Raw genomic sequence first — 70,350 nt, 5'->3', positions numbered from 1 at the left:
AGAGTAGTTAACAGGAAAAGACGTGTGGGTCGACTCTCAGCAAAGAGTGTGTTATATTTGAGAGAGAAAAATGTATATGTGTTGTGTAAGTGATGTGCTTGTGTTTAGGACATGCCCAAATAATACAAAAGAACCATTATCAAAAGAATACATTTGTTGCAACGAATAATAAAAAAGAACAAAATGACGATTAATCATCCAATTATTGCTCACGAGCTTTCCGGGGCCTTTCTTGGTCGACAACGTGGTGCGACTAAACAGGAGGATGGTCAGTAATACGCACCAAGATAGCCGTCCTCGGCATCATCATTCTTCGATGTCTCGACATCTTGGCTCCCTGGTGCCTCCATCTATGAACCCACGTCTAGGTCTCGCTTCAAGCCGCCGCTTGAATGTCATTGAAACGCCTCCGAATTCTTAGACCACATCGTCTCCTTATGTTTCTTGTGCACCATTTGCCAGCCACGTGGCATGATTACACGACAATAGTGTACTCATCCTAGTTTGTTGTAAAGGAAGTAAGCGTACACAACATGACAAACAAAATACCGAAGCATGAATTAGTTGTGTGATAGCTAGCAGCCTAAAATCCGCTTTGGTAAAAAAAAAAAGTTGCCTAAAATCCACAGGTTGCTTCCTAAAAACAAGGCAGTGCATATCGGGAGTTAATTCCACGTAATCAGGGACCGCATGCACGTGATTTACGGAAGCAATCCCAGGAAGCAGTTACGTACGAGAAGCACAGATTAGCGAACCGAAAATCCTCTTGCGCCGCGGCCTAAGATCCGAGGAGAGAAGGCGAGCGACGGTTTCGCGTTTTCTAATCCACCCTATCCGTCTGCAGGTGGGCCGAAAAAATCCACCCGATCGACAGCCCAGCTCGTGACTTTATAGTACCACACCGCCTGCTATAGAACCTGTTTTGCAGCTTAAATAGCGCGTATCCGGCTATCGATTTGCCGACGACGCAAAGCTGTTCTAAATATGTCTGCCGAGGCAAAAAGCAGTCACACCACACTTCTAGCTGGGTCAAGCCACGGGCCTGTCACCTGAAGTTGCTGTTAAGTCGTGAATGACGTCAGTCTTTTTTTATAAAAATATATTGCTATTTTATTTTCTTTTTGTTAATAACTTATTTTATTTTATTTTCTCTTTTCCAGCTTCAAGACCTTCTTATATTCCAGTTTACAAACCACGCCCCAATCGGCTAATGAATTACATTTTGTATCTATCTAACTATTATATAATTATTACAGAACACAAATAAGACATCACGTTCTTCCACATAAGCTTAAATAATATACATCGTTGATTAGTAATATTTATGCTCCTAAAGTTATATATGTTGGACCGACACATACAAGGTGGATGAATAAATAGTTGGAAGTAGCAAACACAAAGAAGAAAAATAAGCCGAACACACATGTACACGTCTCACAGTCCTGCACATGTATGGCTAATAGGAAAGACAAATCCTAAAAAAAGTAGAAAAAAAGGGGTGCAACGTACTCCCTTCGTCCGAAAATACTTGTCTAGGAAATGGTTGTATCTAGACTTATTTTAATTATAAATACATTCATTTTATCCATTTTTAGGACAAGTATTTTCGGACGGATGAAGTACTTGCTACTGGGAGGTGACAAGCTAACACAAAGGAAAAAAAAATAAGCCGGACAAACATGCCCACGTCTCCGAGTCCAGCACATATACGTGAGGGAAGCATGCATGTCCTAATAGGAAATAAAAGAAGGAACACAAAAGGGGTGCAACATACATGCTGCAAGCAATTAAAAAAACAATTACTTGAGATAAAATTTGAAAAATATTCATACTTTTTTTCGCATGGTAAAAAAAAAGATTCATATTGTATAAGTTGCTATATCACATTTCTCTTCAAAAAATCGGAAAAATTGACACGTATCAAAACTATACTTTTACTATCTGTTCCTGCAAGTCAACATGTACCAATGGATAGGATCCTAAGAAGCCCATTAGTATATGCATCTCTCTTAATAAAGCCCAGTAACTAAAGTAAAAGTTCTTTAGACCAAATTCACGCCCCATCTTACTTTATAACCCAAGAGAAGCATTATCACACTCTTAATACATGAATGGTATCCACCAAAAAAAAAAACTCACGATAAAAATATCTTTGCAGGGAAAAAATCTTGCATGAACCTAAAAAAAAGATATGCGTCTTCTTCAGAATTCCAACAAGAATAAATTGAAAACATCAATGGTGGCCTACATATTCAGTTAGACTGTTTTCGCCAGAAAAAAAGACTGAATCTTCCCATTCATCGGTTATATGGTGGACCTAACTATAATGGTCCGACCTAAGGGCAACATATCATAGCATATTCGTGTGAAAAACTAGGATTCTGAAACTCATGACAAGGAGAAATAGTAGCTCGGACTACATTGCATGTGCTGATGTAATGGTGACATCATGGACCACATTAGTAATTGAACATCCTTTATGTTTTTTCTTCCATTGAGTGTCAGGTAGGAAAGCAGTGTGTTCATGTGAAAGAAAGAAGCATAAACTAGAGAATCGTTGCGTTTGTTCATTCGATCGGTTCCATAAGCTGCACATGACAAAAACTTTAACTAACATTTAACGTACACATTGGTGTTGTGACAACTTGCAAAATAAATCCATTGGCCAGAAGGCCATCTCGAGCAATTGGCACACGTATTATCATGCATGGACTTGATCAAAATATACAAGTTGTTTCGAGAATTATGGAGATTTAATGATTTAGAAATTTTCAACGAGCATGCTGCAATAAAACACTATGTTAGATATCCAGGCCATAACACATATTTTAGATGAACGCATATTATAAATGAAATATTTCACTGGTGATGAGCCTGGCGAGGAAGAAAACATATGCTTAGATTATGTTATTTTTCTCAACTCCCTGAAAGATGCACAAGAAGTTGTAATACGGGGGTCTTTAGTACCCAATTAGATATTGATATTGAATCATAGAAGTGTAGATTGAGAAGATTGTTTCTATATGAACATTCATGCAGAAAATAATGGAGTTCGGGGTCTAATTTGTATAATACAATAGTAATGACCAAAAGTTATATATGTTGGACCGACACATACAAGGTGGATGAATAAATAGTTGGAAGTAGCAAACACAAAGAAGAAAAATAAGCCGAACACACATGTACACGTCTCACAGTCCTGCACATGTATGGCTAATAGGAAAGACAAATCCTAAAAAAAGTAGAAAAAAAGGGGTGCAACGTACTCCCTTCGTCCGAAAATACTTGTCTAGGAAATGGTTGTATCTAGACTTATTTTAATTATAAATACATTCATTTTATCCATTTTTAGGACAAGTATTTTCGGACGGATGAAGTACTTGCTACTGGGAGGTGACAAGCTAACACAAAGGAAAAAAAATAAGCCGGACAAACATGCCCACGTCTCCGAGTCCAGCACATATACGTGAGGGAAGCATGCATGTCCTAATAGGAAATAAAAGAAGGAACACAAAAGGGGTGCAACATACATGCTGCAAGCAATTAAAAAAACAATTACTTGAGATAAAATTTGAAAAATATTCATACTTTTTTTCGCATGGTAAAAAAAAAGATTCATATTGTATAAGTTGCTATATCACATTTCTCTTCAAAAAATCGGAAAAATTGACACGTATCAAAACTATACTTTTACTATCTGTTCCTGCAAGTCAACATGTACCAATGGATAGGATCCTAAGAAGCCCATTAGTATATGCATCTCTCTTAATAAAGCCCAGTAACTAAAGTAAAAGTTCTTTAGACCAAATTCACGCCCCATCTTACTTTATAACCCAAGAGAAGCATTATCACACTCTTAATACATGAATGGTATCCACCAAAAAAAAAACTCACGATAAAAATATCTTTGCAGGGAAAAAATCTTGCATGAACCTAAAAAAAAGATATGCGTCTTCTTCAGAATTCCAACAAGAATAAATTGAAAACATCAATGGTGGCCTACATATTCAGTTAGACTGTTTTCGCCAGAAAAAAAGACTGAATCTTCCCATTCATCGGTTATATGGTGGACCTAACTATAATGGTCCGACCTAAGGGCAACATATCATAGCATATTCGTGTGAAAAACTAGGATTCTGAAACTCATGACAAGGAGAAATAGTAGCTCGGACTACATTGCATGTGCTGATGTAATGGTGACATCATGGACCACATTAGTAATTGAACATCCTTTATGTTTTTTCTTCCATTGAGTGTCAGGTAGGAAAGCAGTGTGTTCATGTGAAAGAAAGAAGCATAAACTAGAGAATCGTTGCGTTTGTTCATTCGATCGGTTCCATAAGCTGCACATGACAAAAACTTTAACTAACATTTAACGTACACATTGGTGTTGTGACAACTTGCAAAATAAATCCATTGGCCAGAAGGCCATCTCGAGCAATTGGCACACGTATTATCATGCATGGACTTGATCAAAATATACAAGTTGTTTCGAGAATTATGGAGATTTAATGATTTAGAAATTTTCAACGAGCATGCTGCAATAAAACACTATGTTAGATATCCAGGCCATAACACATATTTTAGATGAACGCATATTATAAATGAAATATTTCACTGGTGATGAGCCTGGCGAGGAAGAAAACATATGCTTAGATTATGTTATTTTTCTCAACTCCCTGAAAGATGCACAAGAAGTTGTAATACGGGGGTCTTTAGTACCCAATTAGATATTGATATTGAATCATAGAAGTGTAGATTGAGAAGATTGTTTCTATATGAACATTCATGCAGAAAATAATGGAGTTCGGGGTCTAATTTGTATAATACAATAGTAATGACCAAAAGTTATATATGTTGGACCGACACATACAAGGTGGATGAATAAATAGTTGGAAGTAGCAAACACAAAGAAGAAAAATAAGCCGAACACACATGTACACGTCTCACAGTCCTGCACATGTATGGCTAATAGGAAAGACAAATCCTAAAAAAAGTAGAAAAAAAGGGGTGCAACGTACTCCCTTCGTCCGAAAATACTTGTCTAGGAAATGGTTGTATCTAGACTTATTTTAATTATAAATACATTCATTTTATCCATTTTTAGGACAAGTATTTTCGGACGGATGAAGTACTTGCTACTGGGAGGTGACAAGCTAACACAAAGGAAAAAAAATAAGCCGGACAAACATGCCCACGTCTCCGAGTCCAGCACATATACGTGAGGGAAGCATGCATGTCCTAATAGGAAATAAAAGAAGGAACACAAAAGGGGTGCAACATACATGCTGCAAGCAATTAAAAAAACAATTACTTGAGATAAAATTTGAAAAATATTCATACTTTTTTTCGCATGGTAAAAAAAAAGATTCATATTGTATAAGTTGCTATATCACATTTCTCTTCAAAAAATCGGAAAAATTGACACGTATCAAAACTATACTTTTACTATCTGTTCCTGCAAGTCAACATGTACCAATGGATAGGATCCTAAGAAGCCCATTAGTATATGCATCTCTCTTAATAAAGCCCAGTAACTAAAGTAAAAGTTCTTTAGACCAAATTCACGCCCCATCTTACTTTATAACCCAAGAGAAGCATTATCACACTCTTAATACATGAATGGTATCCACCAAAAAAAAAACTCACGATAAAAATATCTTTGCAGGGAAAAAATCTTGCATGAACCTAAAAAAAAGATATGCGTCTTCTTCAGAATTCCAACAAGAATAAATTGAAAACATCAATGGTGGCCTACATATTCAGTTAGACTGTTTTCGCCAGAAAAAAAGACTGAATCTTCCCATTCATCGGTTATATGGTGGACCTAACTATAATGGTCCGACCTAAGGGCAACATATCATAGCATATTCGTGTGAAAAACTAGGATTCTGAAACTCATGACAAGGAGAAATAGTAGCTCGGACTACATTGCATGTGCTGATGTAATGGTGACATCATGGACCACATTAGTAATTGAACATCCTTTATGTTTTTTCTTCCATTGAGTGTCAGGTAGGAAAGCAGTGTGTTCATGTGAAAGAAAGAAGCATAAACTAGAGAATCGTTGCGTTTGTTCATTCGATCGGTTCCATAAGCTGCACATGACAAAAACTTTAACTAACATTTAACGTACACATTGGTGTTGTGACAACTTGCAAAATAAATCCATTGGCCAGAAGGCCATCTCGAGCAATTGGCACACGTATTATCATGCATGGACTTGATCAAAATATACAAGTTGTTTCGAGAATTATGGAGATTTAATGATTTAGAAATTTTCAACGAGCATGCTGCAATAAAACACTATGTTAGATATCCAGGCCATAACACATATTTTAGATGAACGCATATTATAAATGAAATATTTCACTGGTGATGAGCCTGGCGAGGAAGAAAACATATGCTTAGATTATGTTATTTTTCTCAACTCCCTGAAAGATGCACAAGAAGTTGTAATACGGGGGTCTTTAGTACCCAATTAGATATTGATATTGAATCATAGAAGTGTAGATTGAGAAGATTGTTTCTATATGAACATTCATGCAGAAAATAATGGAGTTCGGGGTCTAATTTGTATAATACAATAGTAATGACCAAAAGTGCATAATAATTATTTGTATAAATTATTTTTCATGGACAATTTCTAATTTATTTTGTATAATAGATCATTTTATAATCTACAAAAGTGCATATTTATATAATAATAATGAGCAAGGCTATGCATCGAAGAACGTGTCTAAATATGAAACGACAAATAATACAAACTTAATCTAGCCGCGCAAATGCATGGGTCACCCTACTAGTGTTTTTTAAACATAAATGCTTATTTAGAGAATAAATGTTTTTTTTTAAACTTCGGCCTCTTTATTAGATCAAATAACCGTTACATCATCCACAGCCACCTTACAATAGATGCCGGTGGTTCCTCAACCCACAAATCGAGTGGATTAAAAACCGCTAGCCTAGCTAGCTCCTGAGAGACACAGTTTGCCTCTCTAGGGCAGTGAATGAAAGACACCGAAGTATAACCTACTGATAGAACATTGTAGTCTGCGTAAATTGCCGCCACTCCTGTCGCAGGGAAGCCACCCGAGTTCATTGTACTGATCACCTCCAAACAATCCGCCTCCACCACCAGCTTGTTTACTCCCATTTGGTGCGCTAAAAGGAGGCCATGCCTCAACGCATATGCTTCTGTTGATGCTGCATTCGACACATGCTCCAGTTTTTCATTGGAGGCTGCTAAGAACCCTCCTTTGTCATCCCTGAGCACTGCCCCAACTACTCCATTCAGATTTTGTGCATAAAATGTTGCATCCACGTTGAGCTTAACATATCCCTCCATTGCCTTGGTCCATCCTCCCATCTTCACCCCCATCTCCTTCTTTCTTGCATTCGTGTAGTTGGCAGCGAGAGCAGAAATCGACAACGCCGATCGAGCTGGCGTTTGTACTTCCTCACCATAGGTCTTTTGCCTTCTCTCCCACCACACATACCACACTCCCACAAGGATTAAGGTCTGCGCACTGACATCCGGAAGTAGACTTCCACGCGGCGGCGCACATAATATATAATCTAGCACCGATGAACCAGCTCTATCCACCTCACTTGCCTCCTCCACAAGGCCATCTAATTTTAGGCACCTCCATATCCCAGCCACTCTTGGATAAGTAAACAACACATGCTTTATATCCCCGCATCCTCCTGCACACACTGGATAGTTCGTGGTCATAGCTATATGACGATTCGCGAGGATTCCATAATATGGTACGTAAGAATCCATGCAGCACTTTCCATGCATGTATCTTGACTTTACCCGGCAGTGAGGATTCCCACAATTTTGCCATACTGGATATTGTTGCAACGGTTGTCCTTCCGTTCGCTCAAACCAGCGACCAAACTGATGATCCCACTCAGCGTGATACGCCGACCTGACAGTGAAAATGTTATTCTTTGTGAACCTCCACGCCACAAAATCATCCATCATTCCTGACGGCGCCAGCAGAATAGCAAGGACCCTCTCCGCATCCACCTGCCAGAACGTATCCATAATAAGCTCGTGATCCCACACTCCTGTCGCCGGGTCGGTCAGGTTAGATACCTTCAACAACAGGTTTCCTCCTCTTGGGGTGACGACACGTCCATCCGTGCTCTCTACTATCCATGGGTCAGACCAAATATTAACTTGTGAGATGTCTCCTATCCTTCAAATGGCCCCTCTTTTAAAGGTATTAATGCCAGCACATATACTCTGCCATGTGAAAGAACAACCACTCTTCATCTTCGCTTCCAGAAGTTTCCCATCCGGGTAGTATTTTGATCTTAGGACCTGTGCACATAAAGAGTCCGGATTTTCCAACAATCTCCATACTTGCTTGGCAAGCAAAGCAAGATTGAAGCTATGCAGATCCCTAAATCCCATCCCCCTTTGTTCTTTGGAATACAAAGTTTCCACCATGCAGCCCAATGTATCCTCTTATGGTTATCGTCATCACCCCACCATTATCTTGATATGGCATCTGTCATCCCTTTGCAAACTTTTTTCAGGATATTAAACACCGACATCGCGAAAACTGGCATGGCTTGAGCAACAGCCTTAATGAGAACATCTTTCCCTCCTGTAGATAACGGCTTATCTTTCCATCCGCTCACCACCTGATTGATCCGATCAATGAGGTATTCAAAAGCTTCACTCCTATCCGCCCCCACCATGGCCGGTAGACCCAAGTATCTATCATTCAAAGCTTCCGTGAATATACACAGATTCTGACATATTGCTACTTTTTCTTCCACTGCCAAATTCGGGCTAAAATGGATGCTGGACTTGGCATCACTTACCAACTGCCCCGAGCTCTCACAATAAGCATCCAAAATATCTCGTAGACATTCAGCATTAGCCCCATCGGCTCTCATCAGGATTAGGGATTCGTCCGCAAAAAGCAAATGTGAGATTTGTGGTGCATCTCTACAGACTCTCACACCTACTATATTCCCATTGTTCTCTTCCCTTTGCAGCAAACTTGACAAGGCCTCAACACACAACAGAAATAAATAAGGAGACAAGGGGTCTCCCTGCCTTAGCCCTCTCGATGGGTGGAACACGTCCTTATTTGTCCCATTGAAGCAGACATTATATGAAACTGATGACACACAAGCCATTATCAACGAGACCCATCTGTTATCAAAACCCAACCTCTCCATCATTCTCTTCAGGAAGCACCATTCCACCCTATCATATGCCTTGTGCATATCTAATTTCACCGCACAAAGGCCCGACTTCCCTTGTTTCCTCTTTATAGTGTTCATGCGTTCATACGCAATAAGTATGTTATCACTACTAGGGAAAACCTTATACACAGAACTTTAGCAGTAGCGCGGTTCAAAGAAGCACGCTGGTGCTAAGTAGCAGTAGCGCGCCTGTGCAAACCGCGTTGTAGATAAAGTTTTAGCAGTAGCGCGTCTTGTTCTAAACATGTTACTACTAAAATTCCCACGGCTTAGCTGATAGGCTACACATAGTAGTAGCGACCTATATCGAACCGCGCTACCGCTACTTTCTTTGTAGCGGCGCGTTTTAATCTAAACTCGCTACTGCTAAAGGATATAAAATTAAATGGAAAACACATAGAAAGAAAGGTAACTGAAAATGAAAGAAATAGAATAAGGTGAAAGGAAAAAAATAAAATGTGAATAAAACTAAATGAAAAAGGGGAAACAAGAGAAAGGAGTAGCAGTAGCGTGTATCCCAGAACGCGCTGTAGCTAACGTAGCAGTAGAGCGCTTTCTGGAACGCGCTACTGCTACTTCTGACTTAACCACGGGGTTCGTCCTTCCCCACGGCCACTTCCCCCAAATCCAGCTCTCCACTCTCGCTGCCGCTGTCGCCCGTCGGCCGCCGCGCGCTCTCCGCACATCCGCTACGCCGCCCCGACCCCGACCTCGACGCCACCATCCGCCGCGTGCCCGAGCCCCGACCCCGACCTCGACGCCGCCTGCCCCTCCCTCATCGCAGGCACCCGAGGTGAGCACGCCTGCTCCTCCCTCTCCCCTACCTCTGCCTAGGGTTTCTTTATATTTTAGTTGCATCAAATTAGTTAGGGTTCATGTAAGGGTGGAAACGAATCGGATGCGGATGCGGCTCAAATGATTTAGGGTTCATGTAAGGGTGGAAACGAATCAAATTGCTAAGATGAATCATAAAACGAGTAAAATTTGACCACTTATTTCACTTTATAGTTGGATAATTGGAATATCCACTACCACTTTCCACCCCTAGCTTCATCAAATTAGATGGTAATTAGGGCAGTAGTTCCTAGGTACTAATTAGGTACTAGTTTATTTTTATTTATAGTAAGTTTATTTTTAATAAGAACTGGTTGAATTAATAGAACTAGTTAATAAGAACTTGTTGCTATTTTTTTAGTTAAAGCAATTTTTCCCGCATCGACGTGGACGATGCCTATCCCGCATCCTCGTCGTCGAGTCGGCGGAGGACGACACCTGCTTGACCAGATGGGCCATGTCTGGGACTGGGCTCCGCCGGGGTGGTACTGGGAGGCGCTACCTACCGGGGGCACAGGTTGGTGAGGAACCAGCCTGTCGTTGACCCGAACCTTCTTTGGTGGCGGTCGCGTGGGCCAGTGACGGTCCAGAGGCTTGAGGACCCCGCGGAGGTGGTGCGTCACCGTGTCAGTTAGGAGGACGTGCATGTCCGTCGCTACTTGTTTGCGTTGGAGCACAAGTTCTCCAATACCTGGCAGGTTCTCCAGGGATCTCACTGGAGCTATGATCCCGTGATGGTTCCTTCTCTGTGGGTGTCCACTGCCCGCGCCGATACCCGTCGTGTGCTAGGGTTTTAGTTGTATTAGTGATGTTATATGTATGACACTATTAGGGATGTATTAGTGATAATATTTGACGATGTATGGATGCATGAGATGATTTACTTTTGCTTATTGAATGCATGCTAATTTGAGTCCTATAAGATCTTTTGAAATATATATCTTCTGTTGCTCAAATAGGATATGTGCTTGCCCAAATGGCCGGTCATGTTTGCAGGTTACACCTCCGAGTGGCCTATGTTTTGTCGGAGTGTTGATTCATTTCCGTTCCGGCAAATTTCAGGCGCTCGATATGTCCTATTTTAGCAAAGGTCATGCCGGATTTTTCTGTGAATTTTGGCATGACTTGTGCTAGAAGATGTAGGAAATATCGAGTGCCCCGGATTTGTGTGTTGAGTATCCTGGTAGTTGTCTTTGATCCATTTTCAATTAATGTTTTAACTATGAACATAGGAAATGTCTGACGACGAAAAGGATTTCGGTATTTGCAAATACTGCGCAGACGAGCGCGGCCTGTGCGACGGAATCTTCCTAGATGATGATAGGCGCTTCAACATCAAGCTGGACGAGAACTTCGAAGTGGATACAGTAAGTCACAACGACAAGTCTTTTTTCGTAATTAGGCATGACATTTGCTTCATTTGCTTCAACTTATAATTTAAGCATGACATTAAGCATGAAAAGTCTTTTTTTTACTATTCTACTAGGGTATTCCCTGCCATGCAAGAGTTTTTGTATTGGATAAGATAGGTTTCAGTCGTACTATGGAGGAAAAGAAAGTTTACTTGAAGACCGAGCATGGTTATATTTTCCATGCAAAATTATGCAATTCAGACAACTACACCTATTTTGGATGCAAAATATGGCGAGCACTATGCAAGACTTATGCATTTGAGCCTGATATGGTTATCACCTTTGATATTCGTCCGGAATATGATATTGAAGGTAATACCGACATCTGGGTCGATGTGCAGACGCCTCCAGTTATACCATTATGTAAATTTCTCAACCATATTTATGTCTTTGATATTGTTTATTCAAAAATAGTTGACAACTAATTTGTATTGTCAGCTTATTTCGGTGCAAGCAAACATGTCCAGCGCTTGGTAGACAGGACCTACTACTGTCCCGAGGCTGAACTAAACTGCGAGGAGCTAAGTCATTATGTTTCATGGCTTGAGGATCTTGATACTGTCAAGACAAATTTTTTTCCTGCATTTAGAAATGTTAGTACTGAAAACGTGCGACCAATAGTGTTCGTAATGAACTACGGTCACATCTATTTAGGAAGGATGGTAAGATTTTTACTATTTGTCCTCAGTGGATCTTTTCCATACATTATTTTTGAAGCTAAACTTCATTGTTAAGTATGTTACCATACGATTTTCTTCAACAGGGACTCCCGATGAATATTGTGCCTTATGGGATCGAGACTAAAGGTACCATGAGTATTATTAGCTTACGGCCAAGATATCCTACAGATTACTTTAGTGCATTCAAGATTAGTGACGGATGCTTAATAGTGCAAGACTGGACCAAATGTATGATGGAGAAGCGCAGAGAAGTACTAGGGGGCAGCAAACAGATGCGCTACCCACGATTAGGAGACAGGTTCATCTGCATGCTCCAACTTGATCAAGGAGGAGAGCTACACATGTTTTATGTTATTTTACCCGAGAGAGAGCAGCAGGAGTGATTAGCTAGCTAGAAATGAGTTTGAGGATGATGATGTGCTACACTATTACTATGATGATAAAATAGCTAGTGTTGGTGGTAATGACTATGATGATTATTATTAGCTAGTGTTAGTGGTGATTAAATAAATACTGTTGATGGTAATGACTATGATGATGATTAAATAGCTTGTCCTGGCGCATTAGATTCAAATGGAGGCAACATGTGGTGCACATCGAAAGTACTACTAGTCCAAACTGATCTAGTTTGGATTAGTAGTATACTTTTGACATGCACCACATATTGCCTCCACTTGAACCTAATCCACCTTCATTTGATACGCTGTTATGGACATAATGATGTAAACCTCATAACTGGTATTGTACCAATATTTGTACGATGGCGCATAAATACACTAAAAATAAAAAAATAAAAAAAGAATACTAGTAGCGATGGAGAGAAAACACGCTGCCAGTAGTTACATTAGCAGTAGCGTGAGAGTGAACAAACGCTGCAGCTATTTGTCCTAGCAGTAGCGCGTGCGGGCACGCGTTACTGCTAAGCAATAGCTGTAGCGCCTTATTAGTAGCGCGCCTACCCACACTACTAGTGAGCACAAAACCAGCGCTACTGCTAGGGTTTTCCCTAGTAGTGTATCCGTGATCAATCTTCCGGGGACAAAAGCGCTCTGTGTCGGGCTGATGATTTCCGGTAAGATTCCTTTCAACCGATTAGCTAGCATCTTAGAGATGATCTTGTAGGCCACATTGCATAGACTAATCGGTCTAAATTGCGTAATACTAGTCGGTGCTGCCACTTTTGGAATCAACACTATTGTGGTACTATTCCATCCTTCTAGGATCGTACCTGTGTTTATTGCTTCCAACACTTCCTTCACCAGATCCTCCTTAATCATACTAGAGCGAGATATAAAAGCTAGCTAGCAAGAAGACTTTCTCTTCTTTTCTGGGAGGGTGATCCAAAACTGTTTGTAAAAGGCAGCATGTAATTCGTCCGGTCCAGGGGCCTTAAAATCTCCTATACTGAACAGTGCTCGACAGACATCCTCTTCAGTGAACGGAGCTAGAAGCGCTTTGTTCATTTGCACCGAAACCTTAGGCACCACTTTTTGAATTACTTCCTCATTTGGAATGTTCACCTGCGAGGTAAACAAGTTAGTAAAATAAGTTTGTAAAATCTTCTCCATTTCTGCTTGCCCTTCCTGCACCACTCCATTCTCATCTTGTAAGATCTTGATAGTATTCCTCTTCCTCCTAGCTGAGGCATACATGTGGAAAAAATTTGTGTTTCGATCACCATGTTTTAGCCAATTCGCTCGGCCTCTCTGCACCCATTCAATTTCCTCCTATTCCAGCAGGTTCTCAATAACGAGAAGTATCTCCTTCTGCCTATCTATGGCTGCATCTGTAGCCGGTCCCCTTCTCAAATCCTCCAGCTCCGCCTTAAGGGCCGCCATCCTCTTTTTCGGTCTCTTCAACACTTCTCTATCCCACTGGTGCAGCTCCATGTGTACGGCATCGACTTTAGACTTGAAAGGCCCAATGCCTAGCATCGCAGCCCGTTGCCACGCCGTGCGTACCACCTCCTCCACAGTTTCCTCCTTTAGCCATCTTGCTTCAAACCTCCTTTTAGTTCCCCTCGGTCTGCTATGCTCCGCATAAAATTCTGTATTCACCACTAAGGGCCGATGATCAGACTTCGTCATTTCCCCATTCAGCACTCCTACATGCGGGAAAAGGGTATTCCACCATGAGTTGCAAAACCGCTTTATCCAGTCGTTCCTTGATCCGACCTCTGATCCAAGTAAAACTATCCCCCGAGGCCCCCATATCATCTAGGTCGCAATCAGCCAGAGCATCTCTAAACCCTTGCATCTGTCTCTGCTCCCGAGTTGCTCCCCCTTCTTCTCATGTGAGAAAAGGATCTCATTAAAATCTCCGAATACCATCCAGGGAACATCCATAACCTGGTGTAGCGATCTAAGATAGTCCCATGATTTATGCTTATTCTCTCTTGCCGGTTCTCAGTAGAATCCTGTACATCTCCACTTCTTCCCATCATCAATCATGACATCAATGAAATTACTCGTCACATCAATTTTTGTAATATTCATCTCGCGTCTCCAAAACATCACAAGACCCCCCGCCCTACCATCACTCGGGTCGACCAGCCTCTCCTAGAACCCTAACTTTGTCATCAACTTCTCCGCCCCTGCGTCAGACAGATGTGCCTCTGACAGAAAAAGCACCTCTGGACCTCCAGAAGTGCCCGAACTGCTCGGGACTGACACATCCCGCGGCAGTTCCACCCTAAAAGTATCATTGGGCCTGGCGGTCCCCCGAACCAGGGGCCGCCAATGTTGCCAAGTCCATAGAAACTGTCCCGTCCACCTTATGCCTCTTGCTTCCCTGCGAGCTTGTGTCATCCTCCCCCTCCTCCCCTCCTTTTATGCTTGCTTCCTTCGATTCCAGCCCCCCCCCCTTTGCAATTAGTTAACAGAAGCTGTGTTCCTTCCCCCTGATCCTTCTCTTCAAACTTCAACCTTCTTTTAAATGACCCCGCAGGTTGGGCTTCAGTAGGGTTTTTGACCGGGCTACTACCCGTGCTACGCAGATCCTCATCATACCTATCTTTTGCAGTCTGGTTCCTCCAAGCTCCCCCACCTCGCCCTCCTCTTCCTCCCCGAGTATTCCATGTGCCTCTCTCCTCCTGGCCTGTTTGCGCCCAATGTTCATCTCTTCTAAACTCCGGAGTAATTAACGAGATAGGGTAAATTATAGCACTTTCGTCATGGACACCATTACCATGCTCCTTAGCGACATGACTAACCAGGCCACAAACACCACAAAATATAGGCATCTTCTCATACTCAAACTCAAAATACACCTTCTTCTGCCTTAGTGTAAGGCTTGCACATCTCATCAGTGGCTTCCGCACGTCCAACGTGACTCTCACTCGAATCCCTCCCCTTGGCCCTTGACTGACCGCTCATCCACACGCACCACTTCCCCTGCCTTTTTCGCTAATTGCCTAGCAATACTAGTAGTTCTCATCTTCTCCTTCAGCCCCATCACCCTCATCCAGACCTGGTAAGTATTGAGTTCAATCTCATTCACCTCCGGCCACCCATCATACGGGACCAGCAGTACCAGGCAGTTTCTGAATATCCACGGACCTTCATTCATCACCCTCTCCCAATCTCCCAAGCAACTCATCTGTACCGAAAACAGGTTATCCTCAATTGCTCTAAACTCCACTTCTTGCTCCAGGTTCCACGCCGATCTCATATTGTTGTAGAAGGAACCATGACTGAACTTTTTGTTTGTATGGACCCTAGCCAACGCCATGAATTCAGCATCCTTCTCTAGCTCTTCCAGATCTTCATCTAGTACCACGTCTTCCTCCTCCCCCCTGAGATTCATATACTTAAGCTTATCATTCAACGAATCTTCATGCAACACCCTGGCTCCATCCATCGAACCTTCCGACCCCGGGTCTCCCTTTCCCTTCCTCTTCCCTCCCTCTCGCTCCACCGTCTTCCGCCCATTGACCCTAGATGTGGACAAGTCCGCGCTTGCCATGATCTTCCCGCCTAGGGTTGTTGTCCCTCCTTGCTCTGCCCTTCTGGATCAAGAGAACCCTGCCGGACTAGAAGCCCGATCGGGATCGGATCTAGTCTCGCCGTGTTCCCACGGTCTCCTCGGCCGTCGCCTAGGAGAAGGAAACCCTAATGGGTACGTGACGTTAGGGATTCTGCTATAGAGAATAAATGTTTAATTAGACACTTCTCTCGTAAATAAGCACCGGTACTTAAAAAACTTGGTTTATTTTACTAAACAGCTCCCTACAAGGCCATTGAATCTAAGGGGCTGTTTGGATTGAGCCCCAGCTGGCCCTACCAATTCGTTGGCATGCCAAAATATTGGCGCACCATCCGGCCGCCCTGAGCTCGCCCATGAATTGGCAAGAAAATGAACTGCAGCAGCCCATGCAGTGTGGGCGTGCCAAATAGTTGGCCATTAACCAAATAGATGCCCAGCCTTCAGTCAACGCCAATATTTTGGCTAGGCGTCTGCGGGCTTCAATCCAAACAGCCCCTAGGATCTAACCCGAGAGCATGGGAGAGATTCAACGGCCGAGATGGCCCGGGAGCATGGGAGCATGTCTCCCATGTCTGCACGTGGTACTCTTCCCTTTGCTTCCGCTTACAGTTTCTTTCCACACACTTCCCATCCCCATGCCCCTCTGATCCCGCGCCGCTCCGCTCCGCTCCGGCATTCCGCCCCCGATCAGCACCGCCGCTCGATCCAATCCCAAAATCATGGCGCTCAGCCTCATGCCCCCTTCAAGCATTGCCCTTCTCACCCCACGGGGTCGCGTCAGAGCCGGGTCAGCGGCGCGGCTGCCGCCGCCGGTGTTCAGGGTCCACGCCGCCTCCTCTTCAAGAAGGCGCAGTGGTGGGAGGAGGCGGCTGACCGTCGTGGCAGCCACGGAGGAGGAGGGTCCCGCAGCGGCGGCGGGGAGGATGAACCTCAACGAGTACATGGTCGCCGTCGACCGCCCGCTCGGCCTCCGCTTCGCGCTCGCCGTCGACGGCCGCGTCTTCGTGCACTCTCTCAAGAGAGGGGTAAAGCTTCTACCTTGTAACGTTATTCTTTCTGTTCCTCACTTCCCTTCAGTTGATCTTTACCACTCGAATTGCCACTAATCTACGCTAGAGGGATACTGATTACTGACAGAATACTGCCAACTTGCCAAAATAGCAGAGCTTTTTTTTTTTTGAGAATGAGAATGAGCAGAGCTGAGCTGTTTCTTTGCATTTATCTTTGTGAATGAGCTATCTCTCTGAACTGTGTGCTATGACCATTTCTGATTTGGAAGGTTTTTGCAAATTTACTAACTGTTGTGTGCTGCTGCAGGGAAATGCAGAGAAGTCGCGGATCATAATGGTTGGGGACACTCTCAAGAAGGCAGGCACTGTCCACAATGAGGGTCTTGTTAGCATAAAAGACCTAGGTGACACGGAGTATGGCACTAGTAAAGTTTCTATTGCTGAAACCTTCTTTGTATTCTTCAAGTATCATAGAAAAATCGTTGTGCTAGATAAGAGGTTTTCTTTTTGATATTACCTATGTTATCCTGTATATCTGTTGCAACCTAGAGCAAAATATGTGGTGTCAACTCATAACTGTATGGCATCTCAAAACTATGTCGTGCGGGCATACTTTAACCATAATACTCTCTCCATCTTAAAAAGGAGCGCATCTTAGCAGCAATTCGCATTTGAAGGAGTTTTTTATTATAAAGGATGAGTGGTTGATTAGGCACCCATGCTTCGGAGGCACTTATGCATTTAACTAGTACCAGTTGATATTTAATAAATCATCTAAGCACCTACAAAGAGATGCTTGCATTGTAGGAGATAGGATTTGTAGGTGAGTAATGATGTGGCGAAACTGAGTCGCACACAAGCACTTTGCATTGTGCATGCTCCAACTGTACCATTCCATCGAAACACTAGTGGTTTCAACATCCTTAATTAAACTTACTAATGTTGAATCTCTGAAAGTAGGATGTAACTAGTGGTCACTCTTAGAAGTTTGAACTTGCACTTATTTGTTTGGTATGTTTTCTGTAATGTATCTGCAGGATGGTTCTAAAACAAAAGTCAGGACCATGCAATCTTGTCCTTGAAAGGCCAGTTGTGCCTTATCCAATACACCAGTTGCATCAAAATGAAGATTATCATATCCTATTTAACAGAGGGAGGGTTTCTCTTCCGACCTGGAATAGTGCTATGTTGTCCTCAAAGCTGAATAAATCATCTCCACGAAATGGGAAATCTGGTTTTGCTGTATTTTCCCCAAGGCTACTAAGTTCCCAAGGATGGGCGCTTTTATCTAGTGAGAAAGATGGACTCAATAGGAAGAGTACGAACCTTGCAAATTGGATGAGTGAGATTGTTGGCTTTTACTCTGATGAGGATGACATGGATGCTGAATGGGCACATGGTAGTTTTCCTTTGGAGGAGTACATTAAAGCCCTAGACCGTGCTAAAGGTGAACTGTACTATAATCATTCACTTGGTATGCAATACAGCAAGGTCGGTAAATAATTCTTTATCCTCTTCTTCTTTTGCTATGTATACTACATGAAGTGATGAAGGTGCTATGCATTTCCTTTCAAGATTTTAGGACTAGTCTGTCAATCAGCATAGCAATCTTTGAATATTCGATGTATTTTGTCACAGATTACTGAGCAAATATATGTTGGATCATGCATACAAACACAAAAGGATGTGAAGATGTTATCAGAGACGGTGGTAGGTTCACTGACATAGCACAATGAACAGAAATCTTATTTGTTCAATTTGTACCTGGCCTTTTACCATTCAGTTAAGTTTCTGATATTTTAAAAGGCACCAGGGTATTACTGCTGTCCTGAATTTCCAAAGTGAAAGTGAGCGCATTAATTGGGGAATAAATTCCGAGGCAATCAACGATTCTTGTCGTCAGAACAACATCTTGATGATTAACTACCCTATCCGGTAGGATTTTATTTTTCTCACTAGTATATCAGAATGAAAAACTTAGTTGATTAGAGTGCCTTGCAGTAGCAACAGTGGACGTGCTTAAATATATTATAATATCACTGAGTAAAAGAAATATTTATTCTTGTTGTCAGAATAACATCTTAATGATTAGCAGCAGTCTTTTTCCTGTTAAAAGAGATATTTATTCTTCCTTTATTTTGTAGTTACAGTAAGTAGGGTTATGTAGATACCTGCTAGTATAGTATGTAATGTTCAGCATTATCTCTATAGTATCCCTTCTGTTTGATAACTGTTGCACTTTCCTGTTTAGGAAATAAACATCACTGCTATATAGTTGGCACTTCTATTTTTATTGTTGGAATCTGATTGTCATTGAACTATAGATGCCCTCTATTTTTATTGTTTTCAGAGAGGTGGATTCCATGGACCTGAGAAAGAAGCTTCCTTTTTCTGTTGGTCTTCTTTTGCGCCTAATAAGGAAGAACTACCGTATATATGTGACTTGTACCACTGGATATGATAGATCACCAGCATGTGTGATTGCATATCTACATTGGGTTCAAGATACACCTCTTCATATTGCTCACAAGTTCATCACTGGGTTGCATTCATGTAGACCTGACAGGTAGTTTTATATGACATAGTTTTCTTAATTTTAGGGAATTAACCCAACAAATAAGAGCAGTCTGGTTCTTATTTCCACTGTCTTGGTTACTGTGGCTATTGTTTTGGGAGCTTAAAGTTTCATTTGAATACACAGAGCTGCAATTGTTTGGGCAACTTGGGATCTCATTGCATTAGTTGAAAATGGAAGACATGATGGCACTCCTACACATTCAGTGTGCTTTGTTTGGAACAATGGTCGGGAGGTAAGTTCGTTCATGACAGAATGTATCCAGAATGTTCCCTAAAAAAAGTATCCGGAATGTATCATTGAGCAGTGCTTTTGGTGTGAAATTATTGGGTTAATTTCTATCTTCCTCTTGATAATCACTAACCTGACGGAATTGAATGCTATGCATTTTCTCCAGGGTGAGGACGTGGAATTGGTGGGGGATTTTACAAGTAACTGGAAAGACAAATTAAAGTGCAACCACAAGGGTGGATCCAGATATGAAGCTGAAGTTCGACTTCGACATGGAAAGTAAGCTGTCGATTATTTGATTCTGAAAAAAAAATCAGTAACGAGATTCATCAGTGCCTTGGAGTTGGTATTATACGAGAATATTGCAGAGAGATGCCATCTTTCTATCTTGGTTCAACTTATGATCAATTTTCGTGTGATACTTTAGAGTTATCCACAAGTAACTAACCCATACTGGTTCAGGTACTACTACAAGTTCATAGTTGGGGGTAATTGGAGGCACTCGAGTTCGTTGCCGTCAGAGACAGATGAACACGGAAACGTCAACAATGTGATCAGAGTCGGTGACATCGCCCGGATTCGTCCTGCTCCCAGCCAATTGCAGATAAAGGTACACAACCTGCCTATTTTTACGCTAATTAGACAGATATCCTCATAGTTTCATTTCTCGATCAAACCATGCCTGCTTTTCTAATGCACATGTTTGTGTAGACATCTGTATTATATGATAATAAAATGTGATCCCTCTCATGGCAGGATCCATCTGTTGTTAAGGTGATAGAGAGGGCACTGACGGAGGATGAGCGGTTTTCGCTGGCCTTTGCGGCACGCCTCATGGCGTTTGCAATCTGCCCAATCAGATTGGCTCCAAAGCAGTAGGCATGCCATCCCAACCCAACTCCCGATTCCGTAGTTTACATAAACCTCATGAACAGAGAGCAATCGCTTCGCACTGTATGCTCGTTGAAATCAAACATGGTTGGGCACAATGTATATCTCTTGTAGTTCTATGAGCTGTACCTGAAATGAACTTTCACTCTGGGCCTTTGGGTTGTTCACTCTAAACGGAATAGGTAAAATAACTAACCCTCCAGTACTTTGCTGGAGGCTCTCCCTGTCTCAAGGTAAGAAATTGCCTCTGTAACCCTTTGGGTCGACTATCGGCTTTACCTTCCCGGATCCCGGACTCCTGAGGTAAGGGTTGAGCTTCGCCAAGACAGATCCGTGAGAAGTGTGACCTGAACATTCAGTGCTGAAGATAACCGGTGTAGGCTCGGAACGAAATAATAATGGTTGCCGTACAATTAAGGTGCTAATTACAAATAGACACAACAGCTGCTGTGGTGTAGTGGTTATCACGTCAGTCTTACACACTGAAGGTCTCCAGTTCGATCCTGGGCAGCAGCATTTCCTTTTTTCTTTTCCCTATATTTTTGCCCCAGTCATCTGGCTTTTTTCTGCATGTCAATGATAATATAGCAGGCCGAAATGATTGATTAAATTATTATTTTTCTCTCCATTAATAAACTAGCTTTAGTTCTGCTTTCTTTGTTACGTTCTATCCTTTAGGTGCGCACGCGAACATATTTGTGATCGAGATTAAATTGAACTAATGCATTGAAAGGAAATCACGGACCAACAACAAAAAATTTCATACTTATGCTCTACTAACCATATTGCTAGACCATCATTTATATTGTTTGAATATATCATATGTATCGTCTCCTGGTGGTTGCACCATAAGACAAAGTCTCCCACGCCTACACATGTTGATGTTGAAGTGAGCATCATGCATGGACTCGATATGTGGCCTACAAGAAGTTGAAAACTCTAAGGCCTCGTACAATGTTAGATGCTTATGGGGATGCTTAAAAAAATAAACCAAGGTTTTCTAAAGCACACGTGCCTATTTCTCTAGGAGAGACGCATAATTAAGCATTTATCCCTACAAATAAGCGCCAATGCTTAAAGAAAGATTGCTTTATTTCTCTAAGCACCTCTTCTAACCGTCTTTGCATTGTACAAGGCCTAATACGGTTAGAAACAATATCGATCATTTTGACAATTCCATATAACCTAATATAATGGCACACTCTCACTCGGATCTGAGCCTCCCAGCACTAACCCCATTTAGTTAGCTAGTTCCCAAACATATTGAGGCACCCGTTTTTAAAGGTATATTGAAGCCAACATGAAAAGTCGGCCGCAAAAAATGTGAGGGCGGACATGAGAGAAAGATGTGCCACATTGTGCCACCCATCACGATAACATCACTTAATACCATCCAATCTATACTTGGCCAAGTTATCTTTCTTTAAGACTACTAATCTACATAAATAGCAACTGAAAATCCAGTCGACATCCGCTCCTCATCTTGTCACACATCTGAGCAAAGACAATACCTTGGCCGGTCTGGTAGCGTGAGTCTCTGGTAATAATGTTGTGTTGGGCGAACTCTATATCCTTGGGGGTGTAGGGAAGAACAGGAGCAACATCGTCTCTCCATCAGATCACATCGATGATCATATAGTGTGGGCATAAATTATATAGTTCTTATAAATAGCACCCAAACTTTAGTTATTCTAGGGCGCGTTTGGTTGCAAGGGTGGCCAGGGAAGGGTTGGGGTCGTTCAAAAACTAGACATGTTTGGTTATAAAACACTTGAATGGTTCCACTAAAAAAAAGAATATGCTTTGAAGAGCTGAATCATTCCACCCCAAGAAATCGGCCGAATCATATGGCCACCCATTGCATGCATGATCACGTGAGCATGACTGGTGGTTCCATCCCAAATAATTAGTTCATCTCTTATATACATCCAAACAATTGAATTGAATGGTTCCATCCAAAAAAAATTGAGCGGTCCAAACCCATTTATATGACATCTTCAGCCAAACGCATCCTCTGATTACTCTAACCCACCCAAAAAAATCGCCCTACCCACCCATATCCAATAATGCATCCATTCTCACCTTCAAATTCTGCTATGCTCGACCTCTACGTTCTCCCTCCTCCAACCTCGCCTCGTATCATCTCTCCTCTCATGCGAGCACCAGCACAGTCCACCATCGCTCCACCATCATGGATGATGGGGCTATAACAAGGGGCAGTGGAAGGGTGGATCTCTTAGATCAGGTGGGAAGGTGGCTGAGCCATCCTAACTCAGTATAGTATACGCCTTCTTTGTGAAAAAATGACACTCCCTTTGACCCATATTTATTGTTGGCAATTAATATGGACTGAAGGGAGTACAAGTTATTATTAACAATGATGATTTAGACAAACAATGATAAAAGTTGGTTTGGTGCGTAATGTTATCACGCTGAAGATAACAGGACGATGATACCAACCGTAAGGAGGCTAGGAATGTAATAATAACACTTGCCGTACAATTATGGTGTTAATTAGAAACAAATAAGCAGTTGCTGTGGTGTAGTGGTTATCACGTCAGTCTTACACACTGAAGGTCTCCAGTTCGATCCTGGGCAGCAACAATTCTATTTCCTCCCTAAATTTTTTTGGCCCATTATTTTCCAGTATCTTGTTTTTCTTTTTCTTTGGCGCTGCAGTCAGGAATGACTCAGACGACTATTATTCTGCGCGTCAGTGATACATAGCGAGAGGTTTTGTAGTACATCGTACTACAGAATTTAAGGTGATGAAATAACTTTTTCTATTCATCAACAGACTAACTTTATGATGAATCATGTTACACACACAGGTACACACACAGTGGGAATTGCAAAAACTGCAGATACAGACTAAACTGTACTTCATGAACAGCTGGTCATTAACTCCACTAACTCTAGTATGACAGAGTAATAAAACTGAACTAAAGCAATTCGGAAATGAAAAATGTCTCGTTAGATCATTTTCTTTCTTCTCTATTTTGACTCCACCAGCACTAGCATGACAGAGAAGTAATCACACTGGACCGAAGCGGTGCGAAGAAGAAATTGCCCCTTTAGATTCTCTTTCGTCCATGTTGATGCGGTCAATCCCGCCAAGTGCTGAACACTTTCTTTTTCTTCTACGTTCCAACATCGATTTGGTTTGACCGCGGGCCACTGCATCTTGACTGCGATAATACCTCTCATCATTCACACCGCTCCTATAACAATGAAGTTCAGCAATGAGACACATTTCAGATCCAAACCCACCATGCTTTGCACTTGCATTCTTCCTGCCCCTGCTCACAGAAACCACAATAGGGTGGCCCAAGACAGATACATGGGGGACACATGATGGAGGAGAATGCATCGCAAGGGAGAGGGAAACCCTGCTATCCATCAAAGCAGGTATCACAGTCACATATCGAACCTCACAGGCCATTTTGTGCCCCGCTCGAACCTCACCAGGCTCAAGATCATCGACATCTCTTCCAGTTCAGTTCAAATGCAGTTCGACACTGTTAACTGGGCTTGTGGCGCAACCAACCTCAAATATCTCAACCTTGAGCACAACAGTATATATGGCATGTTTCCTCCACAGTTGGAAAACTTGAGCTCACTTGAAGACCTTCAGCTGAGTGGTAATTATCTGAAGGGGACAGCCTTTGAAGTGGCGGGGGAGGGAGGGGGGGCAAGGGCCCTCTGCATACTTGCTGGCGTTATGTTTTCAAATCACTTGAGTGGTAATTGTGGGTTAATCAGTCGCTGAAGCTCTCTCGCTTGCTGCTACTCGACGTACAATGATTAGACGATCATCCAACAATAGAGAAGTGTCCCATGCAAAGTAAAGATCGTCTATAGTAGTAAACTGAAAGGCGCTTCGCAAGCGATTGGTCATTTGGTCGGTTCCTTCTTTATCCCGGCCGATTTATCCCTGTGTGCACTGGAAGGGATACAAGGGATGGTGACTCGCAGTCACCGCCTAACGCTGGCGATCCGGTCTCCCCTGCCCTCAGTGGCGTCGTCCTCCAAGCCAGGGGGTTCCAGTGGATCTCAGTTCTCGTGCCTCGACTCGGATTATGGTTCTTCCGATGAGGAGGGCACGCCGGCCGTTGGGATCAGGATGGCGATGGATGTGTTAGTCGATGGTGAGACATCTACGGAGTGGACCCCGGTGGTTCGCCGGAGAAGGAAGACGGAGGCCAAGATCGTGCAGGAATTTTGGGAAGATGCCAGGTTTCCAACTCTGGCATCGCGATTCTGGGAGAGACGATCGTCCTCGCCGTCGGAGACCACCTCGGGCCACACAAGTATGGAATTGATGTCTTGCAGGGTTCAAATCGATGCCATGGTAGATGGGACGAAGGATCAGTCAAGGGATACACCACCGATTGGATCAACGACGACTGCGCCACCACGCCGGAGTACTCCATCCTCGTCGTCTGGCTTGAGGGTGTCACGCGCTCCTCGAATGGGCACATGGAGAGGCCCCCTGCCGCCGCGCCGGATCACGCCATCGCCTGTGTTGGGCCAGTTCTTGGCGCGCGGCTGCCAACACGTGTCCGCAGTGGATCGTGGTGGCTCTCCAGCGCCGGTACTGTCGCTCAGATCGGCGGGATTGACGGAGACGCGATCAGTACCGATTCATAATCCTGCTGAGTCAAGGGATGGGATGATTTTACATGTGCCTATCTACGTCGGCGTATGAAGGCCTTGTGGTCGGGCTACCGCATATGCTTCAACAGTGCGTTCGTCATATGCTTCCCGCGAGCCGCCAGTTTCCTCCAACTCGTCAGCGACCTCATCGTCAACGTCCTCCCTGCCAGCGACGTCTTCAACTCCTGCTGTCGGCGACGTCCGCTCTTTCGCGGCTGTTGCGGCGTCTCCGCCGCGCCCAATGGCGACCCCGCCCAGATCGGCAGGATTAATGGAGACGCGATCAGCGTTGATTTAAAATCCTGCTGAGCCAAAGAGGTCGGCCCATATTGCATGATTTTACATGGGCCTGTCTTCGTCGGCGTATGAAGGCCTTGTGGGTCGGGCTACCCCTGATGGCGTCTCCGCCACGAGAGGAGTCGAAGGATCGGACAAACATGCATGCAACTGGACGGATGCCAACCATGCAGTACGAGCTCATGGGCAATGCTAAGGACGTACTCTAGCCGGAGCGTCTACTAATGGCGGATAGGATTGGTGGAACAATGGGGGCCGGCGGCTATCCTCTAGCCGGAGCGTCTACTAATGGCGGATAGGATGTCGACTAATGTAGAGATATTTGGAGGCGGGCCAAGGAAGAAGACGGCCAAAAGAGATAATGGGGAACATTTTTCTCTCTCCGGCACATATATGTGTCAAAGCATATAACTAAGAGCATCTTGAATAGATGATTATATTTTAGTGCTCCATATCGGTGATGTAAAATTTTGAAGCACTAAAAAGTGCTTTTTACATCTCCGAAAGAGGCTTAACTCCAACAAATGATCCAAAACGAAGATGTAAAAGAGTAACTCTAACAGACAGTCTAAAACGAAAATGTAAAATCGGCCGCCGGTCACGTGGTTGCTGTTCAGCCGTTGTACAACCGCGATTTTGCATTGAAATATCACTTAAAATTTTAAATTAAAATGCATCATCATCATAGTTTCAAATCCCTCTACCAAAAGTGCATCGTCCCAATCAAAGTTTTTCGCCCTACAAATTAAAATGCACAGGAATATCATTCATGCCGGCCATCAACACCACCGGCGTTGTGAACCATGGTACGATCATCATCATCGGCTTCTTCAATATCGCTCGAACGGAAGTGACCACTTGTGTTGCACTCATCAAAGTAATCCTTGATGCGTTGCCAATAGGTGTTTACCGTTTGGTCGCTTCCAAGGGATGCATCTTGAGAGACTTTCTTTCATGCGGTGCATATCAACACATCCTACGCATTGGTATAATTTCCACTTCTTTCCTTCTCAACAAAGCCCTTATCGTCCATGTCAAGATTATCATCACCATATTGGGTTTCATATTCTTGTGACACATACTCGTGTAACACATAATCATCATTTGCCACATTTGTCGCGTGCATGAAAGCTTCATCATCAAGACTACAATTGGACGTACAAACATTCAACATCACATTCAATTTGAAACAACAAACGAGAGCACAAAAGAATTATTTTTACCTTTGCGACATATCATCGAACATGTTGGAGGCGGTGGCCGTCGGTGTGGCCACATCTTCCTCCACGGCCGGCAGAGGTCAAGGAACGACTCCTTGGCCGCTGGAGGACGCTACCGGCTGTGGCTGCGAATCGTCGGCCCGAGCCGCCGCGGCTGCCTTCGAGATTTTGGCCGGTCGAGCCATACTTTCGGCCGGGCTGCTGCCGCGATTCGCCGGTCGTTCGCCTCCGCCTCGTGCCTTCGTCGCCTTCGTAGGAGCCGTCGGTGGGGTGGCGACTGCCCAGGGCGGAGCGAATCCGGGCCGACGGGCAGGGGGCGCCGACATGGGCGTGGTCGCGGAGGGTGAGTTCGCCGCAGCGGCGGCGGCGGCAGGGGGGGTCGTCGATTTCGGCCATGGTGGCGGCGGACGACCGGGGGGGGGGGGGGGGGGGGGACAGGTGGGTCATGGGCGGGCGGAAAGTTGAAATGAACAGGCGGTTGGTGCTTCTGCGGGGGGCCGTGGTTTTACATCAGATGTATCTCGTGATGCAAATTTGCATCACGAAGTGTTGTATTCTACATTTTCAGAAGGCGCTGATGTAATTTTTTTATATATGAACCATTTGTTGAAGCAGCATTTTTTGCTTTTGAAACTTTAAAAGTTGGTTATTTTTACATATGAACTGTCTATTGGAGATGCTCTAAGTCCCCACCCTCTCCTCAGCAGTGTCCAACGTTTTCACACCTTATACAGGACATTGACGTACCAATCTTGACGCCGAGACAAACGAATAGGCCGTTACATACTGTTGCTTGTAAATTTTATTTCGCTTTCCTCTGTCCCCACTATACCTGGCCATCCCTTGGGCTGGGCCGGGGCTGACCAAGCCCGACATAGAAATCCTAGGCCCGGGCCTGGCCTAGCATCGGGCCTAGAAATCAGGCCGAAGCTTGGCCCGTGAGTGTAAAAGCCCACCAAACCTCGGGCCGGGCCTCTTCGTTACATCGTAAATATGATGGGCCCGAGCCCAGCCTGACCTTCGGGCTCAATATCTAGGCCTAGGCCCGGCCTATGAGCAACGTCGGGCCGGGCTGCCCATGGCCAGTGTATAGTCCCCCACCCTCTCCTCAGCCGTGTCCCACGTTCCTCTGTGAGCTCTTTTTTTTTAAGGACACGCCGCGTGAGCTGAACTGACGGCGAAGTAGACCGTAGGGGTGGACTGCCAGCACCAGGAACCGCCCCCCTACTGTGATGCAGGCATGCAGCTAAAAACATTCCCTATAATTAGCACGTGCCGTTCGCTTCATTCGCCAGTTGTTTTTCTTGAAAGAACGTGGCCAACCTCATTGCAGTTTGTCACGAGCTACTAAAAATTCAAGGCTGCAAAGCCGCGTAGTAGGTGCGTTCTTGTTCCTTTTCCTAATAAAAAACCGGTAGATCGTCCTTGCTATATTCATCCTTCTCATTCATCGTTAAGTATCAGGCTGCAGCAGCAATGGAATTCCCAGCGCTACGAGGAGCACTACACTCATTCTCAGCGCTACGAAACAGGCAGCCTCGGGTGCTCCGCCCGGAGGAGAGATCCAGCCAGCCGGGTACATTTACTGCTTGAACCTTTTTCCCTTTATTCAGGTCCTGTATATGTGCTTTGCCTCGGCTTTAGAAGTAGATGTGCTTCTACACCAGCATTTTTTCCGTTAATGTGTACCATTCTTTTGATTCGAGCAGCTGCCGCCGACCAGCGCAGGCACCTCCTCCAGGCTTCGGCTGCTTCTTCCTGCTCGGTCGGCCTCACGAAGCCACCTCCCGAAGCCTGGTCGCCTGCTTCTCTCCTCTAGCCGGGCGTCTCACGCAGTAAGGTTCTTTCTGCTCTGTTCTCTCTGTTGTTGGCTGCTGCTGACCTCACCTGATGTATGGCGGTGCTGTATGCGATGTAATAAAGGTATAATAGACCGCCGAATAAGATTGCCTGGCAGTATGTATGTATAAGACCGCCGGCCGGATAAGGTTGCGTGGCGATTTATGAGGGAGATAAACTCCCGTTTGAACCACATATTTTTTTAGGGTTACAACTGATGGCGTGATCTGTCCTTATCTACAGCTAGCCTAACAACCAGAATCCTAACTATACATCACGTTTAACATTCCCCCACAATCTCATCCTGACACAAGGTTGAGATTGGTGCGCAGCCGCTCAAGCATGACCTTCGTGAGAGGTTTGGTAAATGCATCGGCTACCTGATCAGCAGAGGCAATGAACCGGACGTCAAGTGCACCCATGGCCACCTTTTCTCTCACAAAATGGAAATCCACCTCAATGTGTTTGATACGAGCATGAAACACCGGATTTGCAGTGAGGTACGTGACACCGAGGTTGTCACACCATAGAATGGGTGCTCGAGGCTGCGGAACGTGCAACTCTTTCAGCAAGGATTGTATCCAAGAGGCTTCAGCAGTTCCATTCGCAAGCGCCTTGTATTCGGCTTCGATGGATGAACGCGAGACTGTCGGCTGTTTCCTCGCACTCCATGAAACGAGGTTTGGTCCAAAAAAGACAGCAAAACCACCGGTGGATCTTCGGTCATCGCTGCAGCCAGCCCAATCAGCGTCAGTGAATACACTGATCAAAGTTGATGGCGAGCGCCTGATGGTCAGGCCTGTCGCAACTGTCCCTTTCACAAATCGCAAGATGCGTTTAACAGCTTCCTGGTGCACATTAGTGGGCCTTGACAAGAACTGGCAGACTTTGTTCACGGCGAACGAGAGATCCGGCCGTGTCAAAGTTAAGTACTGAAGAGCTCCAACGGTGCTTCTGTACTTGAAAGCTTCATCCTCATTCAGTTTATGTCCAGCATCACGAGTGAGCTTCTCATGGGGGCACATGGGTGTTGAAATTGCTTTGCAATTCACCATATCAGTATGCTGCAGCAAATCAAGGGCGTATTTTGTCTGAGTAAGAGTCATTCCCCCAGAATTGCGAAGTACTTCAATACCGAGAAAATAATTCAGAGAACTAAGGTCTTTCACAGGGAAGGTATCCGAGAGTCGCTGAAGCAGATTATGCATGGCAGAGGCAGATAAGCTCACGATGACGATATCATCCACATAGACATGTAGATGGTGACACCTCGATCAACAAGGATAAACAGAGATGCATCGGCTGCTGACGAATGAAACCCAAGCTGCTGAAGACGCTCACTAAGACGGGCATACCATGCACGAGGAGACTGTTTGAGGCCATATAACGCCTTGTGGAGCTTGCAAACATAGTCTGGCCGTGACTGATCCTGAAAGCCGGGGGGCTGCTGCATGTAAGCTTCTTCAGTGAGGACACCGTGAAGGAAAGCATTGCTGATGTCCACTTGACGGAAGTGCCAGCCACGGGAAACAGCGAGCGAGAGGACGAGGCGCACGGTGGCAGGTTTGACTACCGGAGAGAATGTTTCCGAGTAATCAAGCCCGTACTGCTGAGTGAAGCCGCGCGCGACGAGCCGTGCCTTGAACTTGTCGAGGGAGCCATCTGCCTTATGCTTCACTTTGAAGACCCATTTGCAGCCTATAACATTTTTGCCAGGAGGTCGAGGCACCAATGACCATGTCTTGTTTTGTTGAAGAGCTTGGAACTCAGACTCCATCGCGGGCCGCCACTGGTCATCGGCAAGGGCGGCGCGAAATGAGCGAGGCTCCGCGTGGAAAGCACGACGGCGAGGGTCGTAGCGGACGGTGCCATCGCTTGGCACGAGCGTCTTGACGATGTTGTTGCGAAGGCGAGTCGTCATCGGATGCAGGGCGCTGGACGAAGCAACTTCAGTCTCCGCGGCAGCATCGGACGACGGGGTCGCCGGCGGCGTCGGCGGTACTGACGCTGGAGTTCCGGTGGACGAACAGGCCGGGTCGACGTCGTCAGCCTGGTTGGGCGTCAGACTAAGCCGGCTGACAGGAGAAGCCGGGCTGCGCGATCCAGGCGACGTGACGAGAACGGCCGAGGGTCCGGCTGAAACATCCGCATGCCCCCCGTCTGTATGGCTGCTACGTGGCGCACATGGCGACGTGAACTCCTGGCGAGTACCTGCAGGAGACAAAGACGAGCTACACGAAGCATCAGGCAGCAAGGTCATGTCATATTTGCGCATGCGATCATCCATTAGAGCCGGCTCGGTGATGGGAAAAAAAGAGGATGGTGTGGAAAGAATGGGTGAGGACTTTTGCACTACTGAGCTAGTTGAGAACGGAAACACTTGTTCATCAAAAATGACATCACGAGAAATATAAATGCGACCACTAGAGCGATCTAAGCATTTGTAGCCTTTGTGCATGGAGCTATATCCCAAGAAAACGCATTGCCGAGACCGGAATTCTAGCTTGCGGTTATTATAAGGGCACAGGTTCGGCCAACAAGCGCAACCGAAAGCATGGAGAAATGTATAGTCTGGTTTATCGCCAAAAAGACAAGAGACTGGTGTGGAGTTTTGAAGGACTCGAGTGGGCATGCGATTTATGAGATAGCAAGCGGTGAGAAAAGCCTCGTCCCAAAACCGAACAGGGAGGGAGGAGTGAGCGAGAAGAGCGATGCCTGTTTCGACGATATGACGATGTTTCCCTTCTGCGATGCCATTTTGTTGTGAGGTGTGAGGACAGGAAACCCGGTGCGCAATGCCTTCTTTTTGGAAATAGCGGGAGAGACGGCGATACTCGCCACCCCAATCCGTCTGAACAGTTTTAATTTTTGCATCGAGCATGCGTTCAACATGTTTTTGGAAGGTGTAGAAGGCTTGTTCAACATCGGATTTTCGTTTAAGGAGATAGATCCATGTAAAACGGCTATAGTCGTCCAAAAAACTCACATAATATTTAAAACCACCAACGGAAGTAGTAGCAGGGCCCCATACATCCGAATGAATAATTTCAAGAGGTGTATAAGTGACATGATTAGAATCTCGAAAAGGTAGCTGATGAACTTTTGCGCGCTGACACGCATCACAAACACTAGACTCGGTAGATGGTGCACAAGCAAATTTATTTAACCTAAGAACTGAATCGACAATACTTTTGGACGGATGACCTAATCTTTTATGCCATAAATCTGAAGATAGCCTGATGCTGGAGAGAGCTCGAGGACCACATACGAGCGACGACTGCTTGTAGCTTGGCACCGGGTAGAGACCATTTCGGCATCTACTTTGAAGAAGAACCGCCTTCGTTGCTTGGTCCTTAAGACGAAAGAGATGAGGATAGAATTCAGCAAAAGCATGATTATCATAGGCAAGTTTTTGTGCAGACAGGAGGTGTTTGTTGATGTGTGGAACATGCAGAATGTTACGGAGGTGCAGAGGTTTGAATAAACCGGGAATAGTGGAATGACCAACATGCGCAATAGACATACCTGCTCCGTTGGCTGCATGCACCTTGTCTTTGCCACCATACTTCTCATGGAAGCTGAGACGGTCCAGGTCACTCGTCAGGTGATCGATGGCGCCGGTATCTACATACCAGTCGGTGTCGACGGAGTACGAGCCTGGGCCGGTGTTGGCGACGTTGCCGGAGCGCTCACGCTGCTCTTCTGGCTGGAAGGCATGGTTGAACCGGTTGCGGCAGTGGAGGGCGTCGTGGCCGAACTTGGAGCAGACCTGACACTTCAGGTTAGTCCGGCCGTTGCTGCGGCCGCGCATTCCGCGACCACGTCCGCCCTGATCGCCGTGTCCGCCGCGTGCGCCTTGTCCGCCATGATGACCATCAGTGTGGCGCGCAGCAACGTTTGTGGACGGATGGATGTTGCCGGATGATGCCTGCTGCTCGAGGCGAAGTTCGGCGCTGAGGAAGAAGGCATAGAAGCTGCTGAGGCTGATGGGGTCGTTGCGCGCAGTGATGGACGCGACCAGAGGCTCAAACTCAGGACCTAGTCCGGCGAGTATGTAGCCCAGCACCTCGTCATCGTCGAGCGGCTTGCCGATGGAAGCCATGGCGTCGGCGAAGCCCCGCATCTTGCGGTAGTATTCCGAGGCGGTGAGGTCCTTCTTCTTCAGATTGGATAGCTGGTAGTGCAACTGCATGATACGAGCATGATTCTGTGATGCAAACAACTCATGAAGAGTAGTCCAGACCTGAGCAGAAGTGGTGAGCTGGGTCATCTGCCCGAGTATATCCTCGGTCATGGAGCCGAGGAGCGCGATCATGACGAGCTGATCCTTCTGGAACCAACGAAGGAACTCCCGGTTGGCGACCTCGACAGCTGCATCGCCAGTGCCCTCTATGAGGGTCTGCGGCGGCGCTTCCTCGGTGCCGGCAACATAGCCGAGCAAACCGTTCGAGGCGAGGGCAGGGACGGCTTGAGTCTTCCACAGCAGGAAGTTCTCCCGCGTGAGGCGCAGCGTGATGAGGTTCCCGAGAGTGGTGACGGAGATTGGAGCGGAGGAGGAGGAGCCGGCGGCAAGGGTGCCGGCGTTGACGGTGGAAAGGGCGCCGGAAGTGTTGGTGATGGGAGCAGCGTTGGAGCCGGCCATGGTGGGTAGGATTGGATCTTATTGCTCTGAATACCAAGTCAGAACAAATGATTTGCCGTGATGATGACCACCGGACTCCTCGTATATTTATACACGTACGTACAAAGGATAAGTACAAGGTTGTTAGGGTTACAACTGATGGCGTGATCTGCCCTTATCTACAGCTAGCCTAACAACCAGAATCCTAACTATACATCACGTTTAACAGCGTGGAATGGATCTGAATCTCCAGCAGCTGAAATTTGATGTGTCTGGAAATGCAGATCCCAATAAATTGGAGTAATTAATGTGTCTGAAAATGTACAATTCATAAATAGTGAGGGCATCTCTAACCGTTGTAAGATAGATGTTGGTAAAATTATCACCTAGGACATAGTGATGATGTGACATGTAATAAATGTGAAGAGAGAGCAAAATTGTACTCCCTCATTTCCGGTTTATAGGGCTTATCTCAAAATTTTAGTTTTTCCATTTTATAAGGCTCAATTTGGTTGTTCCCCATCACATGTTGAGACTTCAAGGTGCATTAAATCATTGCATGCAAGTATTAAGAGAAAACTGACCAATGCATGCACTTTATGCATGCATGCATTGCAATTAATGCATTCATAAACATAATTTTTTGAGAAAAACAAGAGCATTAATTGGGTGCTTTTGCAAACTACAAAAAATATTCCACCACTCATCATCTACCTTGGTTGATGAGATTTTTGAATTGAGCCTTATAAACTGGAAAGGAGGGAGTATGTAGATTAACCAACAACTTTTGCACAAGCTCCAAAGTGAAATAAAGAGCAACCACATTTAATTTCTCATCATCTATTACTACCTCCGTTTCAGTTTACAAGTCCTACGCGTATACCTAGGTTACCAATTTTATCACCTTAATATAAATTATATAACATAAAAATTATACGGTTTGAAAATAGAACATCTGAAGTTTATATTGTTATATTTTTTATAATATATGACTTGTATTAGGTTGATCAAATTGACGACCTAGGGGCACGCGCACGCCCTGTAAACTGAGAGAGAGGTAGTAGATAACTTAAATACAACCTATATTGGAGTAGTTGTATGATAGCATATTGGTTGATGACATGAATATTTTACCAGCAAGACAAACATACAATCTGTTGGAGATACCCCGAGCCGCTTAGAGCAAAGCTAATTGAATAGCCTGCTGCCAGCTTTATACTAATACCACGTCAGCTATATAGCCAATGCGTATAATAAACTGGCTGTAGGTTAGTTGTAGTACTTGCATGGAGAAAAAAGCAATGAAACAAACAGTGATTGGCTGCATGCATGCTCTTCCATTCTCGCCAGCTGTATGCACGGTCAATTCATCGTAGCCGGTGTTATCGCCCGGCAATGGACGAAGCGTCGGCACTCTCCTCTCTCCAACGTTCTCTCTCCTTCACATAAGATTTTGCTGATGTGGAACATTTTATAGCCAGCTGACTAAGACCTATTATACTTGCTCTTACTAGTATAAGATTGCACAGCTTACCAGCATAAGCTGTGACCATCAAACAGTCTATAGCAATCCTATTTGGTGCTGCGTTGTTTTCTCACTTCTTGGTAATAATGTTGGTTAATTGAAAGCTGAGCAAAACATATTCTTAGCATTAAAATAGGGGGTGCCTAGAACTTATCTAGATGAGACATAATTTGGTCTCATTTATATAAAAACCATAAACAGATACACAGAAGTATCAACCCACGTCAGAACACACGCATCTTATAGCATGACATCCAATAGCTATAAAGGCGAATGAGACATAACTAGAACTCAGCTAGATGAGGTCTAGCAAAACCGTTAAAATAGAGTTTGTGGTCGGCAGATTTTGTTTTGCATTTTTAAAATATTTTTATAGCAACAGAACCTGATGCTTCACTGTAAGCTCTGTCTGCAATAGCAGTTCCTACATTAGGGTGAGCGAACCTTGCATGTTTAAGAGAAGGGACAAACTAATTTCTTACAAGGTCCATACCTATATATCCAGATGATGATCAAATACTTTTTTACTCTTTCCGTCTCATAATATAAGAAGGTTTTTCAAGCTATGGGACAAAGGGATTAATAGTTTTAACTCAATTTTCTGTCCAATCTGCACTAATATCTGTTGAAGTTTTTAAGATGACCACTTTCATGAAAGCAATTGTTTGGTCTTTGCATATGTTGTCCATGTACATGCGTGTTTTATGATATCCTCGAATTATATATGTACTCTGACCAAGGATCTAAGATTTTGGTACCTCCACACAAATATGCAGACAATTGAAGCATGGGCTTCTCAAGTGTTATGCAGTGGTGGAATTTGTGGCAGCTGCAAATCTATGTACTTGCTAGCCTTGGGATCCAGTATCTTCTTATGATCCTTGGGGCCCTCCGTAGGCGCCGTATACCAACCTGGCTCAGATTTTTCACTTGGATTTCATTCGTGAGCAGTGATTCTATGGTTTTATCCGCCCTTGGGGTGCTCTCCTGGAAGCTGTACAAATCAAACTCAGCACAAGGGAACAATGACCTGGAGGTATTCTGGGCACCTATCCTATTGATGCACCTTGGTGGCACCTGCATCACCGCCTACAACCTTGAAGACAGTGAAGTCTGGACGCGACAAATACTAATTTTATCGTCTAAGGTCAGCTTAATTTCATGCATGGCAGCTTTAATTTCAATATTTTTGGTATTCAATATGTTCGATTGTCTATGCGTGCTTTTGCCCCAATTAGCCCATCTAGACCAGAAACTAAAAAAGGGGAAAGCGGTTAATTATGAAACCACACTTACGAATAATACTCCTATACCTTATTATAGCCACCTATTATTGGTCATGGTTGCTATCTCTCTCGAAGTCATCACTCACCGCTATATGTCTAGGAATAGGAAGAAAAGCATGCTTAGTTGCTTGCTATGGTTGTCAGCCATGCGGGCCCTTTTCTCTAATTGTTTTTTCTCCCACTGCTCCATTGTGTTCTCAGGTCACAGCAATCGCGTATGTGTTCCGTAAGTCGTGGTCACCATTGGCAGACAACAGGCTATTGGTTGCAGCAATATTGTTACTCATCTCCGGGATTGTCAAATGCATCGATAAAATAGTAAATCTCAAGAACTATAGCTTCGATAGCTTATCCACAACTGTGAAAGATGTTCCTCCGAGTAGTACAAGTACACAACTTGGACTTGAAGAATATGTAAAAAGATCAAGAGGTTTTTCAATTCTGGAGCCTACGTGGCCCGTGGCCGTGGGGATTATTGAGGAGCCTGAGAGGAGCATGCCCCTCCATTCGCCTGAGAAGGTATTTGTAGACTATGCACATAGCTATTCTGACCGGTTTGATAACCTATCATCCTTCTGGCTCCTTGACCACTCACAAAAGTATGAGGTGATCCAAGCTGGACTCTCCACTACTTTTGAACTTCTCTACACCAAAAGTCATGCTGCACGCATGGTGATCATATCACAACTCAATGCCACTTGTGAACTTCTCTACATCAATACTACGATTCTACGCATGATTTATGTGATTATCAGATCAGCACTCACCCATATTTTGAAACTTCTCTGCACTAGAATTCGTCCTCTTCCACGAATATTCCTGAGAGAGTATCGGACCCTTTTTTGTTACCTTTCTGATGAATATAACTACACCAGAAATCGTGCTCCACGCATAGCCACTTCTCATCTATCGCCTATCGATTATCTTTCTTTGGCAACATGGGCATCATCTACAGGTTTGCCAATTGTTGCTATCGGTCTCTTCCACAGTATTGACAAACAAGCATACGGAGGTGCCGATGTCTTGTTACACTGCTGTTGCTGTACGGCACTCTTGCTTTGGAATTTATTTGTGTGTACTTGGCAGTACGTTCCAGCAGAGAGTGGCCTGACATGGTTGCTCAACATAGCCTTTTGGATTCTTTGCCCACGACAAAAAGGCACAGCAAGTTGATGGGCTTGGCAAGATTCTTACATTGCAAGGACTTCCTTGACCGATACTGGTGCATGGATGCCTGCTACTCATCGGAGGATATTACGAAGGTAGCTCGTTTACATATTCAGGTAATGTGGAGGGATTCCATAAAGGATGCTGAAAGTTACATGTATCACACCAATACTATGGGCCAGTGGACTATGAAGGCTAGGAATTTGTTCCCACTCCTGGGTTGGAGCATAGATAAGCCATTTGACGAGAGCGTCCTTCTGTGGCATACAGCCACGGAATTCTTCCTTCACTCCAACGCAGACGATGCTGATGGTACCCGATGCAGACAGTTGTCCAACTATATGGTGCATCTCCTGTTTGCCAATCCTGAGATGCTACTGCCAGGCAGCAGGAAGAGTCTGTTCACAGATGCCTACAACCAACTCAGTGACATCCTCAGGGGTGAGGGGACATCGGATAACGCTGTCGGGCTTGTGCAGAAAATAATTGTGAAATTGCAATCTGGAGAAGTCTCAACAGGAACTATTATTTATGATGCTTGGCTGCTTGCTCAAAATTTGATGACCACGGACTGTACCACCATCCAAGGCGTGTGGCTGGAGATGCTCTGTTTTTCTGCCGGCAGATGCGGAGGGTATTTGCATGCCAAGAGCCTTGCTTCGGGTGGAGAATTCCTCTCAGTTGTGAGCCTCCTGTGGGCATATTCAGGAATGCCAACGCTCCCTGATAGGAATCTGGATGCGCCATTTGGATATTCATCTTCCTCTACATCCGGCCATGGAGGCCAAGGCACCAGCACCACTGCTGCCGTCCCACGGAGGCGAAGGCAGCAGCACCACGGAGGCGAAGATGCCACTGCTGAACCTGTCCGGATTGTTGTCGAACCATGAAGGCATCACTCCTGATCTTGACACCTCCAAAAGTGAAGGCACCACTTCTGTGCTTGACCAAAGTGAGCTACACCTTTTTTTTCTATCTTTTACTATGTGTGTCACGATGCCTGTACTGTACTTCTGTTTCCATTACATTAGTTTGCCATTTTCCATTGTTCTGTTCCCAACTTCCCATGACCATGTTGTGCTGAACAATTACTGTGTAATGTCCGTCTCTGTGTCAACGGAACGGTACTTGTGATAATTGCTAGTCGAATATGTCATGAACTCGTGATTCCAACTGAAATGAATGTCGGATTATTTGTGTGATGATTACTCTCTCTGGTTATGAAATATTATAAACTGAACCAACTTTCCACCCAATTGGTAGTGCAACTGCGTGAATCTTCTTTGCTACTAGTACTACCTAAGAGATGGTTCTGAGTAATGTATGGTGTGCTTGTTTCTTGTTACTTCAGAGCAATTGTGGTTCGTGCAAGTTCTGGATCTTCAGCCTCTGGTACTGAACTTTCTGTACATTGTGACCTGTGATCTTGTAGACTTAACAACATTTTTATCATCTAACTGCTCGTTGAATGTGTGATTATTACTATGCTATGACATACTTCCTCTTGATTATAAGATGCTTTTATGTGTTGATGAATAGTATCAGGTATGAGCTGATCTCCAAATGCCTTTAAGATCCACATATTTTTTGCATGTTCATTGGGAGGAGTTGCCGTTATGTGTTGGTGAATAGTACGTATCAAGATTGACGTTTCTATCAGTTGCGATCCTACAATTGTATCCGTATGATTGTTGCTCCTGGATCAGCGCACTATACGCGGCACGCTGCTAGTAGTAGCCTAGTAGGTGATTCATGCATTTGACCTGTGCCTTTTCTTATGTAGTTTTATATGTGATTCTGCCTCTCCAAGCTTGTTCGGCTTTGACAGACGTAGGTAACCAGTGTGCTCATTGTCGTAAATGGACGATAACCAGTGTGCTGTGAATACCTACTCTACACGGAGTGAGAAGGAAGTTGACGGAGGGACATGTAGCTCACACGGATGCACAGAACGAACTCATCAAGATTTCAGAGTTTTGTTGGGGAGATTTGACCAAATTCTCCCTCCACAACTCAGCAACACTTGAATACAGAGGCAAGACATATTCCCGGAAAATTTATCCATAGCTTTGAGCCATGACTTTGAACCCTATTGCCAATCGAGATAAAGTTCAAACAAGCTGCAAGGAGCACCGCTGTCTGCACTTTTCTGAATTTCGAACACCTTCAGACAGAAACAGGGGAGAAGGTAGCATAATGAAACAGAGGAGAAGGCATAGTACTGAACCGGTACGTGCAACAGACGGTCAAGATGTGTTATACCCAACGGCCGAGATCTCTCTAGGTAAGTTCCGGTTCGTCTTCGTTTCCCCCTCAAAGAATGTACTCTCCTGATAAGCAGCTTCAGCCGAGAATCACCGCACGAGTAGCTAGGTAACTTGTCTATCTATTGACAGCCGCGGATGGCGCCGGGGTCTTCGACGCCCGCCCGCGCTGACGCACCCGGTGATCGCCGGAGAGTGGGAGGGAGATTCTGGGCCCTAGCGGACGAAGACAGCGGAGAGGACGAGGACGACGGCGGGCGATCCGGCGGCTTGACGGACTACTCGCCTACTCCCTCCGATATAATCTGTGAGGCTTTTTCTCCTGGCTACGATGAGGATGAGGTGGCCGAGATCGTGGAGATGGTCGTCCCTCCCGAGGATCCGGCGAGGAACGGCTTGCGACCCGGAGAGAAGCTGGAGCTGCTCCGGCGTGTCGTCCATCGAAGGACGGCGGCGAACGCATCTCGGCCATGGAAGGGTCCAATTCCCAAGGTACGTCTACCCAAATTTACAGTTTTCGATTTGGTTGCGCCGGAGGCGTGGACGGTTGTGGTAAGACGGAAGAAAGGTGGCCGTGTGGCGGCCGGCCGGCAGCAGGTGACGCCGGCGGCTTCGATCAGGATCGCGGCGGCGAGGGCCCTGCGTTTGAACTCCCTGATTGGCGCCTGTGGGCCATCGGTGGCTACTGGGCCTCCTTCGGCTGGGTATGTGGCCCAGTGCGAAGGGGCTGCAGTTGGGCCGGGTCCAGTAATTCTGGAAAAGGATGGGATCGAGGATATATCGATCGTCGACGTGAATTACGCATGCATTGATCGATCGGGTTCATCCTCCTCCTGCTCGCGCCGTAGGGTTCTGCTACGGCGTTCTCCACATCGGCGGGCGGTTCCTGCCGGTCGTGCTCGTCGCATCCCCCCGCTAGGGTCCATGGTGGGTCGGGGTGCGGCCGGGAAGAAGCCGACCGAGCCTACTGGGGCGGGCCGCGCTGGGGCTGTGTCGGTCGGTGGCCGTGGTGTGCTGCCCTCGGCTGTGCCGCCGTCGGCTGCTGCCTCTGGCCGTGGTTCCTTGCTCCCTGGAGCTGGCCGAGCTTCTACTGGTGGGGGGGCTGGCCGTGGCGAAACTGCACCGCCGCCTGTTGCGGCCGGTGGCCGGGCCGCTCTGCCCCGGCCGGTGAATGGCTCAGGTCCTGGGGGGGTGCCGCCCGTGCCGTCGGGTCGGGGCACCGAAGCTCCTGGCGGTGCGGCTACGGCCACGATGGGCCGAGGAATTGGCACACCGACCGGGGTGAGGCCGCCCGTGCTCCCAAATTCGATGACCACCGCGGGCCGTGGTACACCTCCGCCGAGGCCTCCCGTCACCCCCGTCCTGGGGCGCGGAGCTGAGATGCCAAGGCTGCCGGTGCATAATGGCCCTAGGCCGGTTGGCCATGTCGATGGGGTTGCACCACCGCCTCATTACATCGCGAGGCCGACGCATAATCGCTCGGGTCCGACGCAGATGAGACATGACAACGTGACTGCCGAGTCATCGGATCCGCCCCGAGGACAGTGGGGAGATGATGGTTATGATGTGCATGGAAAAGGCCAACACCGTGGTTCGTCATCTACGGGAGGTGGACGCGGATACGCCTGGCAAAGTGATGGTTCGGATGAGAGACCTTTCCTTGGCCCGGCGGGTAGCTTCGTCGAAGGGACTTCGGGCCCGAACAGCCGGCAGAGAGGTGGTTTCCGTGGCCATCGTGGTGGCCGTGGTGGTGGACGGGGTGGTGGTCGTGGCCGGTTTCGCAAGCCGCCCCCAACACCGGTCGTGGTTGACCAGGCCTCTTCGAATATGGCTATTGATCCTGTGCAGTCGACTGAGTTGCCTAGCCAGGCGATGGAGGTGGTGACGGCCTTGGACAATGTGGAGGTCCCTATTACTGGTGGAGATGCCAAGGTAGGGGACATGGCTGAGTCTAAGAAGGCATCTAAATGGGCACGTAAGAAAGAAAAGATGTTGTGCTATCGATGTGGTGAGAAAGGCCACTTTATTGCAGAATGTGTGGCGGAACTATGTAGCTTGTGTGGCAAGAATGCTCATGTTATGGGGGACTGCCCGGTTATGCGTGATCAGGCTCCTGCGCTCACGATGTATGGAGTATATTGTGCCGAACTCACTTTCTTTGAGTCCCCGGCGGCGAGGGACATTACTGTTGTGGCTCAGAGTATGACTACTGGCATTGTGAAAGCCACCCGAGAGGTGGTGTCTGAGGCTCAAATTGTGCGGAGACTTCAAGAACTAGCTCCCGGTGACTTTCAGTGGGAGCTTGTTCGGATCGAGGACAATGTCTTTAGGGTTGATTTCCCAACGGTGGACGACCTGCAGAAGCTGTTGAGTTTCGGGTTATGCAGGGTGCCTGGTACTAAGTGTATCCTGGAGTTTCACGAGTGGAAAAAGGAGGAGCCTAAGGGCAAATCGCTCACACAGGTGTGGCTGCGGTTTTCAAGGGCCCCATCTGAGGCTTTAACCGATGCTCGAGTAGTGGCGAGTTTGGGTATGCTGGTGGGTAAGACTGAGGAAGTGGACATAGCTTTTACCCGCGCACATGGGGTGTCCCGGCTCTTAGTGGGCGTTCTGGACATTGATTTTATCCCGAACGTGGTTAACTGGTTTTATCGGGGAGAGGTGTTTCCTCTTGAGATAGAGTTTGAGGATGCTGAGTTGTTTGCCGATGTGGGTTCTGGGGCTGATATGGACATGCACGAGGGGGATGGTGATGCCGGTGCTCGTGAGGACCCGACTGATGAGGCAGGACGAGAGAGGGCCAATGGGCCTAGTACGACTGCTCAGTTGCCCGGTGATGGTTCTGGAGTAGAACCTGCATCGGCCCCGACGGTACCGATGAGTACGTTGCGTTTTGGGTCCTTTGAGCCAGCTTCGGCTCCTCCTCGGCTTTGGAGTGACAGGGTTGAGTCTGATGATTGCTTTGAGTGTATGCTCCCTCCTTTGGAGCTTGATGTTGTGGCTAGTCCTGTGATGGTTACGGAGGTGGAGCCTCAGGTGGGTTGGCTTCCTCATACCGTGGCTTCGAGTAGGGATGTAACGACAGGTTCGGAGGTGCTCTTTGGGGAGGGGAGTCTAGGGCAGGTGGCCCCGGCCTCTCCCTCTTGTGGTCTGGCGCAGGTCACACCGGTGAGGCCGGTGTTGGTCGGCAGTGGGGGAGGTAGCCTAGCCTCCTCTCCCACTGCGATGCCGGTACCGGGCGGCTTGGCCAGTGCCGGGGTAGCGAGCCCGAGGCAGGATGCCTCGGCTCCTGCTTCTCCGGTTGGGGCAGTGGCCCTCGCGCCGGCGGCTGCGCTGGGGGGAGAGCTGGGCCAGGTGGCCGTGGCTCTCCCCTCCTCTCCAGCAGTCAGGCGGACTGCTTCTCCTTCGACAACGACGGTTTCCCCTGCACTGGCCCTAGACATCCCTTCCTCGTCTGCGGTCAGGAGGACCGCACCGTCGGCGACTTCGACGCTTCGCTCTGAGCCGGTGGGCGGGGCAGGAGGAGGGAGTGGGCAGGTGGCCCCAGTTGTCCCGTCTCTTGTCCTACCCGCCGGGCACTTGTCCGAGGGCATTGGGAGCCCGCGGCCTCCTCATTCTCGAGAGGAGGTTATTGCCTTTGGCGGGATCCCAGACCCGGTCTCGACGGGGAGACGGATGAGTGCTCGCGTTCTGGACCTTCCGAAGGTGGACGATATGCAGCAGCGGTGCGCTATGAGGGCGGCCAAGCTTCACGATGCTGCGATCTCTTCTGGTATGTCCGTTAACATATCTAATTCTTTATTGCATTTTGCTCCTGAGGAGATTATTAATAATGCAAACCAATTAGGAGTTTCACTAGGCGCTACTGATAATGAAATTTCCAATTCGGTGAATGATATGTTAGATTTAGAGGCGGAGCGGGCCTTAGAGATTATTGGTAATCTTGCTGCGGCCAAACCCATGAACGATGAGGAAATTGATGCGTTAGGGGTTAGAGTGCTAAATAATCTATGTGTGGATCTAGCACCTTCTAATCAGGAGTCTGAGGGCGATGATGCGCCCTTAGATGATGTAGCTGTCGGTTCCGTTCAGCCCGGTTATGAGGACCGGGTGACGGAGCCCACTAAGCCAAAGCGTAAGTGGAAACGAAAGATTTATCCCGATTCTGCAGTTCGTAGGAGTGCTAGGATTCGGACTGCTAAAAAATTCCATGATGAACTATGAAAGGAATCTTTTGGAATAGCAGAGGTCTGAAGGACTTGGCTAAAAGAAGGTTTCTTGCTGAAGCTTCTCTGGAACATCGGTTAGATTTCATTGCTTTATCGGAAACCGGTAGAGAGAATTTTGTGCCGCAGTTTCTTTCCTCTCTTGTGGGTGGTATTGATTTCGACTGGCATTGTCTCCCGCCACGAGGTAGATCGGGAGGTATCTTACTGGGTGTGAGATGCGATTCCCTTGAAGTCCGGAGTGTAGTAATGGGTGACTTCGCGGTAAAGTTTTGAGTTAGGTCTAAAGTTGATGGGTTCAACTGGGCTTTGGTAGCGGTCTATGGTGCCGCACAACCCGAGCTTAAACCGGAGTTTCTGGCGGATCTTGTTCGGATCTGTGGGTCCGAACAGCTTCCGATTTTGGTCGGGGGTGATTTCAATATTATTAGAAGGAGAGAGGAGAAAAATAATGATAACTTTGACGGCAGGTGGTCGTTTATGTTCAATACCATTATTGAAAGCTTAGATCTAAGGGAGATAGAGCTTTCTGGTAGAAAGTTTACCTGGGCTAATGCTCTGCCAAACCCGACGTATGAAAAGCTTGATCGGGTTCTCGCCAGCGTGGAGTGGGAACAGAAGTTCCCTCTTGTTACGGTGCAAGCTCTCACGCGGGGAATCTCCGATCACACACCATTGTTCGTTGACTCAGGGGAGCTGAACCATATGGAAAACAAAAACACCTTCTCATTTGAGATGGCCTGGTTCGAACGCGAGGGGTTCTTAGACATCAGCCAGGGAGTGGGCCAAGGGTGTTGGAGGAAGGACGGCGGTCGAGCGCTGGCAGAATAAAATTAGGCATTTGAGAAGTTTCTTACGGGGTTGGGCTAAGCACCTCAGTGGGGTGTATAAGATTGAGAAGGATAGGCTCCTCTCTCTTGTACATGCCTTGGACGTAAAAGCCGAATCCGCGATGTTGCTGCCCGCCGAGCTCCAGGTTAAAAATGAGGCGGAGAAGAGGCTGAAAGAACTTCTCCGTGAAGAAGAATTGAAGTGGGCTTTGCGTGCCAAGGTCCGCAAAGTAGTCCAAGGGGACGCGAATACTCAATTCTTTCACCTCATTGCTAATGGTAAGCACAGAAAGAAGAGGATCTTTCAGCTAGAGCAGGATGAGGGCACTATTTTAGGTCAGGATAATCTCAAAACCTATATTACCGAATACTATAGATAGTTATTTGGACCGCCGAAGGACAATTGTGTGTCCCTCGATGAGTCCAGGATCGAGGACGTGCCTCAATTGTCTGCTGCTGATAATGATATCCTGGTTGCCCCGTTCTCAGAAAAGGAGGTATTCGATGCTATTGCACAAATGAAAAATAATAAGGCTCCCGGTCCGGATGGGTTCCCGGCTGAGTTCTATAAAAAGTGCTGGCACATTATTAAGGGGGATTTACTACCGATGTTCCATGATTTATTCTATGGACAGCTTCAATTATTTCACTTGAATTTTGGAACTATCACATTGCTCCCGAAGAAAACGGATGTTGTGAGGATTGAGCAGTTCAGACCGATCTGCCTCCTCAATGTTAGTTTCAAAATCTTCACCAAGGTCGGGACTAATAGGCTCACACAGATTGCGCAGTCTGTGGTGTAGCAATCCCAAACTGCTTTCATGCCGGACAGGAACATCCTTGAAGGGGTGGTTGTTCTTCATGAAACGCTCCATGAAATCCATTCCAAAAAATTAGATGGAGTAATTTTTAAGGTGGATTTCGAAAAAGCGTACGATAAGGTTAAGTGGCCATTCCTCCAACAGGCATTGCGTATGAAAGGTTTTGATGAAGCCTGGCGCCGACAGGTCGAATCATTTACGCAAAAAGGAAGTGTGGGAATTAAAGTGAATGACGACATAGGTCATTACTTCCAGACACATAAAGGCCTAAGACAAGGAGATCCGATGTCCCCTATCCTGTTTAACATTGTGGTGGATATGTTAGCAATTTTGATAGGAAGGGCTAAGGAGAATGGTCAAGTGGGTGGGTTGGTACCTCATCTTGTTGAGGGAGGTGTTTCCATCCTTCAGTACGCCGATGATACAATCATCTTTATGGAGCATGATTTGGCCAAGGCGAGAAATATGAAGCTAGTGTTATGCCTGTTTGAACAATTGACCGGGTTAAAGATTAACTTTCATAAGAGCGAGTTGTTCTGCTTTGGTAGAGCCAAAGACGACCAGGAGTCTTATAGGCAATTGTTTGGGTGCGAGTTGGGGAGTTTACCCTTCTCTTACCTTGGTATTCCGATTCACCATCGTAGGCTAACAAACAGAGAATGGAAGTGCACCGAGGATCGATTTGAGAAAAAAACTGAGCTGTTGAAAGGGTAAGCTCATGTCATACGGAGGCCATTTGATATTGATTAATCCGGTGCTCACGAGTATGCCTATGTTTCTCTTATCTTTCTTTGAGGTCCCAGTTGGTGTTAGGAAACGACTGGACTTCTATCAGTCGCGTTTCTTTTGGCAGGGTGATGAACTTAAAAGAAAATATGGGCTTGCTAAATGGGACATCATCTGTAGACCGAAAGACCAAGGGGGTCTTGGTATTGAAAATCTTTAAGTTAAGAACAGATGCCTTCTTAGTAAGTGGTTGTGGAAGCTGTCTTCCGGGACTGAGGCCATGTGGGCGCAGATCCTCCGTAACAAGTACCTCCAGACTAAAACATTGACCCAGGTCGCAGTCAGGCCGACTGATTCGCCTTTCTGGAAAGGACTAATGAAAGTCAAACAATCTATGTTCAATAGGATGAGATTTGTTATTGGAAACGGTACAAGTACACGTTTCTGGGAGGATACTTGGCTTGGTGAATCACCTTTAGCCATTCAATATCCGTCTTTATATCGGATTGCTCAACGACGTGAGGTGTTCGTGGCAACGGTATTCCAATCTGTCCCCCTTAATATTCAGTTTCGACGGTCGCTAGCGGGCAATCGTTGGGAAGAATGGCTCCATCTAGTTAGGAGACTGATGGAGGTTCAACTTTCTCACCAACCCGATATATTGCGCTGGAAGTTGACTAGCTCTGGAGTATTTACAGTTAAATCAATGTATATTGATGTTATTAATTCGAATGCTATTCCAACTTCCAAGTATGTTTGGGCTGTCAAAGTTCCTTTAAAAATTAAGGTGTTTATGTGGTTTGTCCATAAACAAGTTATTTTAACAAAGGACAACTTGATTAAACGCAATTGGACAGGACCTACTAGGTGTAGTTTCTGTGATCGGGATGAGACGATTAAGTATTTATTCTTTGATTGCCCGTTGGCCAAAGTTCTATGGCGGACGGTTCATATTGCTTTTAATATTACTCCACCGACTTTGGTCAATGCTTTATTTGGGACATGGCTTAATGGGGTTGAGCCTGAATTAGCAAGACATATTCGGGTTGGAGTTTGCGCTTTGTTATGGACTATCTGGAATTGCAGAAATGATTTGGTTTTTAACAGAACATCACGGATTCACTTTTTGCAGGTTATCTTCCGAGCTACGGCACTGATCCGTTCGTGGTCGCTACTCACTCCGATGGAGGCCAGGGAGCATTTGGTTACTGGATCTATCCGTTGGGAGATGGTAGCTCGGGATATCTTCAACCGGTTTGGATGGCGGTCATGTAATAGGATAGGCAATTAGTTTCCCTATCTATTTTTAGCCAGCCGGTTGTGGCATCTTTTTCGGGCTAGTTTGTGTATCTAGCCGTCTGTCGCTCTGTGTGAGCTGCATTTATCCTTTGCTTTTTGTTTGGCTGGAGACTGTGGAACCTTGTTGGCACTTTTTGTTATTTGGTTAATAAGATGACCGTATGCATCATTCTGATGCAGAGGCCGGGGAGATCCCCCTTTTCGAAAAAAATGTACACGTAAACAATCAAATTTAGACCGCTCGACGTGTGTGGGCTTGGCTGAACGATATGGTAAAAATAAATGTTGTTTTTATTTATTTTTGAATTGCTTACCACACATGTCACGTGGTATGCGTAAAAAGAAATCAGCTACTAGGAACATGGAGCCCCCCCCCCCACCCCTAAAAGTACGACGGCAAGGTGCGGGAGGGCACGAGGTGGGTCCGGCAAGGATGAGAGGAAGACTCGTAGTGGGACGAAGCAGTGGAAAGAGGATTTTTTTTTCGATAAAGGATGGATTCTATTAGCTTAAAATGGAGCATCAAGGGTTTACAAACACAATGAGCATACATCCAGCTTCTGCATAATTAGGATGCACACAACTAACACCAACACACAAAAAAAACACGACAGCAAATAGCAAAGTCATGTAAGACCAAAGCTATGGGTAGGCGATGGAAAAAAGAAAAACAAAACCTCAAACCGATTAGACCCGCGATCGACAAACTACAACAATGACCATATCAATCATCCCATGACAGCACACAGATGGTGAGATTCTTCAACAGAGCCGCCTTCAGGGAGGGAGCAACGCTAAACTGCCGCCGTCGCCGAATTCAACCAAGCAAGGCCAGAATCTAGGCTTTCACCCTGAAAAATCAGTTCGAGCATATTCGAGTAATGCCTTCAATAAGGTAACGACATAAAAATATCGCCATTGCCAGGTAAAATCAACGCAGTTCAGACCTAGGTTTTCACCCCGGAGCTCGAGACCGGGTGCTCAAGTAGCACCACCATCAAGTTTGTTATGTTTTGCCTCCACTACTTTTCCATGATCTCAACAACTACATGTGATGTGGACCGCCGCCGCTGCACAAACATTCCTCTGCGTCAAGCCGTTGTCGATAGTTTGTAACTGCTCGTTGAAGTCAACCATCAAATTTGAAAGGAGAAACCCTCACAGAGACCTTTCGATGGCCACCTCATGGAGCTTCGTTGGGATGAAGCCTGGCTGTGAGGTTGCTCAAAGGCAGGAAGCGGACACTCGTACAGTGTTGCATGGCCATGCGACGGACTAGCAACACCTCCAGGCAGAACCATCCGTAAGCTATGCCTCCACACCACCATTGAGGAGGGATAAGGTGAGGTAGGGATCAAGCAACTACAGTTGGACCAATCGGACGGTGGGTGTGCGACCGGCGCCTAACATCGCCCATTTGAGGTTAAACTAGAAGTCGGATAGCGGCACTGGCGGAGCTTCAGCAAGGCTACATGGGCCATGGCCCGCCCAGCTTTGCAGCACCTTCTGCTATTATATTTGGTCCATGGGCCGAGGAAATGCCAATTTCATGCAATTTAGCTTACCCAGCCTGTCCAGAAATATCTGCAAGCTCCGCCACTGGATAGCGGTGAACCTAAAAAAACACTGATAATATAGTCGATGGATTGAAATATTTTTTTATTTAAACATTTCTTGGCATTACATGGAATATAGCCAAATCCGAATTCTGGAGACAATACTAGCTAGTGACATGCATGTTTCGTCGATTCCGTCGCGCTTCAGTCTCCTCTCATCACAGGGCAACCTGAAGCCGACGCAGCAACAGCAGGAGGCGCACTCAAGAAGCTCGCGAGGAAGTTGCCACGCTCGTAGAAGAACTCCGCCTTCTCCACCTTGGTGTCCTCATCAACCTGTACATATATCGCCACATTGTTGCAGGCAACTTAACCGTTGAAGAGCAACGAACAATCGATATACCACCATGAATCAATTACTGCCAATCAAATCAACTCACGTGGAAGACACAGACGCCGAAGAACTCGACGCGGCGGCCGTGCGGAGGGTGGCCCTTGAACGGGCCCTCCATGTGGCCCCAGTGCCGGAACTTGAAGGCGATCCTGGGATTGGGCGGGCCGCTGTACACGTCCAGCACCTCGATGGCGAAGCCCCGGGGGAACGCCGTGAGGAACGTGGCCGTGGCCGACTCCACCGTCTCGGCGTCCGGGTCGTAGATGCGGTGCTCCGGCGGCAGCGTGGTCGCCAGGAACGCGTTGTAGCCGCCCATGCCCATCACCTCCTCCCGCGTCAGCGGCTTCAGCCCTGCAACAAAGTTTTGTTTCATCCATTTTTGTGCCGGTCGATCGTTCGATTGTACTATGTGTTGAGGTGTTGATTTTTGTACCGTTGGTGGCGGCGGAGTAGTTCTTGGGGTGGACGCTCTTCTGGTCCTCGGGCCGCACCTTGTGGACCAGCTCCATCTCCCAGGTCTTGAGCAAGCGCTGCACCCTCTCTTCCACAGACCCCTCGGCCCATTCCTGTTGCACCCAAGCCATGCATGTGAACAAGTTTAACTTCCAAGATGAAGAACTTTTTTACTCTGCTATCACATCTGTTCACTAATGTAAGACGTTTTCGCAGTTGAAGCTACTAATCTGTGTACACCACTGAAGGAAGCATTCGTACCTTGGTCCGCTCTTCCTCGAAGAGCTTGTTCACGAGGTCGTAGTTGGGAGGGGCTCCATGCCTCCACACCGTGTTCTTCTCGCCCTCGCCGTGCAGGAACGACCGATATTTGTCTCCTCCTTCAGCAGACGCCATGGCTAACAACAGCCTTCCACTCGACTCGATTCAACCAACAGTAGTGTGTGGTTGATTCCCTACTTGTAGGAAAAATCAGATGTGTAGAACAAGATCAACCACATCATCGCACACGTCACTGCATGGAAAAAAAAGACTAGTAGTATATGGTACCCACAGACCCAATCCATGACCCGTCTCTGCAGCGGTGAGGTTCGTCCACTCATGCTATGCCACCCGTCACCATTTGCAGAGAAGAACACCGTGTTGGTCAATAGAGTATCTTTGCAGATTGCCACCATGTTGGTCACTGCCAGAGCCTAGTCACCGCCTATGGTGCTAACGTCAGGCCATGTGAACGGGCCTATTTTTACTTTATTATACTTGTGAAAATTATACTCCCTCCGATCTCAAAAGGAAGGCATAAATTTTGGCTCAAACGGTGCAAATTTATATCAAGTTTGTAGGAAAGATACTAACAACTACTCCCCTCGCTCCTAAATATTTGTCTTTCTAAAAATTTTAACAAGTGACTACTCCCTTCGTTTCAAAATAGATGACTCAACTTTGTACTAAAGTTAGTACAAAGTTGAGTCATCTATTATGGAACGAAGGGAGTACATACGGAGCAAAATGAGTAAATCTACACTCTAAAGTATATCTATATACATCCGTATGTGGTAGTCCATTTAAAATCTCTAAAAGACAAATATTTAGAAACGGATGGAGTACAATACAACTTTAGTATCGTTAAATCAATAATAAAATATAGTTTTGTCTTATATCTATTTAGTATTATAGTTGTTCATAAATTTTCCTATAAATTTGGTCAAACTTTGCGTCGTCAGACTTCAGAAGTTCAAACATCAGACCCGCATGCCCTCGGGGTGGGAGAAAATGAATCGATCACATCCAGCAGAGTCGCACTTCATGCTATCTTGACATGGCAGATGCTGCAGAGGAATGCAAAACCGCCAAAAGTTATATGCCTTCGGCCTTCCTTTTAAGAATGAAGGGAGAAGGATAGTGGCGTGCATGAAGTTGACCTGTCATGTGAGTGCTGCACTATCGAAATCCGCGACCTTTTTATTCAAGTTTATGAACTTTCTTCAAATTCATGAACTATTTTCATTTTGCAAACTTTTTCCAAATTACAAACTTTTCTGATTCATGAACTTTTTAAACAATGTGAACTTGTTTTCAATTATTATTTTTTGCTTTGTTTTTCTATTTTTCTTTATGTTTTCTTTTTGTTAGAAAAACTTTAGGAGCATGTTTCTCAAAATCCCGGAAACTTTGAAATGCATGGATTTTTTTTTAAATTTTGCAAACTTTCCTTAATTTTATGAACATTTTCAATTTTGCGAACTATTTTAAAATTTGTGAACTTATTTATTTTCTTGAACATTACTCACTTTTGCAATCTTTATTTAAATGTGTGATTTTTCCAAATCCATGAACGTTTTTTACTTTTTGTGAAATACTTTTAAACTTTGTGAACTGTTTTCATTTTCGCAATTTGTTTCAAATTTATGAACTTTTTCCTAGTTCATGAGCATTTGTGTTGTCTTGTAACCTTTTTGATTTTTTTGGTGTTTTGATGCATGAACTCTTTTCAAATTGGCAAACTTTTTCCGAATTCATGTACTTTTCTCAAATTGATGATTTTTTTAAAATCTGTATGAAAATGTTTATTTCACAATTTTTTTCAACAGTATATCAAAAATACATCTTTTTCCCACCCAGACCAACAGTTCAAGAAACGAAAAAATACTGGTGGGCGAAGCAAGCGATCGAGAGAGCGATCTGCGGGCGCCAAGTTGTGACGTGGCCCGCTTGCATATGCACGAGCGCCAGCTTGTGAGCTGGCACTTAAGGCAATGGAGAGGGGCAAAACCTATCCTGCGCATAAAGTGTCGCTTAAGTTGTTTTCGTGCAGGTCTAGTAGTGTGCCGGCGCATTATTTGTCCTTTTTTTCTGTCTTTTCCGCCTGGGTTTTTACGGTTTTTTTTTTCTTTTTTAAGTGCATGAACATTTTCGAAAACAGGCGATCATTTAAAAAATTGATTAACATTTTTTATTTTCTATGAAATTTGGTTTCGGAACTGATGATTTTTTTTTAAAAAAATATGAACTTGTTTTTCAAAATCAATGAATTTTTATCAAATTTTATAATTGTTTTAAATTTGGTGAATTCTTTTTCAAAATTTAAAGAAATTTTCCATTTTTATTGAACATTTTTTCCAAACTGGTGAACTTTTTTTTCCTAATTCAATTAACTTTTTCCAAAAACGATGAACTATTTTCAAATGAAATTAGTTTAAAGTTGATGACCTTATTTCAAAATCAATTGAAGTATTTTGAAATTTGTGATTTTTTAGAAATTTGTAAAGTTTTTTATTTAAATTTTATGATTTTTTAAAATATTTTTTATATTTGCGAACCACTTCAAATTCATGAAAAAAAATAAAGTTATATGAGCTTTCTTTATCTCTGTGAAAAAAAATGAATTTTGGAGTTTATTTTAAATATAGAAAACCAGAGTGTCGGTTTTCTTCTTGGTTTTCAGTACACCGACACTCTGATTTTTTCCTGGTTTACTGGCAAAATGAGTTATTTTTTTTAGGAGCTAGTGCATCCAACCGAGCGAAGCGCCAAATTGGGCCTCAGCCCGCTACGCTCATGCGTGAGCAGCCGCTAGTCAACTACGTTGAAGGCGCTGATTAGGACCTCCCCTGAAGAGGGGCTCCCGGATTTGCGACCGTCCAAAAATAGACTAGCCGATCAAACAAGCTGCTGCTATTTCCTTTGTGAACTAAATACAGTCATTGCGAATGATAGCGATAGCGAGTAGTTTTATTTAGTTTTTATGCAATCTAGTTTTAAAAATATTCTAAGCTATGTAAAACATATCGAATCTAATTTGATGTAGTAATCAAATTTTTACCGAATTTGAGTTAAGTATTGGAGATCGGTTAGAAACAACACTTTTGTAGAGGAGCAAATATCCTCCTCTAAAGGTACTCGACCGCTGGTGGCGGAGCCAGAAAAAATGTATCACCAGGGCCAGGTGCTGTTAAAACTGATTAGGAAGAAGAGCCAAACCATTGAAAAAGAATGATTGTTAGCAGCAAAAAAATCACTATTTTTTCATTGTTCATTTGCAATTTTGCACTAAATCACAGATGCTAGGGGGGCCAGGGGCCCTGCTGGTCCCCCCTATCTCCGCCACTGCTGCACCGTATCATCCTTTAAATGAGATCAGTTAGAGATACTTTCAGTCCAGTCTAATTATACAAACACTGGGAAACCAAGGCAGAGCATTTGTGGCCGCCCAATTATACAGAAACTGGAAAACCAAGGCAGAGGATTTGCGACCGTCCAAGCATAAGTCGCCGGTCAAATAAAGCTGCTGTTGTATTTCCATTGAGAAGTAAATGCAGTCATGGTAGATTTATGGTGAGAGTTCCACTAGATCCATACAGAGTCATTGTGAAGGTAATCTGGTCAAGGTTCAAGCCTACTTTAGTTGACTCCAAGCTACGAAAAAATTGTCGTTTCATCGCAGCCACCCGCTACTGTACAAGGCAGCACTCTTCAGGACATAGGCTATATATAAGGATGTCAGTGGAAGCAAACACCTTAACCAGCTTTCCTGATCAGAATTCAGAACCAACCACCTCAAGAGTGTGTACAGAGTACACATACATGATACATGGCTACCTCCAGACTTCACATCGCCTGCGCTCTCCTCCTCGCTGGTAGGCAAACAGATCCAACTCTTGTTTTAATGGCAGTTTCTTCAAAGCTAGAAATCCAAGCTTTGAAACGAATTTGTTATAGAAGCTCCCGGGGCACATCAAGTGTATTCATATATTCAGGTGTTATATGTAAGTTTTTCTTTCACTGTGCATTCATATACTCAGGTGTTGTGCTTCTGGGGCAAAATCAAGAGGGCATGGAAGCCGTGGCTTGCCCTCAGTACTGCCTGGAGGTCGACTACATAACCTGCCCGTCCTCCGGCTCACAGAAGCTCCCGGCGAGGTGCAACTGCTGCATGGCTCCCAAAGGCTGCACGCTCCATCTCTCCGATGGGATCAACCAAACTTGCTCTTAATCCAGTTCAGAGTTCAGACAGTGATGTAACTTCATGTCTTCATGTATGGTGTGGCGCTAGACAATATACTTGTTAAGACAGTAATAATGTGAACAAGCTCTATGTTTTGCGGATAAATCATGTCATGTAACATTATATGATGTTTCCTTCCGGCAGCTTTAAAGAGCCCTAAAAGTTGTTTTGCTACCTAAGGTTATCTTGCTGAGATAATCGGAAGAGGGTGCCAACGGTAAGGACAATAATGAACAATTAGTTTCTTAATTACAACCAGCCATAACGGCTGCTGTGGTGTAGTGGTTATCACGTCAGTCTTACACACTGAAGGTCTCCAGTTCGATCCTGGGCAGCAGCAAATCGTTTTTTTTCCTTTTTTTGGCCCCAGTCATCTGGCATTTTTCTGCATGCCAATGATAATATAGCAGGACAAAATGATAACAGTTTTTTTTCTCTCCATTAACGAACTAACTTTACAGTAAATAATTTGTGTCTTTTCATCTGTTACACTTACAACCTACAGCAAAAACCATCATGTTCTTCATGAAGAAAATAAAGAACTACAACACAGCCACCATTCTTCTAAGGGTTAATTAGATAAATGTCACTCTAATTACGGCGATTCATAAAAAAAAATCTCGAGTACGGCGGTTCATAAAAATGGCACTGCAACTTTCAAATTTTGAAAAATGCCATTGCGGTTTTTGCAAACTTTGAAAAACGCCACTCCAGACCTCGAAAAATGTCACTGGAAATGGCATGAAATGGCATTTTTCAAAACCATCATGTTTCGCAGGGAGCATGACAAAGATCAGAAGATGTGTTTTCTCAAAATAAGTAAATCAGAATACACGAGCCTTAGGCGTCCCCGGCCCCACTAGCTTCAGTGTGATCCGATCCTCTGTCTCTTCGGCGCCATCTTGACCGTGGAATCTCAGGCATTCTCCTTTTCGTCCTTGCGCTTTACCTGCTTGATCAGTACTGAGGGTCTGGGGTTCAATCCTGGGCGGCAGCATTATTTTCTTTTACCATGTTTCATTTTTTGCTTGGCATTACAATCAGATGGCCATTGTTCTGCATGTCAATGATACATAGGAGGGGCAGATGATCAGATATTTTTCTCTTTGTTAACAAACTAATTACAGTAAATCATGTTACCCAGATAGTGGGAATTACAAACTGCAGCTACACATACTAAATTAGTAAATTGTACTCCCTCCGTTCCTAAATAGAAGTCTTTTTAGAGATTCGAATGCAGGCTATATAGGGAGTCAAATGAGTGAATCTACACTCTAAAATACATCTATATACATCCGTATGTAGTCCCGTATTGAAATATGTAAAAGTCTTGTATATAGAAACGGAGGGGGGACTACTTGATTAATAGCTAGCCATTCACTCCACTGACTCTAGCTTGAGTGCATGACAGAGTAATAAAACTGAACCGGGGCACTAGGGAAAAGAAAATACTCCCTCCGTCCAGAAAAGTTTGTCCCTCAAATGGATGTATCTAGCACCAAGTTAGTGTTAGATACATCCATTTGAGGGACAAGCTTTTCCGGACGGAGGGAGTATCTCTTTAGATCATTTTTTCTTTACCTTTTTGACTCCACCAACACTAGTGACACAGAAATAATAACACTGGACGGGAGCGGTGCAAAGAAATCGTCTTTTAGATCCGCTTTTCTTTTCATTCTTGACCCGGCAGATCCTCTTTCCTCCATGTAAATGTGGCCAACCCTGAACCCTGCCAAGTGCTGAATGCTTTCTTTTTCTTCTTCTTTCCAACATCGATTTGGTTTGACCGCGATATGTTACGATGCTGAAAAATTCAACTTGTTCAGGCCACTTCGTCTTGACTGCGATAAAACATCTCTTGTCATATCACATCACTCCTCTAACAATGAAGTTCAGCAATGAAACATATTTCAGATCCAAATCCGCCATGCTTGCACTTGCATTCTTGGTGTTCCTGCTCACAGATACCACAACAGGGTGGCCCAAGCGGCCAAGCCAGATACATGGAGGACACATGATCGAGGAGGATGCATCACGAGGGACAGGGAAGCCATATTGTCCATTAAAGCAGGAATCATGGCCGACCCAGAGCACCTCCTCTCATCGTGGCGAGGGCAGGACTATCTTGAGCCTATATATACTATTAACTGGGCCTGTGGCGCGACCGGCCTCAAATATCTCAACCTTGAGCGCAACAGTGTATATGGCATGTTTCCTGCACAACTTGAGCTCACTTGAAGTCCTTCAGTTAAGTGGTAGCTATCTGAAGGGAGTAACCTTTGTAGCCTGAGAATATTTGAATAAATCTAACATGTTGAAGTGGTTGGGGGGGGGGGGGGGGGGGGCAAGGGCCCCCTGCACACTTGCTGGCGTTATGTTTTATTTTTTGAGCCGGATGGGCTCATCACTAAAGATCAATTTTCCAAGCTAACAAAGTTGCAGGGGGTGCACTTATCTGCAAATTCCTTTACCATGGGGCTGAACTATGATTGGGTCCCTCCGTTCAGATTACAGTCACTAGGATTGACATCATGCCGTCTTGGGCCAGGGTTTCCTCAGTGGCTCAAATCACAAGAGAGTATCTCCTTCCTTTTTATGTCCAATGCTGGCATAGCCGATGCCATGCCTGATTGGTTTTGGACTGTATTTGCAGAGGCTGGAATTTTGGACCTATCTAGCAATAACATCAGTGGCACGTTACCAGCTACTATTGTACAAATGAAAGCTGTTGTCTTAGATCTAAGCTCGAATAAGTTCACAGGTTTAGTACAACAGCTACCTCAGCATATAGATTTTTTAGATGTCTCAAGAAACTCTCTGTCAGGGCTTCTACCATTACTTTTGAATTTCAGATGGCCAGTATTTAGTTTGTTTCTTTCTGACAACCACTTCTCAGGCACTATCCCGGCATCATTATGCCAAATGAAGTTCCTTAATTTTCTTGATATTGGAAAGAATATGATAACAGGCCAGTTCTCTCGATGTTCAGAAAATGTAGCATCGGGATCAAGGATGGTCCCACTTAACACAGCCTCTCCGGAAAGTTTTTCAAGCTCTCACATGCACTTGACAACAACAACCTCTCGGAATGAATTCCCTTTGTTATTACAGAATTGCGCGGGACTAACTTTTATTGATCTTGGGCAAAATAAGTTTTTTGGAAGTATACCAACATGAATTGGGCAAAAATTACCGCAACTGAAATATCTGCGCCTCAGGTCCAACATGTTTTCTGGATATATACCTGCCCAGCTTCTCGTCATCTCCAATATTTGAACCTAGCACACAACAATTCCTGAGGTAGTATACCTCAGTCCCTGCTAAACATGGATGGTGTAGCCAAAACCACAAAAATAGCAACCCTGGATAACCCTTCCATCATTTCCAGCGGCATGGCTATAGTAGATGATTATGATGGTGTAGATAACCCCCAAGGTGCTGGTGGACATGGGTTTTATTTCATTAAGAGCATATCTGTAGTCACAAAAGGGCAGGGGCACGAATATATTGGTCCAATCATATACATGGTGAGTCTTGATTTGTCCTGCAATCATTTAACTGGAGATATCCCCAAAAGCATAGATCCTGCATCAGGTTTAGTGAGCATGAATCTGTCTCTAAACCACTTGGGCGGAAAAATCCCAGAGAGCATTGGCTCAATGCACTCACTAGATCACTTGACCTCTCCAGCAATCAACTCTCTGGTGAAATCTCTTCAAGCCTATCCGATCTAACATTGCTAAGCTATTTGAACTTGTCCTACAATAATCTATCAGGAAGGATACTGTCGGGGCACCAGCTCGACACACTCAACCCCGACGACCCCGCATCCATGTACATTGGCAACGCTGGCCTTTGCGGGCCTCCTCTTCGGAAGAGCTGCTCGGGAAACCATACAGCGGAAAGCCCCTCCACGACGAGCAGAGAAGGATTCGAGGTGATGCCCTTTTGGTTCGGGCTAAGCGTGGGCTTCGTGGTTGGCCTCTGGGTGGTGTTCTGCTCCCTTCTATTTAAAACAACATGGAGGATCTCCTATTTCCGGCTCTTCAATGAGGTTTGTGATAAAATGTATGTGGTTGTAGTTGTGAATTGGGCGAGGATGACAAGGAAGGCGACCACCGCAGATTGAGAAAGTTTATCTGCAACCACTGATACTAGTATGCACTCCACTACAATAAGCAAGTGCTGGGGTTGTGATTTCTCTATAGATGAATGGAAGGAGTACTATTTAGTTGTTCATGTATCTGTAGTCTTATTTGTTTCATCAAACTGTTGTTGCATTCATAGTAAGCAAATAAGTTTGAGCATTTCAACCTGACTATGCCATCATCTTGTATTCTCTGAAACATGTCGATTTGTAATCTAATTATTACCCGTCTGTAATTTTCTGTAATTCTGTTAGTGGCATAAATATATGTGGGGATTATTGCAGCCTGTGATTTGTGAGTGGTAGAAAAAGACCTGTTAATATCACGAGCAGGAGCAGAGTGGAGGCCAGTTCAGGAACCTAGCTCAGGGGGCGAGCAAGTCGATGGAAACCGGTGGCGGCGAGGAATCACTGGCCGCGCCGCGCCACGCCGCGCCCCGCCCGCCGGCATCACATGGACGGCCGGCCTCCAGAGCTTGGCGTAGGGGACGGGGCAGCTTTGGGGGCGCAAGCTCTCGTTGGCCTCCGCAGAACACGGCACCGTCACCAGCCACGCCCCTCCCCCACACATTCTATGGACGGCCTCTAGAGATCTGCATAGGGGGGTGGGGTGGGGTGGTTTGGAGAGGCGAGCACGCTGGCTTCCGCAGACCACGACACCATTGCCGTTGCTGTTGCCGCCGCCGCCGGCAGATGGCCGCCTTGTCTTCTATACTCCCTCAGTCAGTAGTGTCAAAAACGTTCTTATATTATGGGACGGAGGTAATACTTTTCTGTGTCGCAGTGGCTAAACCGTGTGGCCCGTGCGTATGTTTGTGTCAGTTTGTGGGGCCACACAAGTCAATGAAAAAAGCCACTAAATTCCCTGAAAATTATGGTAGACATAGAGTAGATTGGGCATAGCAATTTCTCCTTTTCATAGAGTAGATTGTTTTTTATATATATGGTGAATGTATATGCCCTGTGTTTTCTAGATTTATTTTATTTACAATTCAAGATTTGAATTTTTTTGGGATGTGACATTGATGCTTAGTTTCATGAAGACGGTGGTTCAGGAGGGACGGGGGCGATTATCCGCGATGATCATGGCATCTTTCTTGCAGTAGCTTCGGCGTCATCATCCGTTCCTTCGGCTCCATGCATCTTAGCCCGGGATTCTCGAGTATTTTATCTTTTCCTATGTTTGTGCTCCATTGTGCTTCGTCAATGTTGAAGGTCTCCAGTTCCATCCTGGGCAGCAACATTTTTTTCTCTGGTGCTGCTGTCAGGCGGCAATGTGTCGGCATTGTCAATGATACATAGTGTGGGCAAATGATTAAAGCTTTCCTTTTTCTTAGTGAACAAACTAACTTCCAGTAAAATAATTTATGTTATACGGTGAGTGGAGTGGAAACAAACTGCACATTCATACTCAACTGTACTCGCATAACACAGGACTGAAGGGTCTGAAGCACTACGAAAAGGAAAATGTTTGTTTATGTCCTTTTTCCTTTTCCTTTCTCTTTTTGACCCGGTAGATCCTCTTTCCTGCCAAGTGCTGAATGTGTTGAATGCTTCGTTTTTCTTCTCCATTCCAACATCGATTTGATTTGACCGCACTAATACCACAGTAAAAATTTGCAATTGTTTAGGCCATTGCATCTTCTTGACTGCGATAATACCTGTTGCCGTATCACTTTGCTCCTCAAACAATGAAGTTCAACAACGAAACACATTTCACTTTCAGCTCCCAATCCACCATGCTCGCACTCGCAGTCTTCCTGCTCGTGCTCACAGAAACCACAACACTAGTGTGGTCCAAGCCAGAAGCACTGAGCACAACCCATGATCGAGGAGGATGCATCGCCAGGGAGAGGGAAGCTCTGTTGTCCATCAAAGCCGGCATCACGGCTGACCCAGATGGCCTACTCTCGTTGTGGCGAGGGCAGGACTGCTGCCGGTGGGAGGGTGTGAGCTGCAGCAACATGACCGGCCATGTCATCAAGCTCGACCTCCATAAACGGGACGACCAGTCTTCCCTCGAAGGTGAGATAAGCTCTTCTCTGAAAGACCTGCAGCATCTGCAGCACCTGGACCTTGGCGGGAATGAGGATCTCACCGGGCCTGGAGGACGCCTCCCGGAGTTCTTAGGGTCTCTTGGTGACCTGCGGTACCTCAACCTCTCCAGCCTTGATTTTTCTGGCACAGTGCCCCATCAACTTGGCAACCTCTCGAGGTTGTTATACCTCGATCTGAGCATTGCTCTGAGATCTTATTATGGTCTATCTAAAGAATTGCACCAAGAAGATCTCTCGTGGCTGCCACGTCTCTCCTTGCTCAAACATCTTGACATGAGTTATCTGAACCTCAGCACTGTGATAGGCTGGGTTGACACAGTAAACAAGTTGGCCGCTCTTGAGGTCCTCAGGCTATCGTCATGTTCGCTTAATAGCAGAGGCCACTTTGTGTCCCGCTCGAATCTCACCATGCTCGAGATCCTTGACATCTCTGTCAATTCAATTGAAATGCAGTTCAAGGCTATCAGTTGGGTTTTGGATGCAACCAGCCTCATATATCTCAGCCTTGAGTATAGCGGTATATATGACATGTTTCCTGCACATTTGGGAAACTTCACCTCACTTGAAGTCCTTCAGCTGAGTGGTAACTATCTGAAGGGAATGATACCAGATACACTCACGAGCCTCTGCAGGCTGAGAATATTTGAACTGGCAGGGAATGATGTTCAAGGGGATGTGACAGTTTTAATCGACAGGTTACCGAAATGTTCATGGTGTCAGTTGCAGGTCTTGCGTCTGGGCCACAACAGCGTAACCGGTTCCTTGTCAGGCTGGATCAGCAACGTGACTAGCTTGACCACTCTTGATCTTAGATTCAACAAGCTTACAGGACCTCTGACAACTGGGATAGGTATGCTTTCTAACCTGATTTATCTGAACCTAGGCTACAATCAGATGGATGGGCTCATCACTCAAGGTCACTTCGCCAAGCTTACAGAGTTGCGGCACCTACACTTATCTGGAAATTCCTTTACCATGGAGCTGAACTCTGACTGGATCCCTCCGTTCACATTACAGTCACTAGGATTAACATCATCCTATCTTGGGCCGAGATTTCCTCAATGGCTTAAATCACAGAAGAATATCTCCTTCCTTTATATGTCTGGTACTGGCATAGTTGATACCATGCCTGGTTGGTTTTGGATTGTATTTATAGGGGCTGAAATTTTGGACCTCTCCAGCAATAACATTGGTGGCAAATTACCGGCTACTCTTGGACAAATGGGAGCTGATGTCTTAGATCTAAGCTCGAATCGATTCACAGGCTCAGTACAACAGCTACCTCAGTACACAACTGAATTGGATTTCTCAAGCAACTTTCTGTCAGGGCCTCTACCATTGAGTGTATGGCCAATATATATAGAGAGTTTGTTTCTTTCTAACAACTACTTCACAGGCACTATCTCGGCATCGTTATGCCAAATACAGTCCCTGAGATATCTTGACATTGGAAGTAATATGATAACAGGTCACTTCCCTCGATGTTCAGAACATGTGACATCAAGTTCAGCAATGGCAACGCCAAACACAACCTCTCCGGATAGTGATTCAAGCTCTACCATGCCGCTATCTATGTCAATTGAGACTCTTAGGATCGACAACAATAGCCTCTCGGGAGAATTCCCTCTGTTAATACAGAATTGCCCAGAACTAACTTTTCTTGATCTTGGGCAAAATAAGTTTTCTGGGAGCATACCAGAATGGATTGGACAAAAATTGCCACAACTGAAATATCTGCGTCTCAGATCCAACATGTTTTCTGGCTATATACCTGCCCAGCTTAAAGAACTTCGTCATCTCCAATATTTGGACCTAGCACACAACAACTTCTCAGGCTCTATACCTCGGTCCCTGCTAAACATGGATGGCATGACCAAAACCACAGAATTAGCAGATCGGGATATTCCGTCCGGCACTTCCAGCGGCATTGTTGCAGTAGATGATGGCGATGTTCCTGGTGGATTTGCGTATTATTATATTGATAGCATATTTGTAGTCACAAAAGGGCAAGGACGAGAATATATTGGTCATTCAATATACATGGTGAGTCTAGATTTGTCCTGCAATAATTTAACTGGAGATATCCCCAAAAACACAGGTCCTGTATCATGTTTGGTGAGCATGAATCTATCCCTGAACCACTTGACTGGAAAAATTCCAGAGAGCATTGGCTCCATGCGCTCGCTGGAATCACTTGATCTCTCCAGCAACCAGCTCTCTGGCGAAATCCCTTCGAGACTATCCGATTTAACATTGCTAAGCTATCTGAATTTGTCCTACAACAAATTATCAGGAAGCATACCATCGGGCCCCCAGCTCGACACACTCAACCCCGATGATCCCACCTCCATGTACATTGGCAACCCTGGACTCTGCGGGCCTCCTCTCCGGAAGACTTGTCCAGGAAACCATACGGCGGAAAGCCACCCCACAGCGAGCAAAGAAGGATCCGAGACGACGCCCTTCTGTTTCGGACTAAGCGTCGGCTTCGTGGTTGGCCTGTGGGTAGTGTTCTGCTCCCTTCTGTTCAAGAAAACCTGGAGGGTCTCCTATTTCCTGTTCTTTGATGAGGCTTGTGATAAAATGTATGTATTTGTGGTTGTGAACTGGGCGAGGATGAGGCGGAAGGCGACCACCGCAGATTGAGCAGGTTTAACTGCAACCAATGGTACTACTATCCAGTTCAGTGCATTATATCCAACAAGTGCCGATGTTGTGATTTGTGGAAATAAATGCAGTAAGCTACTACTACTAAAGTACTTGTTCATGGAAATGTAATCAAAACAATGTTGTTACAGACTCTTATTGCATTCCTGATGCTTCTAATTTGTAGTACTCCCTCTGTAAACGTATATAAGTTTACAGAGGAAATAGTAGTCTATTTACCTGTCTGTACTCTGTAATTGTATTAGTGGCCAAAGAGAGCATAAATATATGTGGGGATTATGGCAGCCATGATTTGTGAGTGCTAGAAAAAGACCTTCAGCAGAAGCAGAGTGAAGGCCCAGTCAGGAACCCTAGATCGGGAGGCGAGTAGACGGAAACCGGTGGTGGCGACGGCGAGGGAGGCGAGCCTGGGGTAGCCGACGAATCGCCGGCCCCGCCCAGCCCGCGCGCATCACGTGGACGGCCGCTGCGCGTAGGGCACGGGGTGGGGGTGGCCTGGACCCTGGAGCGAGCTCGCTGGCCTCCGCGGACAGCCGCGCCGTTGCCGATGCCGGCGTGGCGGCTGCAGCCGTGTGGCCCGTGTGTGTGTGTGTGTGTGTGTGTGTGTCAGTGTGGGACCATACAAGTCAAGTACTAGCACAACTTACAAAGAAGGTCGTCCAAAATTACGAAGACAGAGTAGATTGGCATCGCAGTTTCTCATTTCAATTTCTGTGTGTACAAATATTGAATTGTAATATGTGATATTTTTATATTGCAATCATATACCGTGCTTCATTCGCGTTTTGTTCTCTCTTCTTTTTGCTTGGTTTGGGGCGCGCATGTTAGAGCATCTCCAACCATATTGAAATAATGAGTTAATTACACAAAACCATCACATTTGGGGCATCGTTTGCAAAAAATCACAATATCGCATTCAGTAAACTTTTTGTAAAAAGCACTGATCGAGTGATTTAGGTCATTTAATCACTTTGTGACAAGTGGGGCCGAATTGTCGGGAGCTGACTTGGCAAAATATTTACATATACACCCTTAGATCTTAAAAATAAAAGCAATCAACCCCCTCCCCGCACACGCCGGCCATCTCCGCAACCACGAGGGCTAGCAGTGCACGCAGGGGTGGCTGCGCGCCAGTTGCCGGCGTCAGGAGGCGGGGCCGGCCATGGCTGGGTCCGATAGGCGCCGTGGTTGCTCCCCTGTGAAGGAGAAAGAGAGAGTTGAGAAGTAGGAAGGAGAAGGTACACGGTGGCTGGGAGGCTCTTGTCGCCGAAGGCGCGGAAGGTGGCGGCGACCGGTAGGACGACGTGCGGGAGGCGGCGCGCAATGGATTGGGCGCGGGCGCATGCGTGAGTGAGGAGGCTCTCCTGGTGGCTGCACGATGGGGAGGAGGGGATCGATATGCTGTCGCCGGCGAGCACTAGCAGGAACGGCGCGACAACGACCCTAGGCCACGAGCACCTCCCTTGTCATCCACGACGACCCCGACCGCTCCTGCGAGGATGTGCTCGACCTGGTAATTGGGTACCGCCCGAACTCCACCGTCGGCGCCGTCGACCAGCTGCCCCCCCCCCCCCCACCACCACCACCATGTCGGGCATGTCGAGCTGTAGGAGATATGCCCTAAAGGCAATAATAAATATTATTATTTATCTCCATGCTCATAATTATGTTTATGTTCCATGCTATAACTGCTATGGTTCCCGAGCCCGTATATCCATAAAGGCTTTGGAGAAAACCCATGTGCACGTGTGGAATAATAAACGGTAAAATGTATTCCTAGTCATGCCTCTAAGACTAGCTCAAGAGTTACATGATGATTATGTTTTCCCAACCATGGGCATGTCCATGCCAATAGTTTTGAGGGCGCAATGTTAGAAGAACATTTGTGTTGAATCGACCCGATTTGATGTTATGCTATGAGATACATTCGTCACAAGTTAATGGTTAATAACACAGGGATGGTTAACATTTGCATGATTCCTTAGACCATGAGAGTATCGAGTTTCTTCTGCTTCATTCATGAACTTTGGGGTTTGTTAAACGTCATCCGTAACTGGATGGCTATTACGGCGACTTACGAGTTCATGGAAAAGTGTGTCAAGTAACTTGATAGCTCAAAATTGGGATTTGCTCCTCCGACGATGGAGAGATATCCTCGGGCCCTCTCGTTGTTACGGTACTCCATCGCCTGGCCAGACACATTGTGATTTGATCACTGTCACTGGGATGCCGAAATACGGAAACGAGAAAAGAGAACAAAACCGATAACGAGGTAACTTGCATGGTGGACAAATTGTTGATCCACGGGAATGCAATAAATATCCCCTCGGGTGTTTGTAACATATCGCGAAGCAACGGGAATAGCACGCGGCAACTGGAGGTTCACTCGAATATTTATTCGTGTGGGTATAGGAATCAATATGGGTGTCCATGGCTCCGATGCTGGTCAATGATCGGAAGGGGTTCCGGATCATGTCTATACTTCACCGAACCTATAGGGTCACACGCTTAAGGGTCATCTATCTGCTGAATACTAGACAGTGAGTCTCGGAGAAAATCTTCGGAAAAAGTTTCGGAGACAACGGAAAAGTTCTGGAGAGAGAGAACACTGGATGAGTTTCGGTAAAACTGAAAAGTTGTTTCAGGGTATATCATTAAGTCAAATTGGTTTCGGCACACGCCTGATAATTCTTGCAGGTTGCCAAAATCATTCTGGAAACTTCTGGGAATTTTCCGAGATAAAAACCAGAAATATTCCGGAGCTGCCGGAACCGGCTTGGTTACTTTTCGCAGATGAAAATCACTAATCTGAAATTGTTTTGGAACGTATCCAAAATGATTTGTGTGGGTACTGGAATTATTCTAAGACCCATAGAAATATTTTCGGATTTAACGGTCGCGGAAAATAGTCTCCTGAATAGTGAAAATCACTTTATGGATATTTTTATGGAAAGCCACATTTTGGGGCTTTTCCCAAAAGGCTTCTAGAAGGACTTGGGGATCAAGGAACCCCCTTTGGGGGGCCCATGAAGGTGGGCCGTTCAAGGGTGCAACTCCTCCATGGAGCTCCACTTGTCATCCCTTTATGCCCTTTATGTGTGACATAAAGTGTGGGCATTTTGGGTTTTTCATGCGCCCCCTACCCCTTGGGTTTCCTATAAATAGAGGTGGAGAGGCACTCTCCACACTCACTGTTTCTCACATACAAGTGCCATGCAATGATCTGGCTTCTCTCTCCCTCCTAGCGAAATAGTTTCGTAGAGCCGAAAGGTTGTCTGGGATCCGGTGGGAACTAGTTCTGGACGGCGAAGCCCTGCCGGATAGATGACACCGTATGTGTGCAACTCTGCAGAGAGATCGTACTTTCGGTCTTAGTTCGAGAGTGCCTCCCGAAGGGCTGTCCGTGTGACCGTCCGAGTTTCGAATGTCCTCCCGAAGGGTTGTCGAGTGATCGTCCGAGTTTCAAAGGTCCTCCCGAAGGGCTGTCCGCGACATCGTCCGAGGGACTGTCCGGCCGCCTCCCGGAGGACTGTCCGAGGGGCAGATGAGGGTATACATCCTCCCGGTTGGGGGGTTGTAAATCCTAGCTGCGGGGATCTGCACCGCCTATCATCATCAACTCTACTTCCGTCGCGCTACGAGTCAGTAACGAAAAGATCAAACCTTGTATGCAGTCTCCATAGTGGTCCTGGGCGTGCTCGCTATACCGAAATTTTTTCTTTCCTGCTGCGTTCCCCTACACGGGCTTCGTCCCCATCTTGCGGGAGGAGGGAGAGCGTGTGCGGTTGCCTCCTCCCGATTGGATCGGGAGCAGGCAGGGCCTGGGAGCAGGGTATCAGATTAAGAGCAGGGGTTGATTGCTTTTTGTTTTAGATCCAGGGATGTGTACGTAATTTTTTTACCAAGTCAGCTCCTTAGAGTCCGGTCCCACCTGTCAGAAAATGATTAAATGGGTTAAATCACCTGATCAATGCATTTTGCAAAAGGTTTAGTTAGGGACTATGTGGTTTTCTGCAAACGTTGCCCCAAATGTGGTGGTTTTCTACAATTAACTCTAAAATAATTGGAGAGCACTATGTGTCGATTGACTGGCGCAAGCACCCCATCGGTCGCCGTGTAGCCGTTGCATGGAGAGGGTTAGCGCCCATGCTTGGTCAACACATGAACAAAAAAATCATTTTCGCCTCTTAGTCGCAACATCAACGTGCACATCTCCACCTCGCGCGACGCACATGCAACTCCGACAAGGCCTGATAGCAGCCTCCCCCTCCCCCCAATGCCCCTCTCGTCGCAACATCATGTCGCAACGATGCCTGACAACATCCGGGTGGTTGCCATTGTCGACGTCGTCGATGGCTGCCAAAACTCGTTGCAATACCCATCTACATCGTAGCAGTGCCAGGCACCGGTTGCAGCTCGTCGGCGCTTGTGGCCACCGGTTGTAGCAGTGCCCCCGTACTGGTTGTAGCTCACAGCATTACAGGTCGCCGGTTGCAGCAACCATTGGGTGGCCCCCTCTCCGTCGCAACAAGAATCGCAAAAAACACAGGCAACTTCCCCATTGCTCGCCAACATTGTAGGCCAGGCACAACTCTCCCTCGCGGTGGTTGGCCTGCACCATCTTGTCCCCTCTTGTTGATTTCACTCAGAACAGCCATGGGAGGCACTTCTTCCAGTCTCGTCTGCTTTATCTTAGGGATGGTGCACATGTAGGCAGCCGAGAATTAGACATCAAACTAAGAGAGAGAGAGAGAGAGAGAGAGAGAGAGAGAGAGAGAGAAAGAGAGAGTTGAAGGCCATCACTTTCAATTTCGCATTCTATTACGCTGAACCATAGGACATGGTGAATGGCATATTCTCAGTTTCATGGTCCAAAGTGGCGGCCAACCCCATCTATCACGAAAAAATCACTCATCAACACAATGCAAGAAACGAAGCAAGAAAGAAAGATGCTGAACAATATGAAGCAAACAAAACCTACCTGGCTATCGAGTCCAACACCACTTTGATGCCTATTTGGCATTTGCGCATAGTAACCGCAAAACTTATAATGGACTCTTGGATGGTGTTTCATCTACGTTGGACTGAGTCCTCATTACGGGTGATATGGATTGCATGTGGATGCACGTAGTGCTTATGTTCATGGTACCGCCTGTGGATTTTTTTTGCCAATAGTTAGAGCCATTTTGCTCGGTTCCACACATAGGATCCATGCTTATGGCCAACCAAAGCTTTACACAAAGTACATCTTCATGGTTTGGGAATGCTAGTCCTTTTGCCTTCACCTTCTTTTCTGAGGGTCTGATGATGCCCAAAACATCAAACAAAGGCGAATTACATGTTGAGGACGCTATTCATCACATCTTCCTTCTCGACCTTCTTGCGGGCGCGCTTCAGTTGGCACCGATCCTTGCGGGTGGTAGTCTCCACTTCCTTTCCAATGGTTGGTAGCCCCCATAGATTCCGTGCCATTGTCCATGGTGGCAGGCTGACGGCGAAGTGGGTGTCAACACCTAGGGTGGAATAGGAGGTCAATGGCACAGACACGGGGGAGGGAGATGGCGTAGACGTGCGGCAGGGGGGGGGGGGTAAGAACGATCGATTTGGTCAAATTGGGACGATTTTTTGGGTCCGACATGCGGACATGTCCGGTGGCCCCAATCCATCCCACATATGAGCTGGGTTGGATGGGTGTTGGGTAGCCCATATATATCAGCTAGGTATACACTACTAGGGAAAACCCTAGCAGTAGCGTGATATGTCTCCGTCGTATCTACTTTTCCAAACACTTTTGCCCTTGTTTTGGACTCTAACTTGCATGATTTGAATGGAACTAACCCGGACTGACGCTATTTTCAGAGAATTGCCATGGTGTTATTCTTGTGCAGAAATAGAAGTTCTCGGAATGACCTGAAAATCAACAGAGAATTATTTTGGAATATATAATAAATATTGGAAGGAATATCCACGTCAGGGGGCTCCCACCTGTCCACGAGGGTGGGGGCGCGCCCCCTGCCTCGTGGGCCCCCTGACGCTCCACCGACCTCAACCTGGACTCCATATATTCACTTTCGGGGAGAAAAAAACCAAGGAGAAGGATTCATCGCGTTTTACGATACGGAGCCGCCGCCAAGCCCTAGACTCTCTCGGGAGGGCTGATATGGAGTCCGTTCGGGGCTCCGGAGAGGGGAATCCGTCGCCATCTTCATCATCAACCTTCCTCCATCACCAATTTCATGGTGCTCACCGCCGTGCGTGAGTAATTCCATCGTAGGCTTGCTGGACGGTGATGGGTTGGATGAGATTTATCATGTAATCGAGTTAGTTTTGTTAGGGTTTGTTCCCTAGTATCCACTATGTTCTGAGATTGATGTTGCTATGACTTTGCTATGCTTAATGCTTGTCACTAGGGCCCGAGTGCCATGATTTCAGATCTGAACCTATTATGTTTTCATCAATATATATGAGAGTTCTTGATCCTATCTTGCAAGTCTATAGTCACCTATTATGTGTTATGATCCGTTAACCCCGAAGTGACAATAATCGGGATACTTACCGGTGATGACCGTGTTTGAGGAGTTCATGTATTCACTATGTGTTAATGCTTTGTTCTGGTACTCTATTAAAAGCAGGCCTTAATATCCCTTAGTTTCCAATAGGACCCGCTGCCACGGGAGGGTAGGACAAAAGATGTCATGCAAGTTCTTTTCCATAAGCATGTATGACTATATTCGGAATACATGCCTACATTACATTGATGAACTGGAGCTAGTTCTGTGTCACCCTAGGTTATGACTGTTACATGATGAACCGCATCCGGCATTTTATTCTCCATCACCGATCCATTGCCTACGAGCTTTCGATATATTGTTCTTCGCTTATTTGCGTTTCCATTGCTATTGTTATCATCACTATAAAACACCAAAAATATTACTTTTGCTACCGTT

General features: G+C 45.7%; 5 protein-coding genes, 2 long non-coding RNA genes, 3 other non-coding genes and 1 pseudogene across 10 annotated transcripts; 8 read left to right on the top strand and 3 right to left on the bottom strand.

The window, feature by feature from the left end:
• The first annotated feature begins 16,741 nt into the window (after positions 1-16,741).
• On the top strand, positions 16,742-21,072 carry LOC147993016 (phosphoglucan phosphatase LSF1, chloroplastic). The gene is made up of 10 exons (XM_087533133.1): positions 16,742-17,166; positions 17,459-17,565; positions 18,189-18,642; positions 18,790-18,861; positions 18,965-19,086; positions 19,502-19,717; positions 19,853-19,961; positions 20,124-20,236; positions 20,420-20,567; positions 20,714-21,072. The coding sequence occupies exons 1-10, from the start codon at positions 16,861-16,863 to the stop codon at positions 20,834-20,836; spliced, it is 1,770 nt and encodes a 589-aa protein (XP_087389259.1). The 5' UTR covers positions 16,742-16,860; the 3' UTR covers positions 20,837-21,072.
• A 219-nt stretch (positions 21,073-21,291) lies between these two features.
• On the top strand, positions 21,292-21,364 carry TRNAV-UAC (transfer RNA valine (anticodon UAC)). Its single transcript has one exon. It is a non-coding gene; the product is annotated as a tRNA-Val (tRNA).
• Positions 21,365-23,379: 2,015 nt separating this feature from the next.
• TRNAV-UAC (transfer RNA valine (anticodon UAC)) lies at positions 23,380-23,452 on the top strand. Its single transcript has one exon. It is a non-coding gene; the product is annotated as a tRNA-Val (tRNA).
• A 4,998-nt stretch (positions 23,453-28,450) lies between these two features.
• On the top strand, positions 28,451-28,965 carry LOC147993013 (uncharacterized). The gene is made up of 2 exons (XR_015610021.1): positions 28,451-28,597; positions 28,731-28,965. It is a non-coding gene; the product is annotated as an uncharacterized LOC147993013 (long non-coding RNA).
• Positions 28,966-30,085: 1,120 nt separating this feature from the next.
• LOC147993012 (uncharacterized) lies at positions 30,086-33,502 on the bottom strand. Its single transcript, XM_087539197.1, has 2 exons — positions 32,386-33,502; positions 30,086-31,071 (listed from the first exon to the last, which is right to left on the bottom strand). Exons 1-2 carry the CDS (start codon positions 33,500-33,502, stop codon positions 30,086-30,088), a joined length of 2,103 nt encoding a protein of 700 aa, XP_087395323.1.
• A 15,767-nt stretch (positions 33,503-49,269) lies between these two features.
• LOC125540270 (pathogen-related protein) lies at positions 49,270-50,487 on the bottom strand. Its single transcript, XM_048703867.2, has 4 exons — positions 50,290-50,487; positions 50,009-50,141; positions 49,622-49,926; positions 49,270-49,517 (listed from the first exon to the last, which is right to left on the bottom strand). Exons 1-4 carry the CDS (start codon positions 50,422-50,424, stop codon positions 49,386-49,388), a joined length of 705 nt encoding a protein of 234 aa, XP_048559824.2. The 5' UTR covers positions 50,425-50,487; the 3' UTR covers positions 49,270-49,385.
• A 3,565-nt stretch (positions 50,488-54,052) lies between these two features.
• Positions 54,053-54,637, top strand: LOC125531930 (proteinase inhibitor PSI-1.2). Its single transcript, XM_048696145.2, has 2 exons — positions 54,053-54,164; positions 54,330-54,637. The coding sequence occupies exons 1-2, from the start codon at positions 54,119-54,121 to the stop codon at positions 54,518-54,520; spliced, it is 237 nt and encodes a 78-aa protein (XP_048552102.1). The 5' UTR covers positions 54,053-54,118; the 3' UTR covers positions 54,521-54,637.
• A 162-nt stretch (positions 54,638-54,799) lies between these two features.
• TRNAV-UAC (transfer RNA valine (anticodon UAC)) lies at positions 54,800-54,872 on the top strand. The gene has a single exon. It is a non-coding gene; the product is annotated as a tRNA-Val (tRNA).
• Positions 54,873-55,269: 397 nt separating this feature from the next.
• On the bottom strand, positions 55,270-64,007 carry LOC147993011 (uncharacterized). The gene is made up of 2 exons (XR_015610022.1): positions 63,717-64,007; positions 55,270-55,588 (listed from the first exon to the last, which is right to left on the bottom strand). It is a non-coding gene; the product is annotated as an uncharacterized LOC147993011 (long non-coding RNA).
• On the top strand, positions 57,045-58,678 carry LOC125533213 (receptor-like protein EIX1; annotated as a pseudogene).
• Positions 60,353-63,722, top strand: LOC125531940 (receptor-like protein EIX2). Its single transcript, XM_087533112.1, has one exon. It carries the CDS (start codon positions 60,371-60,373, stop codon positions 63,380-63,382), a length of 3,012 nt encoding a protein of 1,003 aa, XP_087389238.1. The 5' UTR covers positions 60,353-60,370; the 3' UTR covers positions 63,383-63,722.
• Positions 64,008-70,350: the final 6,343 nt, after the last annotated feature.

Source organism: Triticum urartu, chromosome 1A, assembly GCF_056163025.1.
Source record: "Triticum urartu cultivar PI428250 chromosome 1A, HENAU_Tu73, whole genome shotgun sequence".
Classification (NCBI taxonomy): Eukaryota; Viridiplantae; Streptophyta; class Magnoliopsida; order Poales; family Poaceae; genus Triticum; species Triticum urartu.
Note: the sequence above shows the minus strand (reverse complement) of the source record. Positions and strands in the feature narration are given on the sequence as shown.

Excerpts from the sequence above, each read along its gene's own strand:
- LOC147993016 (XM_087533133.1), top strand. The coding sequence starts at position 16,861 with ATGGCGCTCAGCCTCATGCCCCCTTCAAGCATTGCCCTTCTCACCCCA. Across the intron at positions 18,643-18,789 it reads TTGGTATGCAATACAGCAAG|ATTACTGAGCAAATATATGT; the intron begins GTCGGTAAATAA and ends ATTTTGTCACAG. Across the intron at positions 19,718-19,852 it reads CATTCATGTAGACCTGACAG|AGCTGCAATTGTTTGGGCAA; the intron begins GTAGTTTTATAT and ends TTGAATACACAG.
- LOC147993012 (XM_087539197.1), bottom strand. The coding sequence starts at position 33,502 with ATGGCCGGCTCCAACGCTGCTCCCATCACCAACACTTCCGGCGCCCTT. Across the intron at positions 31,072-32,385 it reads GCATGCAGCCAACGGAGCAG|GTACTCGCCAGGAGTTCACG; the intron begins GTATGTCTATTG and ends TGTCTCCTGCAG.
- LOC125540270 (XM_048703867.2), bottom strand. The coding sequence starts at position 50,424 with ATGGCGTCTGCTGAAGGAGGAGACAAATATCGGTCGTTCCTGCACGGC. Across the intron at positions 50,142-50,289 it reads TCGAGGAAGAGCGGACCAAG|GAATGGGCCGAGGGGTCTGT; the intron begins GTACGAATGCTT and ends TGGGTGCAACAG. Across the intron at positions 49,927-50,008 it reads CTACTCCGCCGCCACCAACG|GGCTGAAGCCGCTGACGCGG; the intron begins GTACAAAAATCA and ends ACTTTGTTGCAG.
- LOC125531930 (XM_048696145.2), top strand. The coding sequence starts at position 54,119 with ATGGCTACCTCCAGACTTCACATCGCCTGCGCTCTCCTCCTCGCTG. Across the intron at positions 54,165-54,329 it reads CTGCGCTCTCCTCCTCGCTG|GTGTTGTGCTTCTGGGGCAA; the intron begins GTAGGCAAACAG and ends TCATATACTCAG.
- LOC125531940 (XM_087533112.1), top strand. The coding sequence starts at position 60,371 with ATGAAGTTCAACAACGAAACACATTTCACTTTCAGCTCCCAATCCACC.